Below are 60,948 nucleotides of genomic sequence, written 5' to 3'. Positions count from 1 at the left end.
TGACAAATTGAGACAGCATCTTGCATTGATACTCACGTTACATGTTTCAAGTGATTTTAGTCCATTATTTGATTGTTACATTTTATCTAATCTTTGATTTTCAGGTTTGCAGTCACTATTTAAATATGTATTATGAATGATATAGACATTTTAACTAATTTTAATCCATAGACTGTTCATTAACTTTACGTTATAATAGTTCTATATTATATAAATCATTAAATCATAATTAGATGATATTGTCTTTTCAAAAAAAAAATTAGATGATATTGTGTTTATGAATATTTTATCCAGTTTATAAGATTTTTTTTATACAACGAGAAAAAAAAAAAAAAAACAACAACAACAAAACAAACAAATAAACATGTTATAAGAATCGTGGTCAAGTCACACTAACACAGTCAACAACCAAAAACAACCTCAATCCATAAGAAAATCCTCATACACTGACAAGTCAAATGAAATACTACTAATTCTTAATGCCATATAGTTAACACGGTAATTCACCATCTCTTTACACATCTCATGAAATAAGATTAGAGAATCGATTTCCAATAAAAAAAAATTTGATCAAACTAAACTACTTTATGTAGCATATTTGTGTAATACTGTTGCAAATAGGATGGCCGGCTATGCACCATAATCATTCTTATCATGGTTTAAATTAGGGGTGGACACTTCGGTTCGGTTTATCCGAACCGAGCCGATCCGAACCGAACCGAACTAGCAATAGAAAACCGAATGGTTCGGAATTTTGTAACTTGAACGGTTTAGTACCGAACCGAACGGTTTAGCAAAAATTGAACCGAACCGAATGCTATACAATTTTTTAAAATAATAATAATAATAATAATAATAATAATAATAATAATAATAATAAAGAAGTAAATTCAAGTTCCTTGATGCCTGTTCCGCCGTTCAGTTCTCATTCTTACTGGTACCGAACCTTAAATTTTTTATTTCATTTCTTTATAGCTTGTTTTTTACATTGCACTTTTGTTGTTTGTCGCAACTGTTCTTTACCTCACAATTATATCTAACTTGAGTTATATTTACAATATTCAGTATTTTCCTTAGTTTCATGTTTTTCTATAAATTTAATGTGCTTTACAGTCATTCTAATTTTGATTTCCAGTGCACTATAATTATTTTCTAGTACTGGAATATATTTCGAGTGCACTAGCAATGACAGATTGTGTCCAAAAAGTAACTATATAGTAATTGACATTTGTTCTTTTAATATCAACTATACAGATAGAAGATTATTCATCTTATCAATAAAAATATTCCAACTGAACCAACTGAAGAGTCGATTGTGCAAAAACGTTAACTGATGTTTGGTAATTAGTACTTAGTATTGTGTTTGAACTTTGAATTGCTATTTTGTTATATAATGTTTAGAGTTTGAATTTGGATTATGTGAATATGTATTGTTTGGTAGTATGTTCGAAAAATTAGGAAATGTTGAAATTTGGGGATCTTAAACCGAACCGAATTAAATCCGAACCGTTTCAAACCGAACCGAAACCAAACCGAATCCTAATGTTAGACCGAATGGTTTAACTTTTTTAAAAACGAAATCGAAACCGAAACCAAAAAAAACCGAACCGAAACCCGAAACGCCCACCCCTAGTTTAAATATTTTTTGAGAATCTTGAGAAGGTTTTTTTTTTTTTTTTTTTTTTTTTTTTTTTTTTTTTTTACTGTTATTGTAAGTTGTAATAAAATTATTAAGAGTAAAAGACATTTTTGGTCCTAGACTTATAGTGGCTTGGACAATTTTAGTCCTTTATAAAAAAATTTGCCATTTTATGGACATAGTTATTGTGGCGAGGACATTTTTGGTCCTCCGTCTATATTTCTGTTAGATAACTGTATGAGGGAGGGACAATTACGCCAATTTAGGCTATCTCTTTATTGTGAGATGGACGATTTTGGTCCCACAACCATGCATTTACTCTAACCCTCATTTATTTGTAGTTTTGCACTACGAAATGCTCTACCCACAACCATGCCTTTACTGCAACTTGGACTCTCCAACTCCTTCGAATTATGACCGAGAAGAAAACAAAACACAAATAGATATAATAGATAGAAGGAGATAGCCTAAATTGACGTAATTACCTCTCTCTCAGACGGTTATCTAACAAAAATATAGACGGAGGACCAAAAATGTCCTCGCCACAATAACTCTGTCCATAAAATGGTAAATTTTTTTATAAAGGACTAAAATTGTCCAAGCCACTATAAGTCTAGGACCAAAAATGTCTTTTACTCAATTATTAATTACATTGAAACTTTAGTTAATTGGTTGCAAGTGTATAAATACTATACATTTGTGAGAACGTACTAATTTGTACACAGTATTTTTGTACATGATATGAATTCTCTGAAATGCATGACTTGTATGTTAGTTTGCATATTCATTTGACATTTATAAATTGATTAGCTTATCATAAATCATAAATTAATTAAATTATTATAAATATTTTATTGATGATCATTAAATCATGAAACTCTCCCTTGTTCTTCAATTTACTCCCTTATTTATGGTATATATTATGAAGGGTTGTATGATTGTGTGTTTATGTTGAAAGCTTAATAAAATGATGATTGAGTTCATGAATTCTACATTTGTGTGTTCTTTTCTCTACTTCTTTACATTTCATTATCTACCATACAAATTTATCGACATTTATCGTGCAACGATTACGGGGTATTGAACTAATCGGAAGGTCAAATCACAACATAAATAAAATAATGTCAATGAATATAGAGTTTTTTCTCAAAATGGTCCCTCGACTATTGCTCATTCTCAATTTTGCATTTTGACTTTTAATTGCACCCAATGTGGTCCCTTGACTTTTAAAAACTCTCCCAAATTGGTCCTCCGTTAGAAATTCCATCTATTGAGTGTTAAAATGAAGGGCATTTTCGTCCATTTACCTATTATATGCCTAATATACTCTGAAAAATAGTCAAGGGACCATTTTGGGAATAGTCGAGGATCATTTTGAGAAAAACTCGTTTATTTATTTCATTTTTGTTTATTTCCATTTCTGTAAGACTATCAAATTAGAGTTTCTATACATTTTATTTTTTACAAATATAAATAGTTAAAATCCACAATCAAACCTCAAAATTTTAAACTTTCTATACAAATTTGTTCCTTCTGCCTAAACATACAAACTTTTCCTCTAATCATATCAAGTTTTACAATAAGTTCTGTAAATTTCAAAAATATAATACTCATATACTTTTTATGTTCACACACACTAAAACTTCAATAGACAATCAATCACTATGTATCATATTAAATATTATTTTTACCATTGAAAATAACATTACTATTTTTATCAATTTAGACACCCAAAATGTACTCTTCACTTCTCGGTCTCTATGCCTTTTGAAAATAAAATTATTATTTTTACAATCAATCGCTATGCTCTGGCACTTCTTCGAACTGAGAAGTACGCTTCACTTCTTGGTCAATGACAAAATCTTAGAAAATATTTTTGCAAAGTTGGCTTAACTTAGTCTGTAAGGCCATTAGTTTCATTCCAAAGTTAGTACAAACGATAGCTACCATTTCCAAATGCCTATCTACCCAGAAGTACATCATGCTAAAGAGAGTCTAGAACTATGGCTATCAATTTTATGTCTTAAAGGACAAGTAAAATAAATCAAATGCAAAAATAATTAGCACAAAACAAACAATTCTAAACCTAAAGTCTCATCATTTACTAATATTACAAGTTCTTGTCATTTTGAAGTTTGTTTGTATTTTATATATGAATGTTAATAAACTTAAATTTGAAATTTAAACTTGTTTACCATAGTACGTAAACAAATAATAATTTTATTTTAACTATAAAAATAATATTTAATGTAATACATAGTGATTGATTGTCTTTTGAAGTTTTAATATAATTATATGATTATATATATATATATATATATATATATATGAGTATTTATGAATGTTACGAAATTTATTGTAAAACTTGATAGGGGTAGGGAAAAAATTTGTACGTTTAGACAAAAGGAAAAAAATTGTAGAGAACGTTTAAAATTTTGAGATTTGATTGTGGATTTTAACTATTTATATTTGTAAGAAAAAAAATGTATAGAAATTCTAATTTGATAGTGTTAAAAAATGAAAATAAATAAATGAGTTTTTCTCAAAATGATCCCTCGACTATTCCCAAAATGGTCCCTCGACTATTTTTAGAGTATATTAGGTAGCAATAGGTGAATGGACGGAAATGCCCTTCATTTAAACACTCAATAGATGGAATTTCTAACGAGGGACCAATTTGGTGGAGTTTTTAAAAGTCAAGGGACCACATTGGGTGCAATTAAAAGTCGAAATGCAAAATTGAGAATAAGCGATAGTCGAGGGACCATTTTTAGAAAAAAAACTCATGAATATAATATTAATTTGCACGCAAATCTTTCTTCTTCTTTTTTGTCCTTTGGTTTTTTCCCCTTTTCTTGTCATTTAGTTAGGCAAAATGTTGCAATATTTGACTAATCATTCACACGAATTCTAGAGTAAAATATTATAAATCTGAAAAATTACAACCGTAAACATATTATAATTTATAAATCGACAGTTTAGATATGTCCATAGTTTTATATATATATCTACAATCTACATCTACATCTACAATCTACAATCTACAATCTATCTATCTACAATCTACAATTCTAATAAGGGCCAATAATGTTAGGCCCTTAACTGGAACAAAAAAATGTCGGTCCTATTGTTTCTTAAAATGAATGATTCATATTATACTATTGTTTCTTAAAATGAATGGTTTATATTATTTTTATTTTAGTATTTTTTATTGATTTTTCTTATTTGCCCTCTATTATATTATTTTCTTCCCTTAAATAACCTAAATTCCGTTAGCATAAACTTTAGTAACGGAATATTCCGTTAAGTATTTATTATTTTAACTTACACATTAATTTCTATAAAAAAAGTCTTAGTTTCGAACCACATCCCAATTAGAGTTAGCATAATTGTTAAACATATACTACGAATATGTTAAAATATATATAATATAAAGTTTAACATAAACTTTGTTCAAATAATTAGTCTGACTAAATACATAACATTCAAAGTTAAGCATCAAAGATTATAAATCAAGAACTTTAAAAATCATTTGATCAAAAAAAAAACTTAATATTCTTTTGATTATTTAGATCAGAAAAAAAAACTTAATATTTCAATTATAATTTTGCATTAATATTTTTTGTATGCATTTTTTTTTTAAAAAAAAAAATCAATGATTGCATTATTGTTGATGAAAAGTATATACGCCACTTTATTACTCTTATTAAACTAAATAAAGTAGTAGCTACAACAAAAAATAATACATATGCATTTAATTAATTTAGAATTAGATGTCTATAATGCCTTTATTTAAAAAAAAATATTCATTATAAAAAATTTAAAAATAGATATAATTTCATTAATTATATTATCTTTATTTTCTACAATTCAAAGATTCATTACCTTCAAATTTATCAATTTATTATATTCACTGCATTGTCCATTGTTTTTTTTTTTTATATATTATCTTGTAATTAAATATCAAAGTTATAATACAAAATACATTATATATATTTATTTACCAAGTATTTTATACAAATATAATAACTATTAATATTTTGTTCAATACTTTCACATGATAACCTACCACACACATCTCACAATGCATGAAACATGTAGGGGAAAACTACCACTACCAAATATCGATTAGAAAATTCAATAAATATTATCTTGCATTTATATATTTTGAATTACCGATTTAAATAAACAAATTCAATATTTATTTACATATGCATGAACATCTCCGATATAATATTGCGTTGAAATACTTTGAAATACTTATTTAAAAATAATCATTGGGCACTATCTCATTCGCGCAAAGCGCGTAAAAAAAACTAGTGTATATATATATATATATATATATATATATATATATATATATATATATATATATACACACTAGTTTTTGCCCCGTACGATGCACGACATAAAATTTAAGTAATTTTATTATTGATAACATTTTAAAAACAATAAAATAAAATATTAATCATGAAATTAAAACTTATTCTGAAATGTATTTTTCTTTAACAATACTAAATTGGTTGTTATATCGAACATCACATACTGTTAGCATATATTATAAAGAATTGTATATATATATAGAGAGAGAGGAGTGATCACATGTGGCCATGTTGTTGGGTGTGGTCATATGGTCAATTATAGACCATTAGATTAGATAGATCTAATGAATCATATTAATCAAGATTTTTCCAGTATTTTCGCGCACATTCTCCTACCCAGCGAACTGTAAGGGTAAACTTGTCATAAAACACCAGAATAGGGAAAATCACATTGTTGGGTGTTTTATTACACTATTGGTGCATGTTGTCAACACTATTGGTGTATTCTTGAACCCGACCGCTATAAATGGCCACTGTAATTACCATAACACGGGAATGCACCATTGGTGTGTTTCACTGTGGTGTATTTTATTACACTATTGGTGTATTTTGTCAACACTGTTGGTGTATTCTGGAACCCGTCCGCTATAAATGGTCACTGTAATTACCATAACACCCCCACTTACTAAAACGCGCGAAAATCCTCAGAATTACCACTGCCTTTAGATTAAACTGATTCAACGACACAGATATGACCACACGATCACACCTAATGACATGACCACATATGAGCGTTTCTATATATATATATATATATATATATATATATATATATATATATATATATATATATATATATAGTGTAAGGTTCCTGTGTGATTGATGCTTCCCGTGCGGTTGATTAATGTGCGTGAGGTTTGTACTCAATGTGCGTGAGTATTATGCTTAATGTGTAAGAGATTTGTACTTAATGTATGTGGGTGTGTAATGTTAATGTGCGTGAGTTTTGTACTTAATGTGTGTGAGTCTTGTGCCTAAGATGCGTGGGTTCTGTGCTTAATGTGCGTGAGTGTGTTCTTCATCCACTGCTGTGAAAATTATGCGCATCCACTGCTGCATTTTCTTCTTGTTTTTTGTTTCGAAGTGGTGGAGGAATGAATTTTGTCTTGTTTTTAACATCAAATCAGAACATCCATATGTGCGTTTACATATATCAATCCATTTACACACAATCAGAAAAGATTCACCCACCTTCTCTTTCTGTTCTGCTTCTTTCTGAGCTCATAATTCTGAACTCAAGTCATGCACATTAAGCACAAACTTCACGCACATTAAACACAATACTCAGGCACATTAAGTACAAAACTCACGTACATTAACATTACACACTCACGCAGATTATGTACAAATCTCAGGCACATTAAGCACGCGACTTACGCACATTAAGTATATAACTCACGCACATTATTCTACCGCACAACCGTACGAAAATTCACAAATGCACTTGATCCCTTCCTTATATATATATATATATATATATATATATATATATATATATATATATATATATATATATATATATAAAGTCCTAGTATATGGGATACCCCATTCATCTTTAGCGAGGACACTCATGATACACGAAGGAGAAGTCTCAATCACGTACTTTCAAGTTTCAAACTCCATTATGTGTCAAGAAATAACCTGACTAGAGTGTTGCTCGATTTTGTTCTCTATAGATATGTTCAACCTGCTTAACCTTTCATGGCTTTCTAATCTCTTGGTGACAAGCTTCTACCAATTTTTGAATAGGGCTCCAAGACATCTTTCCACCTTTCAATCACTACTTGACCACTTTAACTTGTTAGAAACATTCTCTATTACGGAGTAGTATTTATTGAAATCTCTTCTCCCATGCCAACCGTAGACCTCGAATGATAGCCCAGGCCCTTATAAGTCCAACCATCTATTTTTCAATTTCATCACGAATCAATCTTCCACACACACAAACATATAAAAAAAAATATAGTCTATCTCTACATTTAGTCATCTATTTATAGTTCAATCACGTTACCACCTTAACTATTGTGGTAATATGAAATCAAATCATCCACGATGACTTGGACAAAGCACCATAATGTACAAGAATTAAACAGTACGTAATTTTTAATGTATTCATAAAATATTAAACTGAACAACGACTTCAAACCCTCTTTCACAATTACAATTTCTTATTCCAAATTCGGCACTATATATATTTTCACTTAGTCACTCTCATCCGTTAGGGTAATCTTCATGACCTTTAAAAATTAATATAAAATGAACACAATTGTTACTTTTCCATCCATCCATTCAAGTACAAATTATATTGTTTATCTTTAAATTTAAAATTACTTTTTTATACTTTATAATTGTTAAATAAAAATATTAAGATAGGACTAAAATATAACACTATCATAATAGTTGAGATAACAATATGATATATGCATGGAAGGGGTCTGAATATTGTATAATACGGAGTATAATATAAGTATGCCTATGAGGAATTTCTAGATCGCATTTATATAATGCATCATTAATTAAAATAAAGAAAGGCTCTGTGAAATTGAATTGTTTTAGGATTTCTCCTTTGATCGATGATGAGGGCAAGTGTACTCATTAGCTTCCTCCTCAGTGCGCTCCAGAGGTATGAGTTTGCAGGCAGATTTAAAAAGAAAAAGATTGGAAAAAGAATGGATTTTTCTTTTATTTTCTCTCATCTTTTGCAGACCATCTTGCAGTCGTAGATTCTGCTCTGTGCCCACAAACAATAACATGAATTCAGCACTTATATGTACTATATATACGTATATGTGTGTGTGTGTGTGTATTTCTAAGTATATATATATGGGTGTATTGTAAAAGAAGAAGAAGAAGAAGAAGAAAGGGTGTGTAAATGTGTACTGTGAAAGAAAGATTTGAGGGGATCTTGCCATTAAAGTCGCTTTCTCTACCTCTGACTCTCATGGCGAAAGCGACCCCTCACCCTTCGTTTGATTTACACATTCACCATTTTCCTCCATTTTTCTTCCGTATTTCCTGCAAGAAAACACTCACCCTTTTCCTAACCCGACACTGTTCCTCCATTCCATTTACTACTACCATCTCTTCCTTATAAATATTGCTGTATTTAGCTAAGCATTTATTCAACTCACCCTCCATCTTATTCTTTTCTGCACTTTTAATTTTGTTCTCTTCTTCTTCTTCTTCCTCTTATTCCCTGCTACTCTTATTTGTTGCATTCCATTCTTCCTTTTGCAGCTTCATCCATTTAAGGGTCAAAGGTGGTACCTTTCCAGGTTTTTATTTAATTATTTATTTATGATGGGTATGGTTAATCAATTGCTTTTTTGCAATCTTATTTGTGGAACATGTATTGTTGTTCTCTTATAAGAATTACTGTTTGTCTGGAATGATATCCATAAAAAGAGTTTACTTGATCAAGAGAGATCAAATGGATTTTTTATTTTTGTTGGCTTATTGTTGATTTTAGGGTTTGTAGAGGAGTTCACTCTTCCAATTAGTAAGGTTGGATCTCCATAGTGAGTTTATTACATTAAGAAAGATCAAATGGATCTTGATTTTTCTAGGCCATCACTTTTCAATTGAAATTTTTGTTGGGATTTCAATTTGATTAGTTCAATTCCCATTTTTCTTACTGAAGAAATTTTACTATTTTAAGTATCTTTTTGGTTAAGATGTCATGCCTTTTTTTTTTTTTTTTTTTTTAATTTTTAAAATATATATATTAAGGTTGTTGCTTTGTTAAGTTCATGGCTTTTGGCTTTGTGATTGATCCATTTATGATCCTCTATCTAGACTCATAAGATTGCCTGAAAATGTTTTGAGCTATTCCTTGTACACTGAAAGTTATTTTCTATGGATGATTAAATTAATAATAAAGATATATCTATGTATGCACCTTGATTTTAGGATTTATAAAACCATTCAAAGATCAAGAATAATGATAATAATAATTTGCGGAGTGTTAGGCTAGAGAGAAAACGCCTCATTTCTGCTTTCTATGTTTTTCCTCCTTAAGGTAGAAAGGAGTGACTTAAAGCCCCATATCCATATTCTGAGCAGTAACAAAGGAGCGACTAGCTTCTTATGTGAAATTATTTTCTTTTATCAATGAAGAAATTATCTTTTCTTATTTTCTTTAAAGTGGATAGAAGTTGCACATGCTTCAACTTCATTCTTGTTTTGAAGATTTTTCAATGTTCATATTCTTCATTTAATTTCTTTAACACCCAATTTGGTTCAAGAAGTTGATAATCGCTGTTGTTTGTATATTTCTTTGTTATTTTCTGGCAGGCTAATATCTGAAGAAAGTAACCTTCATTTGCCCTTTAAATACTGTTCAGTTACTCGGTTAGAATGCAAATTTCTTTTTATTGGAATTTTCATTACTTAACAGATGATTGAGTTAGTGGGATAGTTCTGAGTCTTCGTTTGTGACAATACGTGTTTGAATCTCTTCTGAGGAATCTAGTAAGTTGTTGAATGCTAAGTAGTTGGAAGGCAGGTTAAAATGTTATGTTTTGTGACATTATACCTTAGTATTAAGTCATGGTTTATACTAATGACACTGGTTACGTTTGCTGAATTGAGGAGTGGTTCGAGAGAGCTTCCTTCAGCCCACTCATGGATGAGATTGGGGTTGAATTAGCTGCCGACTCATTCATCCAACCACTCAGTAGAAAAGAAGATGTTTTGTGCTACTGTGATTGAGTGAATGATGCGGGAGATAGTTTCTATCCCTCTCTTCCCTTGCTTGGACTGAAGGGAGCTCCCTTTTTCCATGCTTTCATTTTTTTCCACCCTCGGGGATTTACACGTTTTCCTTCAAATGGTACAGCTTTCAACAGGTGGGATCTTCTCCTCGTCTCCGTCATATAATAAATGTGGTAATGATTCTATTTCATTCTCGTTATTTCGTTTGGTGAGTGGTTTCCCGAATGATGAAAGAGTGATCAGTGTGACATAGCGAAGCTTCCCGATTTATGTTCTTCCATTGACAGTTCTAAGTATTGGATGTTGCTAAATTTTTCAATGAATTTATCGAGCTTTATAACTGCTTAATGAGAACCTAGTTTCCTTATGAATTCCATACAACAACAATGTATTGTTTTCTCCGTAGATATAATTCGCTCTGGGTGAAGCCCACCTTGTAACCCTAACCGGCAAAGGATCAGAAGGAGGTAAAGGTAACCAAGAAGGCCAATAGACAGCTCCCACGGGGAGTCAAACTTGGAACCGTGTGGTTACCAAGCCAACTATCTGACCAACTTGGCTAGGGTTGCCCCCCCATGCCCCAAAATTCCTTGATATTATGAGAGATTGCTTGCTTTGTCATAAGGCAGACTTACTTAAAGCATATATATGTGCACATCCATATTCGATGTGTATGTATCTTGGTTACAGATCGATAAAATTATGTGGAAAAAAGTTGTGCAAAATGGTTTCTTACAGGCTTTATTATCACCTTGCAGCCTGAAAGGCTTTTAAGTTTCCGTTATGGAGAATAAACTTGAATTTGGCTTCCGTTTGTTGCATCAGACTATCAGAGTAGGAGTTTTATTCACAAGATTCATCTTTGGAAAATCAAAAGCCAATTTCCCGAGTAAGATAGAGCGTATAATTCAGTTTTTTTTACTCGAATGAAACGATCCTTGTTTGCCTGTTCTGAACTTTGCATGGCTTCCTTGTTTCTGGCTTCCTTAGAGCAATCTATCCTGAAAAAATCAATTTGAAATACTGTATATTTATGTATTCTGGTGCAAGTTGTTCGAGGAAAGTACAGTTATCCCATTTCAAAATTTCGAGTCATCTTCCATTGCCATGTGAGCTGGAACTATGAGTTCTTTGCTAGTTTTTTATTAGGTCACGTTACTTTTTGGACTACAAGGCTTAGGGTTAGTTCTCTCAGTTGCATGGTTATACCAATTATGGAGGGGGGACCGCTTATGCATCACATCTTGTTTAGGAAAATGACATTTAATCAGAGATAATTCCCGCCATTAATAGTGCATTTATTAAGTTGTTCCATTCATTTTTTTTTTTTATCCCTGGGAAATGTCAACAGATTCTGTTTGTAGGGTGGTCCCCTATTATTTTATATGGTAATTTTTGTTCTAAGTTGTTTTTGTGTGTGTTTGTGGATTACTACAGGCACTGATGAAGGGTTATTATAAACAGCCTGACGTATTATTGGTCCCCGCCCCACTCTAGTCTTAAGTGGTATTCACAGCTATGATAATATTCCCTGTCTTGTTCCATTTCTATTATATTCTCTCTGTGGCATTTGGTACTCCGAAGATTTTAGGTCCCCCGAAGTCTAGATCTTGTAAGAATATGATGTTCCATTTTCTGGATCGAAGTAACAATAAGAAGGAACCGGGCCTCTCCTTTGGATGCCGGTTGCTCTCTAGAGACTAACCTGGATTCGATTAATTTTACTGATCCAGAAGATTGGCATTCGAGTGGAGCATAGATGGATGCATTAACGAGTTTGAAGACAACATGGTACCATCAAAAGGCTTCATTGAAGGCTGAGTGGTCCCCTCGGGGCTAAAGCCCGAGTTCAGGAGTTTGAACTCATGTGTATGTAACAACACCGGGAATCCGGGATGCAAATACCGGTGCAGTATGTATAAAAGTAAAAAAAGGATGAGCGGTCCGCTCGGGGATGAAGTGTGCATAGTTTATAGTTTTTTGCAAAGTGTTTAGTCGAACGTCCTTAATGGGTCGCTGAGTCACTCTGATTTACTACCTTCACAAATCCTGTTGAGCTGGGGTGTGGGGCCCAGGGCGAGGGATTTCGTGTTCATGTGGGCAAGTTGAACGCCCGACAGGGTGATGGCTTGCACGTGTATTTTATTTCGTTGTGGACTCGTTTTTCTTAGTTGCTTTCCCTTTCAAAATTGACAGGTCCAAACTGTGAAAAGAGGACCACTGAAAATATTTAAAGATATGTGAATGAGACTACTCTCTTTATCCTGTTTCTGTTGTTTGTTCAGCATCAAAGAGATTCCTGTCAGATCATAAATCACACAACTAACATTTTTGGAGATAAAGATCAGATAATTGCAGAAATTATGGTTCCCAGACCTCAAGTACATAGGATTTCCTAAAAGTTTTTGTGTTTTTTTATTGGAGTACATCTGAGGTTTGATGCCATTAGAACCTAATCCTATTTCTTCAATCTCTGAATCAGAATTCTTACTCCTTTTCCAGGCGAAACGACCATCTGGAAAGCAGGGGAGTGTTTGTACTTTGGAGAAAGCGAGAACGAGAGCTTGGAGACTATGAAAGACAACACAACTTTGAGCTCAACCAAGGCGAAGTTGCGGCCAACACAGAGGCGAGGACCGACCCCGAACGGGATGAAAACTTGTGGCACTTTGCAGGCATTGGAGACGCCGTTGGCAAACCTCTCGGGCTTAAACTCGTTTGCGTCCTGCCCCCATAGCTCGGGGTCACGGTGCAGAGTCGGGATCAATGTCCATACGCACACCCCTTTGGGCACGAGGACGTGGCCTATCCGTGTTTCCTCGAGGGCTTCTCTCGAGACGAATGCAGCCGGTGGGTAAAGACGCAGGACTTCATTAATCACCATCGTCACCACCTTCATCTTGGTGATCGATTCGGCATCGAGATGGCCATTGGGGCAGAGCTGGTCCATCTCCTCGCGTATACGGGTCTGCCATTCCGGGTGGAGAGCTAAGAGCATAAGGCACCAGGATGCAGCCACAGCGGTGGCCTCGTGGCCTGCAAAATACAGGTTCTTGCAGTTATCGACTATGAATTTCCTCGACGTATTCTCGTCCATGTTTTCATCGTTAATGGCGGCTTCCAGTATGCACTGCAACAGGTCCTTCTCCGACGAAGACGCCTCCCTCTTCTTCACCTCTTCCCAGATAAGCGTGTCTATTTCCATCTCCAAACTGGCAATCCCCTTGTGCTTTCTCTGTGGAAGAAATCTGCAATTTTCACAAACACGTTCTTAGTTTCTTAGCTCGGTGTAACAGACAGGAAAAGCGAGGGAACAAGTTTCAGAACAGCATACCCTAGCAATGACAAACCGAAGAGATAACTCTGGGTTGAAATGATGACTTGAAGATCTCTAAGCTTCGAGAAGATCTGTTTGCCCTTATTGTAAGAGCTTCCAAAACAAGCCCTGGAAATCACATCTGCCGAGAAACTTTTCAGGTCTTCATCCACGTCAATCTCCGCCATTTCCCCGCCTTGCGTTTCAATTGCCTCGTACCATTTTCCCACCAGCAGCTCTGCTGATTCCAGCATCAGGTTCACATTATCCTGCAATTCAATCAAGACCATTAAAGTTTTGAAATAAAATGTGTTTATGGCTTTTTTCCAGGTACCTTGACTTTGCCCATGAAGAATTCTGGTGCTATAATCTTCCTCTGGAGTGCCCATATATGGCCATTTGACCTCAAAAGCCCATTCCCAAGCATAGGGGAAAGTCTCTTGCTGACATAAGTTGGCTTCCCCAACCCCAAACTACTGTTCTGGTTCAACTCCTTCACCAACTCTGCCTGGTTCACATACAAATGCTGCTTGTTCCCTGTTGAATATGTATATATGCAACCTGTAACAACAAACATTAAACTTCTGACATCAACGGATCCCGAAGACCTCCACCACAGCTCACAGGTGGTGTTCTCGGGATTCAGGTGCAATCCTTTTAAGAATGACCCCGAAACAAGACTTGGGGTTCTCGGGATTTAGGTACACAATTCTTTCAGTTTCGTGAATGATTTTGAAACACTTGGTTGGGGTTCTCAGGATTAAGGTGCAATCCTTTCAAGAATGGTTCTGAAACACCAAGATTCTAGAACTAGTCACGGGTGGGGTTCTCAGGATTAAGGTGCAATTCTTTTAAGAATGACTCCGAAACAAGACTCCAGAACCAGTCACCTGTGGAGGTTCTCGGGATTAAGGTGCAATTCTTTCAATAACTATTCCACACCTTATCCTACATACCTGCCATCTTCTATCCACCCCTTCATTTCCCTTTGAAATTTTCCAACAATAAGTGCCTCTGTTGATGATGAATGTACCTAGCTAGGGATAGAAGATGGCAGGTATGTAGGATAAGGTGTGGAATTCTTTTAAGAATGACTCCGAAACAAGACTCCAGAACCAGTCACCTGTGGAGGTTCTCGGGATTAAGGTGCAATTCTTTCAATAACTATTCCACACCTTATCCTACATACCTGCCATCTTCTATCCCTAGCTAGGTACATTCATCATCAACAGAGGCACTTATTGTTGGAAAATTTCAAAGGGAAATGAAGGGGTGGATAGCGCATCATGCGCTATTAATGTGAAACAGCGCATATTGCGCTTATTTGTGGATGATATGCGTCCTTCCTTGGGATTATGTTATTCAACTTGATGTAGCATGTGGACAACATTATTTCTATAGCTTACTAACAATGAGCACTTGTATATATATTATTTAAACTCTTGGTTGAGTCATATTGAAATACCTATAATTCCTAGTTAAAGGGTAATTGTGATCAATTGAGATAACCAAGTTTGTTGAAATATATTCAACTGTTGAGCATGTATCAGGCAGAGTGCAAAACTACTATAATGGTTCACAAAGTAAGTCGGCAAAACTCAGTCTACAAAGGAGCTAAAGTTGGGCACCAAATATCAGTCTGGGTAAGAGATCAAATACGTTTGACAAAATTATTTGTAAGTGTTGCTTGTGGGGGTAATAAACTCCTTATATTTTCATCAAAAGTTTCTCTGTGGTATTAAGAATAATGATGAAAGAGAATGTTTCATGTTAAACATGAAAATCTCAAGGGATTATTTACGAGTAAACGAAGTACTCGTCAAAATGCATGTAAGTTTGGTCAAAAGAATCAACTTACTTGAGGGCTAATTATGAGGATTAGTCGTTGACTCATTGGAAGGACTTGAAGTCCAAGTGGTAATGAATTCGTGGTGAATCCCACTTCTGTGGTCAAACGAAGCCATGAAAAGAGTTACAAAATAGTACACTAGTTGGTCATTCCGACAGTGTGTGTACTTGTGAGGTTGAGCTACAGCTCTTAATGAATTCATAATTCTTTGAGAAAGGGTGGTTTTATTGAGACAAACCTAATGAATTCACCACATGTGAGGTTGAGCTACAACTCTTAATGAATTCATAACTCTTTGAGAAATGGTAGTTTTGTTGAGACAAACTTAATGAATTCACCGCATAATGACATGAGTACAAAGTGCTCTTGGTGCCTTATACTCAATTGGGATGGTCTATGTTGAGATAGACCTAAAGAGATCCCTAACTTGAGTGGAAAAGGGCTACCATGGTCCATGTTGAGATAGACCTAAAGAGATCCCTAACTTGAGTGGAAAAGGGCTACCATGGTCCATGTTGAGATAGACCTAAAAGAGATCCCTAACTTGTGTAGAAAAGGGCTAACCGCCTCTTATGAAAGATAATAGGGGTTATCCCAAAAAGCTGAGTGGCTAAGAAACATGGTGATAACCGTGTAATTGTGGGGGTGTCCAACACCTTCACCACATTGTGATTCACGAACTGTCATTTGTGTTGCGCAAAACAGTGTCTACAATGGGAAACGTAGACACATTAGAGTCAGACATGAGTCTGTACGGCAGTTAACAATAAATGGGGTAATCACAATGGTTTTTGTGAGATCTGAAAGGAATATTGCAGATCCTTTCACAAAGGGCCTAAACAGGAAGGCCGTCCTTGATACATCAAGGGAAATGGGTTTGGGACCCATAGATACTCTGTAGCCGGTCATGGTGGTTTGCGATGAGGTAGACTTGACAGAGTTGAAGGTCTATCCTAGAATAGACCTAACAGGGGATATCTCAGGGTCGTGAGTATGACCTCATGAGATTCAAGGCGACCAAAGCAAATTAAGTGCGTTGAGTTCAAACTTTGTCTATTTGTGGGGGATTGTTGGAAAATTTCAAAGGAAAATGAAGGGGTGGATAGCACATCATGCGCTATTAATGTGAAACAGCGCATATTGCGCTTATTTGTGGATGATATGCGTCCTTCCTTTTGTGGAAGGGATGGGGGGGCTGCTTATTATAAATAGCAGCTCCCAACATCGTTTCAAAACACACCTTGAATTCGAGTCCTTTATTCGATTCTCCTTCTCCCTCCCGTCGTCTGAGCAATAGTGAGGTTCGCCTACGCGATTGCTAGTGCAAGCTATCCGTAGTAGGTCTGTGTAGCCGGTCGAAAGCGTGCCAGGGTTCTAACTGCACCGTTACCCGGCAATTAACGCTTTTAAGGTAGTGTTATTATAACACGGCACAGATTTTCTTTCTACCATACATCCGTAGTGTCCGTGCGTCTTAAAAGGCTTCCAGATCGCGCGTTGGCGTTGCAAGTTTCCCCAACACTTATTACATATATAGTGGCAACCTCGGGTGGCTATTAAACCCTAAACTGTTAGGCTCACATGATGTTTCTTGTACATGCTGAGTATCTGCACAACCCATCACATCAAAATTTTGACTTGAAAACAAAAACTGCATTAACTCCCAAAAGAACAGATATAGCAAGCCATTGTCCCTACCTTAAGCACTGTTCACACCCTAAATCATTCACTCTTTCAGCTTTATTAAAATTTCCGAATTTTCAGACAATGCTTGTCCTAGTGGGAGTCTTAATCATTTCAGCACAATTTGGATTGGAGTGTGATCATTACCTAGCATCTTTTGTTCAAGGACAAAGAGAGTTTTTTTTTCATAGTATTAGCGGGACCATTAAGGGTAGGGAGGGCAATTTGTCCCGTCATCAACGAAAATAAAAGAAAAATTAGGAAACCGAGACAGAGAGTGTATGTAATTTTCCGTCAGGGACGGGGATAATTTAATTTTTAAAATTAAGACTTAAGTTTTTATTTTTTAAAATTAAAAATTACACGAATTTGACTGAAGTCTCCACCTAGTTCCCTACGAGGTCGGGATTTTGGAGACGGGGTTGGGTAGTATATACTCTGCCCTTGTCCCGTTCCGTTGTCATCCATAATTCAGGGTAGCTCCTCGGAGATTTCATGCTTAAAAGATCCAAATCATATCATCACATCAGCTACTACCTAAGAGTGTGTGGGTAAATCACACTAAAAATAATAATTTATGACAGAATTATGTCACACCTGACCATTTATTTTGGGATTAATTAATATTTATTATTTGAGCAAGGTGGTGACTGGTCACGTGCCTGTCGGTCCAACTGAAAGGTCAGGCAAATAATACACACAAATTTCCCTATCTACACAAATCTTGAGTGGGGAAGGAAAGGACTAACACATGTCATCACTTGTTTATCAAGAATATCTATACAAAAAAAAATCATTAAATTATTATGATAAATGCCAAAATCAATTAAGTATAACAAGGACAACACACAGTTATATGCCTCCAATGCAAAATAATAATAATAATAATAATAATAATAATAATAATAATAATGTAAAAGCCAAACAGCAAAGTTATAAATTAATATAAACTTGAAGGCTGCGTCTTACTCACTAACTCCTTTATTGTCTTGCTATGTAACATTGAAATCTACAAAAATATAAAAAAATATTTTTTACTCTATTTTACCTATATGAAAAATCTTAAGGTTCCAATCAGCGATTGTGTCTTTAACCATAAGTACAATCGTGTATATTCTTATGTTATCTTGAGAAAGATAAGGGTATTAATCGGTATAACTTCTAAAACATGCATGGTTATACCTTCTCCCAAAAGGCCAGGTTGAATCCCCAACTCTAAAGATTCTTTACATCCAGTAGGACAGTATTTTGGATGATATAAATCAGGATAACTAAATAGAAATAAGGTTAAATGTCCGTGTGCACAAGAGACCACTACAGACAAAATTCCCACGCTGTCACCGCCGCTGAGATTTTCTAATCTCTCTTAATCTACTGAACTATTAAGCTAAGCTTTCTAAATAACACAATGTATAATAGTGTACTTAATTGTATAAAAAAAAAAAAAATTGAGTAACCAGAAAAACTCATAACCACTATTTGATCGGGAATACTCAATACTATCGACACCGATTAATTAAGGTTATATAAAATCTATGTAGCCAATATGAAAGAGGTGAGGATGAGATAGATTGACTTACCATATTCTTTACGCCATTGTTCGAAGTAAGGGAAGAGAGTGGAGGTGTAATCATGGGCTAAAAATTCACCATGGCTTGAAGCTTTCATGGAAGCAGCAGAAGCAGCTTGAATCCTCTGCATCTCAGGGGCATTCCCATAGAGAAAAGAGGGTTTGGGGCCTTTGATCCCTTGTCTCTGAATCTTCCATCGCAGCAGCTGCGGCTGAAGCCACTGGGTGTTCAAGAAGAACAAGAGAGAAACCCCAAGAAAGAGGAGAAGAAGAAGGGTCAGCCATGGAAAGTTGCCAAGAAAAGTTGCAGAAGAAATTAGGAGAATGAGGAAGAAGATAGCTTTCTTCTTTTCGGGACTTTCTTGCATCTTTCTTTGGTGACGATTCGATTGTATAGCTATTTGGTGTTTGAAAGTTATATATATATAAGCCTATGAGCTAGAATGGGAATCATATTTCTTTAGCCCCTTCATATTCATCCGAATATGATTTGTACAAGTTGAATTTTTTTTTTTTTTTTTTTTTTATAAATTAAACAAACTCCTTATTTTCAGCGTCGTCTTGTAATCCTAATTTACAAAAAACCATAAAAAATAAAAGAAATAAAGTAAAAGAAAGTCAAACTTAAAATTTTGTGATCATTCACTCAATTTATCTCGATTAAGATGCACAATAAATGTTTGGTAATTAAGGTAACAAAGTGCTACACCTCAAATTCCCAAAACCCCAACGTATCTCTAGGTGTCTCCCAATGCAAGTTGACAACCGTCCATAGCTACCTCTCTTCTCCATCTTCTTTACACGTGTCATGAATTTTTGTGTATTTATGTTATAAATTTGAGAAATAAGTAAATATATAATATTGGGAAAATGGCACTTTTTCCCCCTGAGTTATATACTTATAGCACTTTTTTCTCCTGAGTTATTTATGTAAGCACATTAGCCCCCTCAATTATTCTAAAAGTGGTGATTTTTCCCCCTGATATATTAAATTGACATTCCTACCCTTAAAGTAAACATTTTATTTATTTTTCTTCTCCAACAAATTATTGTTTATACATAGGGGTGACCACGGTTCGGTTCAAACTGAACCGGACACTATAGCAATCGAATTGAAAGTTTTCGATTATGATTCAGATCCAGAACTCAATATTTAGATTTCAGTTTATTAAAATTATGAATAAAAAAAATTGGTTTCTGAACCGTGAACCAGCGGTTCCAGATGCGGATCGCGATTTTGAATCTTATTTATTTTAACATTTAATTTTTATTTTTAATATAGTCCAAATTCAACAATAAATGTATTTTATTTTTTTCAGTTTGAAACATGAACCGGCCGTTTCAGTTAGCGATTTTAATAAACTCTAAATATCAAGTTTCGATTCTAAATTGTAATTGGAATATTTCAGTTTAGTTGCTATAGTGTCTGTTCGGTTTGAACCGAATCGTGGTCATAATTTGTTGGAGAAGAAAAATAAATAAAATATTTATTTTAAGGGTAAAGATGTCCATTTAACATTTCAGGGGGAAAAATAGCCACTTGAATAATTGAGGGGGAAAAAATGCTATAAGTATATAACACAGGGGGAAAAAGTGCCATTTTCCCTATAATATTTGTATATGTTTATTGAAATTCAAACATGTAACCTCATATTTAGGAGGGTCATAGAGGTAACATTAAGCTACAAGTTACTTGGTAATTATATATCCTCTCCATCCTATTTTATCTGTCTAGTTCGATTAACGAGACTTTATTTAAGTTATTTTTAATTAATTCAATGTTTCATAATATTAAGCTTATGTTGTAAAATCAAACAGCAGGGAAAAGGAAAATAAAGAGAATGGAGAGGGATCTTCTCATTCATCATTACATATTACAACAATATATATATAATATACACTTGTAACGGAAAGCAATAATGCTAAACATAAATATTTAACCGTTACACAATCAATCCTCATAATGTCCACAATAATTCATCTTTATAACACTTCCTCCTTGGACATTATCTTCTCACATTCATGCCTCGTCAAAAATTTGCCTGGAAAATTTGATAGGAAAAACCTAGACAAAAAGGATATATACCTCGTTAAAAACTTCGCTAAGAAAACCACGTAGAAAAAACCTAGTTGAAGAAAATAGTACATGATATTTGTAAAATCATAGATTGTTATCTTCAGGGTGAGACGGGAAGTACATTTACTCGAATCAATCTGGAAGATTGGACGTAAAATCCTGAAGATTAAGTCGTAAAAGACTAACAGTTGGGCACTATTTGCAACACATAAATATATAAATATCATGTACTCTTTTCCTCACTAGTTTTCTCCCATTGGGTTTTCTAGTGTGGTTTTTAATAAAGCATGAGTATGATATACTAAGACAATGGGGAAAAGTTGCAAAATAATTGCTTAAATTGACAAACTCCAAAATCCTGAAGATTTTGTAGATTGTGCCCTGAAAGCTTATGGTTGTACTCTTTTTTCCTTAACTAAGTTTTTCCCACAGGGTTTTTTTTAACTTAAGGTTTTTAATGAGGCCACCAATACAATATATGCTTTTACATATATCATGTACTCTTTTCTTCAACTAGGTTTTTTCCATGTGATTTTCCTAGTGAAGTTTTTAATGAGGCATGAATATAATATATATTTTCTGTTGTACTCTTTTCTTGTTTAGGTTTTTCTCGATGAGTTTTCCTAGCAAATTTTTAACAAGGCAAGGTTGTTGACAAATAATGTCCAAGGGGGAGTGTTATAAATATATCATTTGTGAACATTATTATAGATTATATAACGGTTGTAACGGTTCTTGTATTTATGTCTCAATTATATCTTACGTTACGATTGTACACTATATATAAATGTGTTGTGATTTTATGACTGAATACAGATGAATATAATGAATAAGAAATGACCCATCTTTCTCCCTTATCTCTCTTATTTTTAACAGTTTAGTATTAGTATACAAAATTTGTATATTTAGAAAATAAAAACTATGCTAAAAGTATTATTGAACACATAAAAATTAAATTTAAAAATAAATTAAAAAAATACTAAAGAAAATATACAAAGAATAAATAGATGATTTAACCAATGAATAATTATAAGACAGATGAAATGAGACAAAGAGATTATATTTTAAAGATGCATTATATATAAATGTTTGCATGGGAAAGATATAACACTTGGGTTTTGGAAAGCCAACAAAGTACTAGACCCCAAAATATCTCTAGCTGTCTCCAAGACAAGTAGACAACCGTCCATGGTCACCTCTCTTCCCCATCTTCATTAAACTCCATTAATATTTCTAAACAAGTGGCCCACACTCCCGCCCAGACAGGACATTTAGGAGAATGTAAATTATGGTAACTCAACTGAACTACAGAGGCTAGATCATTATTTATTGCGTACAATAAGCTCCCCTCACTTTAAGAGATTGCTCCTACACTGTGGCGAAACTCGATTCCTGATCATTTTTTCTAAACTTCATCCCTATGACCAGTTGAGTTGCCCATGTAGACCTTTTTAAAACATTATATTGTTTATCGTGGGCATTGTTGACACTACTACAAAATTTGGATACAAGGTCCACTTTCCACGACATCTTTATGATGAAGGTGTTGTGGAAGAAAAAAGGGAAACTTTCCGAGGCACTAATTAAAAAAGAGTGTCTTGAAAATTATATTATTATAATAATAATATGAGCAATTATTATATTGTAGATTATAGTTTACCTTGCAAAATAAAGTATTGATTATTTTTTAGTATATTAAATGTTTATTTTGAAATTTGTTGACATAGGGTACCTGACATTTTATATTCTAATAATATAAAAAATATTATCGCGATTAGCGCGAAGAACCATAACATATAAAAAGGACAATCTTAAAACAGTTGGTTTGGCCAGTAATCATATATAATATAGAAAGTATATGAACAGATACTACATTGTAATAGAGCCAGTAGCATTCAAAAAATATATATAATATTTTAAGTTTAGCTCAATACCGACTTCATCACCTTCATACAGAGTACACATTTAAATAATGATTGTGCCTATTTCTCTTAAATTAAAAAAAAAAACAATAATAATGTTTTCTCTTTCCCTTTCCAATATCATTACTAAATCTTTTTATTGGTTAAACCAAACAAGAGGATATCATCGAAAGCTACAATTAGCCATAACATGTTTAGTCATTCTTAGCATCTTTTTGATTAATAGTTCGAAATGGAGTGAATGATGACATGCCACGTACTTTATCATGATAAGATAAGTTATAAAATTCTGACATACATAAAAAACAGAAAACATGAATTGAAGAAGAGTCACAGGTGATTATCAAACAGTATGAATAAAGTGACAAGACTTGGGGCCTTGGGGGGTTGGCTAGCTTTAAGCTTTTTAAGTCTTCTTCTCAGGATTCTTTGAAGATATGCAATGCATGCATATAATGGATACAGTATATTGATGTAATGGGAGAAATAAAAGGTGATCAGATCAGATCATCAATCTTATATATATATATATATATATATATATATATAAAATCTTAAATTATCAGTCAGATCAGCGGCAAAACCTAACTTAGTACATACATTAGGACGACAGGAGCCTATGTGTAGTGTATGTATGGTAGTATGTAGGTGAATAAGTGTTGGCCACAATCCGCCATTGCTCACATGGATGCGATAAGTGAATGCCGACACACTCTTTCTGTCATCTTCCTCTCATTTCTTTACAAACCAGTTGAAATAATTAATTTGGTAATCATAAAATTTTAATTTAATTCATTTTATGTTTTCAAAACTCTAACTTTTTGAGAAGTGCTTATTGAATTAAGAGAATCCTCAATAGTGTGAGATTTTTAGGAATTTTTACATGTGTGATTAGGAAAGAAAAATGAGAAAAGAGACAAAAAAAATATAATTAAAATTTTTAAAATAAAAAACACCCAGGCTGGCGCGTGCACGGTGCACGCGCAACTCTTCCCTTCAATGGTGAGGGTGCACTCACTACAAAACCCCATTTTTGCAGAAGTACACAACTCTCTCCCTCTCTTCTCTCTTCTCTCTTCTCTCTTCTCTCTCTTTCCTCCATCTCACTCAATTTACCTAAAAAATTGGTCCTAAATCTCATAATGAGGATGCTCTAATACACAAAAATATTACTATTATTTCTGAATTCTACTCCCAACTTTTAATATCTCTCACAGAATTTTGATGCTGACATTTTCATTGAAATTCATATGATGAAAATAACTAATCATCAATTGTCACATTATGGAGTAAAAGTGGGGGAGTAGAAATATAGAATACGTGTAATAGAACTTTATTGGTTTAAGCCGGTTAGCTATATATGGATAATATAAGTTGATTTAGTTAGCTTCTTAATTTATTGTTCTTTGCTGGTTAAAATTACAATAATGCGAGTTTCACCAAAAGCACACACTTAAATAATGGTTGTGGTATTGCTTAATTATATGATCTTACAAATTTATTTAGTTCTTTATTCTTATAAAATATATTCAAGCTAGGTCTGCATCCCAAAATCAAATGCCCTATATTTGATGAATGAGTATGTAAATTGTAAAGATGTGATTTAGTATCGTTGAACTTATTAGGATTCGAACATGTTAACCTTTTTTAAAAAAATAAAATAAAAAATTGCTAGAAACAATATTAATTGAGTTAAAACTATAAGTAAATGACCGATAAATGTAATGAAACTAGAATGGAAGCTAAGAACAATGAGATCGAGGAATTGCATGGAGCAAAATGTAACATTTTTCATTATGTTAATAGGACATTTATGATTATTATGTTGTGGTTTGAAACGGAAGTAACGATTTATGTTATTTAACTTATAATGATGGCACATAGGTTATATATATGTTTGGTTCTTCCATTATGTAATTTTGTAACTACACCATCTAGTTGAATAGGAGATAAAGTGGTAGACAAAATGCAGTTCTTTATTGTTCTTCAAGCAATGCGATGAAGGTATTAACTATGGCTAAAAGTATGCTTGATCCTATGCTTCCGCTATTGAGATTAGATTATATGAAACATGTCTATTTCATTTGTATATTTCTAACATTTGGTATTAGAGCTACAATAATCTCTGCCTAGTTGTTTGTATTGTTGAATACAAAATCCTTTTATCTTTTTGTCCTTCGAAAACTATATCATATACATTGATTTTTTGTATATGTTGTGTTTCGAATTTTTGTTCTGCTGGAATTGAGAATTATTTTGATTTGTTATTCAAAAATTATTGAATCAAAATTACCTCATGCTTTAAGTTATCGCTGGATTTATTTTTCTTGCATTAATCGCTAGTTTTTTTTGTCTTTCGCCGGACTCCGGTTGTCGATTGACTCGGGCGGCGATTACGAGCATTGGATATCGGCGAATGGTGGTGTTCCGCGGTCTAGGGTGCATGGCTCCTCGATCGTCATACGAACGGTGGCCTGGGTTTCTCTGGTGACGACGAAGGGAAGCGACGGTGACTGCAACCAACACCATTGGGCGACGACAAAAAGGAATCCGAGGCCGTCGGCGGCGGCGGCGTCGCGATGAAGACGACGCCAGTGGCCTGCTATTGCTCCTCATGCGATGAAGACGGCGGCGGCATGCTTCTCTGTCAGTAGTGGCGCTGGTTTTCCGGCGATGCTGTTGGAACTAGACGGACGCAGTGTGGCGGTTCGTCGCTGCTTCATTTACTTCGGGCGGCGTCTGTGGCTCCGATCGCTGCTCCTCGAGCTTCGGGCGGCGTCTTCTGTGGAAATCGACGGAACAGAGCTATCTTCCTGGTCCACGCTCCTAATTTCCTATTTAAATGCAATTACCTCTATTTTACCATATATATTAATTTTAGTAAATGATAATTATTTGGTTTAATATTACCATATTTATATTACCTTAATTAATATATATATATTATTTTGGCTAATGGTAAATGGATGATGTATGGTTAGGGACGGAGCTAGAAATTCGAGTAAGGGGGGGCGAAGAAGTAGTACGGATTGTAAAAACAAAACATTAAAACAAAAAGAGATAATTTAAAAAAAATAAATAAATAAATTACCTAAGATTTTTTTTTATATAATCATTACTTAAAAAATATAGTTGTAGATATTGTTGGATATGTGCGAAAAATAAAACACATCAAAACTTTATAAAAATATTCATAACATAATATGAAACATAATTAATTTGATAAAATAATTTGAATAGAAAACACATTATAAATTAAACATATTAAATATTAAAAAAGTGGCCAAAGGGGAAGGACTCAAAAATATGTTAATGCAAAAATTTGAACCAAAGACCTTTCCCATTAACAAACACATGCATTACCAACTACTCTAAATCCTTTAACATTTACTAATTTTTTTATACTAATACTAACACATATACTATATATACATATATACATACAAATATTATAGGAATAAGGGTCAAATAGGCCATCGAACTGCACACAATAATGCAATTAGGCCACTGAACCTAAAAAAACAACAATTAGATCCCTAAACTAACTATTTTCATGCAATTAAACCAATTTACAGGTTTTGCAAGTTAGTAACAGGTCACCCAAATTTGAAAATATATTTTTTAATTATTATTTAAAAAGAATAATTTAAAATTAAAAATTATAAAAAATAAAAATTAAAAATTAACCGTCTCCGCCGGAGACGATTTTCTTCGTCTCCGGCCATGGAGATGAAGAAAGTTTCTTCGTCTCCATTCTTCTCCGGCAGAGCGAAGAAACGTTTTTTTTTTAAATTTTAATTTATTATTTTTAAATAATAATTTTTTTAAAAATATTTTAAATATTGGGGTGACCTGTTACTAACCTACAAAACCTGTAAATTAGACTAATTGAATGAAATTTGTTAGTTTAGTGGCCTAATTGTTATATTTTAAGGTTCAGTGGCCTAATTGCATTATTGTGTGCAGTTCAATGACCTATTTGATCCTTATTCCAATATTATATATGGGGTGGAGTGGGGTGAGGGGGGCAGCTCCCCCCCCCCCCCACCCTCTGCCTCCGTCCCTGTGTATGGTAATAGGTGGTTTTGAATATTGATGCCCTTTAGTTTTTAATTTTGGCATTAAAAATTTTAAATTAAGATTAATTATGGCATTATTTGTGTTTGAACTATTGTCATTATTAGTACAAGTACAATAATTCTTGTCACAATTAAATTATTATTCATTTTTGAGCAAATATTAAGTATTGAATTTGCTACTTGAATTTTAATTTAATAAATTGATGTGCATATTAAATTGCCTGGATTATTGAAATTTATTTATGAGTTAATAATAATATATTAATATGCAAAATCCAAGCATGCTTTGTATATTCATAAATTATTTTATTATAATTACACATTTAGAAAAGTATATATTAAGGTTGGATATAGCATATTATTAACTAATAGTCTTATAGTAAATATTATTCAATTTTTGAATCTTTAGGCTAATTTTGAATTTTATAGCCTATTTAGAAAGCTTGTTTGAGAAAGCTATTTGGGACCTATCTTGGGTTATTAAAGTATGGATCCCACCATTTTGATTGATATTTTAATAATAATTGTAGATCCTTTTGCATTTATAACATGTTTATTAAGTTTTAATTATTACTAATTACCATATTTTGGTATTCATTGTTGCTAATAATATTAAGTTTTGGGTCTATTTCAGTACTAGACCATTTTTTTCATCAATGTTATAATTCACTTAGGCCATTGAGGTTTATGAGCCTAATTTGAATAATTAAGTGCTATAATTAATGTCTTAGCCTGCTTTGAGACATTAAGGATTTAAGACAAAACATATGGTTATGACAATTGAATATTATTTTATTATTGTCATAATAATTTAGATTATGATGTTAAGAATCATATTTTGAAATTCTTTTGAATTCGCTTGTCCATAACTTTTATGGTAATAATGATGATATTATGTAACATTTAATAATAATGATGATTATCATTATTATAATTAAATGTTGTTCGGTTACAATTAAGAAAATTGATTATTCTGTTATTACTGTTATGTAATAATGTAGTAATTATTAGAATTATTATAGTAATAACCGATTATTGGTTTTTGGACCGATGAATCAATGTTTTGTGCCGTTACTATCATTATTTGGTTTGGATTTTGATAGTATGATTTGAAATCATAATTTTGAAACTATTTCATTCTTGATCCAAAACATGTGTTAATAATGATAATGTTATAGTTGTTGCTATTAAATGTCAGAGGTTACGATTGAGGAAATTGATAGTTCAATTATGATTGTCACGTAATTGTTATTACAATACTAACAATTATCGACTTTGAACTGAGGAATCAATATGTCGTAACATTGTTATCATTATTGTTTTTGGATTTTGATGCCCACTTCATATTTTTTGAGTTTGTTTTATGCATATAATTAAATTAAATGTATAATATTATGGTTTAAATTATGCAATTTAGTTTGTGAGAATTTAATTTGTAAATGTCAACATATCATATGGTTTTGATATGGTTAGAATTTACAATTTTAAGTAGTTATCGTAAAAGTTTACTATATGCATTGAATCATTTTTGTATTGGGCATGCAAGTTTAAATTTTTCAATAATTGAAAAGTATATGGTTATTATAAATTGTTATTCAAATTTTATAATCCTTTAAGTTTTGGATTTTTGTTGTTATTTGAATAATAATAATGTTATAGCTCATTTTAAATTGTTATTATGATGTACAATTCTTTTGGATATGAGCTTATTGAATTGCATAACTGTTCACTAGCATAACATTATATTTTCTAGTTATGTGAATCTAATTATGCCTTTAGAAATTGTGTAAGAATTATAATAATTCCTTGTTAAGGTAAACTTTGTATGTAGAATTATATACGGTAGTGCATTATGTTCAAGCACCTTTAGACAGTATAGAATGTTCACTTGAGATTAAAAGTCTTTCCATATGTGAACTATTAAAGACTTGGAAAGATTAATCGTCAGTTATGCCTTTAATGTGAGAAAACATGAAGTGGAAAATTTAACCAGTCGTGGTCCTCTTGAAAGGACCATAGTTGGTTAAAATTTAATAGTTGAAAGACCATGAGTGGTTAACTTGGACTACGAATTGTTAAATTTGAAAGTCGAAGGACCACAGATGGTCAATTTGAAAGTTTCGAACTAAACGTGGCAAAATCACTATACTCGGAGGACCTTAGATGGTATTATAGAAGATACATTTTTAATATACTAAGGGTCAGTGGCGAACCTAGAAAACTTGTTCAGTGGGTGGGGGGGGGAGGGGGGGGGGAACGCATTAAAACAAAAGAGATAAAAATACAGAGTAAATATGCACTCACGCTAAGGATTCAAAACCTGGCCTCTTATACAAAGATAAGAGGCAACTTGCCACCTAATCTACTCAACTTTGTTAACTTTTATCTATTTTATTATACTTATACTAAAACTTGTACTATATACACATATATACATACAAGGGTTATATATGGGGTGGGGGTGGGAGGGGGCAGATGTCCCCATGCTGGGTCCGCCCCTGCTAAAGGTATATTATTTATATACGTAAGGTACATTTTTAAAATACATTTTTAATATACTACGATACATTATTATATATAATGAATCCTCAGTACAAAAATAATGTACTTCTAATATATTAAAAATGTACCTAATATTCATGGTCCATGCAATAATTTGCCATCTTGTGTTATGAAATATTGTGACAATCATTATTGCATGGACCATGTTCCACACAATTGTGTGGACCATAAATAAAAAGTACATTTTTAATATACTAAGGGTACATTATTTATGTACATAAGATATGTACATTTTTAATATACTAAGGGTACATTAATTTATATAATGTACCTTCAATACAAAAATAATGCACTTCCAGTATAAAAATAATGTACTTTTAATATATTAAAAGTGTACCTGATATTCATTGTCCATACAATTGTGTGGACCATGGTCCACACAATAATTTGCCGTGTTTTAAGAATATAAATTCTGTATCTGGATTAAATAATGTGTATGTATGTGTCCATTGATCTTTGAACTTATGACCTCACATTTAGGAGAGTCACTGAGGTGATTGAATTTATTTTTAATTTAATTTTTTATAATATTAAATTTGGTATTAATATACAAAATTTGTATAGTTAAAAACTACACTAAAAATAATATTAAACACAAAAAAAAAATTAAATTTAAAAATAAATAAACAAAATACTAAAAAATTGATTTGATCAATAAATAATAAATATGACAGATAAAATGCAACATAGAGAATATATATTTAAGATCCATAATAAAAGTTTACATTGGAAAGATATGTCATAACTACTGGTTTTGGAAAGGCAACAAAGTACTACACCCCAATATCTCTAGCTGTACGTCTCCTAAGACAAGTAGACAACCGTCCATGGTCACCTCTCTTCCCCATCTTCTTTACAAAGAAATGAAACTCCATTAATATTTCTAAAAGTAAATATCCAAAATGGTCTCTCGACTATAGCTAAATTTATAAATTGGTTCTTGACTTTTAATTTTAATCAATTAAGTCCTTAATTTTGTAATTTTAACACAATTTAGTCATCTGTATATTTGACTGTTTGTTGACTGTGATTTTTGAAGATATATATGTAATTTCATGGTCTATCGTCGGTTTTTAAGGTTCTAGTTACATTTCCAGACCGCACTGTTACATTTGAATCCACTGCCGAAAGTAATCTACCAAATCCGGCCGCTTTTCTTCATCCTCCCTTTGGATTCAATATAGTTGAGTTCGTACCAGAACGAAGAAGACGACATGTTTTCGAACCAGTGCAACGTCATCCTAGAGGCCTCCATGTGCTCCGACGAGAGCTGAAGGTTCTTCTGAATATCGTCAATCACGGTCAACAAACGGTCAAATAGATGGAGGATCAAATCGTGTCAAAATTACAAAGTTAAGGACTTAATTGGTTGAAATTGAAACTCGAGGACCAATTTGTGAATTTAGCTATAGTCGAGGGACCATTTTGAGTTTTACTCTATTTCTAATCAAACAAGTTTGATCTTGTACACATTGTGTTCTATTTTGTTCTTTTTTAATTAACATTTTTAATAGGTTAATTATTGTAATTAAATCGTGATTTACATTACAGAATGAAGTATTGATTCATTTTAGTATATTACATGTTCATTTTAAAATTTTTTATATAAGGTATACCTGATATTTTATAGGCTAAAAAATATTATCCATCATTAAATTTTTAACAATTAGTTGACCTTCTCATATTATTATTATTATTATAATAATTGTTCAATTCCTCAACCACTATCTTAGTGGTTCCTCGCCAAGATTTCTTGTGTTAAAAGGACTATTTTGGCAAAGATCGAATAATCAATTTAACAACAATGTAGGATAAGGAGGCCTAATATGATGTTTATGCCTATGAGATAGCAATTAGCTAGCGAAGAACCATAACATATAAAAAGGACAACTTTAAACAGTTGGTTTAATTTGACCAGTAATCACAATGTTTTATGTTCGGTTCAATACCAACTTTATTTTCACAAAGATTACACATTTAAATAGTGATTGTACGTACGTCTTTTCCTTAAATTTTTTTTTAAAAAAAAAAGTTTTCTTTTTCCCTTTCCAATATATATCATTACTAAATCTTTTTATTGGTTAAACAAAACAAGAGGATATCATCAAAAGCTACAACCTTATAACATGTTTAGTCATTCTTAGGATATCTTTTTGATTAATAGTTTCAAATGGAGTCAATGATGACATGCCAGCACTTTATCATGATAAGATAAGTTATAAAATTCTGACATACACAAAAGCCAGAAAACATGAATTGATGAGAAGAGTCACAGGTGAGTATCAAACAGTATGAATAAAGTGACAAGACTTGGGGCCTTGGGGGGTTATTGGCTAGCTTTAAGTCTTCTTCTCAGGATTCTTTGAAGATATGCAACGCATATAATGGATACAGTATATTGATATAAATGGGTGAAATAAAAGGTGATCAGATCATCATTAAATCTTATGAATCTTAAATTATCTGTCAGATCAGAGGCAAAACCTAGCTTAGTACATACATAGGACGACAGGAGCCTATGTGTATATGTATGGTAGTAGGAGAATAAGTGTTGGCCACAATCGGCCATTGCAAGATCACATGCGATAAGTGAATGCCGACACTCTCTTTCTGTCATTATTGTCAAATGTCTTCTTCCTCTCATTTCTTTACAAACCAACTCAAATGTTTAATTTGATAACCATAAAATTTTAAGTTTAATTTTGACTTTATGAGATGTGTTTATTGGATTTATACACAAAAATATTACTCTTTTTATCTCATTTTATGGGTCGGGTTAATAGCTTGATTGAAGTTATTTTTAATTCAATTTTTCATAATATTAAGTTTAGTATTAGTATACAAAATCTATATATTTAGAAACTACAATAAAAGTATTATTAAACACAAAAAAATCAAATTTAAAAATAAGTAAAAAATCCCAAAGAAATCAAACATAGAAGAAAGAGTTTGTTTGACCAATGAATAATAAATAGGACAGATAAAATAGGACAGAGGGAGTACTACTATTTCCGAATTCTACTCTAAACAGCCTAAACTTTTACTACTTCTCACAGAATTTTGATTATGACATTTTCATGAAATCCATATGATGAAAATAACTAATAATTATCAATTATCACATCATGGAGTAAAAATGATCTCTCGTTGCTATATATTGGTCCTAATAATGAGGGGCTTGATGAGTCTAGCCACAAAAACAGATCCACTTTAATAATGTTTCTTTCCTTCTTTTTCTTTTTTTTTCTTTCCAAAAATGTTTGCCCTTTCAAGTTTCAAAGACTTTTAACCATCCAAAAATATAAAGTTCAAATAATTTAAAAAGTTATATTATTGATCCAATTGCATATGTCGGTAGGAACGAAGGTGGAGATGATCCACCATTTTGTATGTGTTTAAGAATTATTTTTATAATATAAAGATAAAGATGATAGTATTAATATAATTTAATTAAGTTGTACTTTGGAAGAACTGGAACAATGTTTTCTTAAATTTTGATAACCTTCAAAAACATATAAGCACAAGAATATACCAACAATTTAAAAAGAAAGCATCAAGACATCGATCGATATGATCAAATTGCACAAAGGATATTAATAGTATCATATCAACAAATTATGTTGTATGATTGTGCCAATTTTATATATACAATAAAAATATCATTCTTTCAAAAGGCTGAACCCCAACCCTAAGGGCCCCCCACACCCGACTCGACAGAGTATTTGGGAGGTACAATAATAATATCATCATTACATTAGTGTAGGATTACTTTGACAAAAAAATTCATCCATCAATTGAGAATAAAAAAAGGGAAAAGAAAAAGCCTTGACTTTAGGAGAATTTCGAGCATACATATGAATTAGAAAAGGCAAAAGTGTTGATGTAAAAATAGGGTGCTACATACCTAGTTGGCAAGTTGCAATTTGTTGTGTCGGTGTAACGTTATCAAAAAACAATTGATTCCTTTTGTCTAGGAAATGGGCTAGCACTTGTGCGCATTCATTTAACCCTATGGCTATGCTATCTACACTCACTTGAAGAAGCTAATAACACTACTACTATTGGGGATGGGACTAGGTTTCACTCAATTGCAATGTGATGGTATATTGGTATGTCTTCTAAAAATATATATGATATAAATTTGGTTGATCCGATCTTTTCTTCATACTTTATTAAAATGTCTTTTATAAATATATATGATTTGAATCCGATTTACTTTTAGATTTTGAGTTTGATTCTCGCCTCACGCTCGATCGGCTATATAGCGATATGAGAATGATTTTGACGCCACAGGTGAGGTTCCACACTTGATAAGTTAGGAGTGACATGAATCATTCATGACTGAACTCATCTCGAGCTCGAGAAAATTATATCAGTTTTCATTCTAAAAAATTCATCTTGAATCTCTATTTCATTTGGCATGGCAAATTATGCCGTGGAAACGTGCCCACCTTGAAAGGTTGGCACAATTTCAGATTCATAATTTCTATGCTGTAGATTCATAATTTTTCTAATTAAAAAAATTATTTTTCACTTGTCATTAACGGCGTTTTTCTCTTCGCAATCGCATTGTTTCGTCTTCAGTATGAATCTACAGTGTAGAAATTATGAATCTACAGTATTATGTTTGTGAACATGTGATAGAGCTATATGTTCATAATTTTATAAATATATGTTCATAATTATAGAGCTATATGTTCATAATTTTCGATATTTCCAATTGTTGAACTCTGTATTCACAAATCACAGAACTATATGTTCATTATTTGATAACTATACAGTTTAGAAATTATGAATCTACATTACAGATATTATGAATCTGCAGTATAGAAATTATGAATCTATTGTATTTAAATTATGAATCTACTGTATTTAAATTATGAATCTACGGTATATATAAAAATTATGAATCTACAGTTTAAAAATTATGAATCTACAGTATAGAAATTATGAATCTGGAATCGTGCCCACCTCCGCAAGGTGGGCACGGTTCCACAACATAACGTTTCCATTTGGCATGTAATGGGCTTAAATAGTCAGTAACAAATAGATACAACCACATGAATGATATAATTATTAAGAATATGATAAACTAATCCTAACCAATAAACTAAGATAAACATAAATAATAATATAATTCTAACAAACTAAATCTAAAATAATTTTAACATAATCATCCTAATTAAATAATAAAACTAATTCGAAAATATTATAACGGTCAATTGTTGATTCCTGTGACCACAACATTTCCTCCCTCTTTAGAGGGGTTTGTCCTCGAATCCTCGTGCTAGGGCACCGTTAGAGCTCCATGAGTCTTCATGAAGAGACAAATGTGTGCTCTGATTTAACAAATAATATGAATCGGACTGGCCCGGTCTTTTCTTCACACTCTAATTAAAAAAAGGATTTTTTAGAACAATTTATTAGGCTTGGTGTGTTCAATTTCTAGGTTCAATTTATGTTGGATAAGGGGTTTGTTTTTTGATTTTGAGTTTGATTCTCGCCTCACGCTCAGCTATAGAGCAATATGACAATAGTTTTGATACCATAAGTGGGGTTTCACATTTGATAACTCAGGAATGCCATGAATCACTGAAAACTCCTACTCTATCACTGAAAAAAAAAAAACAAAAAAACAAAAAAAAAAAAACCTTAAACATTGATTAACCCGTACTTGATATACCTTAACGTGACTATCATATTTGTCGAAATGGAATGACTTTTCTTTTTATTTATTATTTATCATGAATAATAAATAGGTTAATCGTTACAACCAATATCCCAACTTAGCGTATTTTTTTGTTTGACGCCCCGTAACCCTTCCTCAGCCAGGCTTAAGCAGAATAGCATAGCAAGTACATGTATTAGTAGCATACCAAAAAAGCCTTCCTTGTCATTAATATGCTTGCTCGGAACTCTCGGGAGAATCGATGACTGCATCTTTGATGCATCTGATAATTCTGAATTGGCTAGTTGTAAATAGTCCCATGGCTATAGTATATATGTATTTGCGGTTATTTTCAAATCTCGCAGAACATAATGAGATAACGACTACTCTTAACTGTCAAATTGAGCCCCTTTATTTCTGTCATTCAGAATGCATCAAATCTCCCCAAGTAGGATTCGAACCTACGACCATCCAATCGGTTAACAACTACCAACTCTTGATGCTTGCAAGTAAAATAATTTGGTTAGTCCACCCAAGATAACCCCTAGTTATGTTTGGAGTGAAATGTAATGCATTACTCAAAATAGCTAAACATACGTTCCATACAAAGTGTTAAAGTTGGGTATTTATAGCCCAACTTAATATAAAAGTGTTAAAACATCAAGGTACAAATTTAAAGAACATTAAAACAACCGAAAACTCAATTTAAAATCGCACCGCCACAAAATAGAGTATAGATGAATGACTTGATTTGCGATTGTTCTTCTTCCTAAGTTTTTCTTCAAAAACTTCCTGTAGGGTCAAATGGGCAGATGAACGACTATTCATGAGGCTATTCAAGTTGGCACGCCTTGAGGAATAGTCGTTGTAGAGCTCTAGTGCAATGCCTCCATGATGTGCTACCTACAATGCTGAACAAACACACAAATGACTGTTCATGTCGCTGTTTGTGCCTCTTCAAAAGTTTCTGTTGAAAATTTGACAATATATACTAACAATAACTTCAAGTTGTATTTTGATTATTATGCATTTTGAATTTTGGAAAGCTCAATATATGAAAGTTGTAACTAGATCTCTTAGTTTTTCAACAAGTTGTAGACCACTTCAATCCGACATCGTATGTATTAGATATGCTCAGAATGCCAAATTTGCTAAAAAATTGACCGAATATTCTATTGAATTTGAAAAATAAGAAATTTTTTAGGTAGTATTTAAAGTAGTGGTAAATGATAATAAGATTAAGGAATAAGGTTCAAATTGGCCACTGAACGTAACTTGAAAGTGCAATTAGGCCACTGAACGAAAAAAAAATGCAATTAGGCCACTGAACACTCAAAAAATATGCAATTTCACCTGATAGCAGGTTACTCTCAATTTTAGCAGGTTATCTGCTTACGTGACAGCTGAGTTGGCATTTTTAATAAATTTTAATTAATTTTTAATAAATTTTAATAATAACTTTTTATTAAAAAATTTTTTAAAAAAATAAAAACGACTTTATTTTATTTTTTATTTAATTTTTTCCAATTTTTTTATAAAATTTATTATTAAAATTAATTATTAAAAATTATTTAAAAATTATTAAAAATGCCAACTAAGCTGCCACGTAAGCAGGTAACCTGCTAAAATTGATGGTAACCTGCTATCCGGTAAAATTGCATACGTTTGGAGAGTTCAGTGGCCTAATTGCACATTTTTTGAGTGTTCAATGGCCTAATTGTACTTTTTTTTCGTTCAGTGACCTAATTACATTTTCAGGTTACATTCAGTGGCCAATTTGAACCTTATTCTTAAAATTAATGAAGTATTTAGATCGCTATCATATAATAACTCTCACTGAATCTTTACTCTTCTAATTTTACAATTAGAATGGTTCGGTCAGAGTTTGTCCAATAATCTTTCAAAAATTATCGAGTATATTATAACAATTTATTAAAACGTTCTAAATAAAAAATTAATTTAGAATATTTATTATAAGGTAGGGTTAAAATAGTTAGTACACTATCACAAAATGCTGCAAAGTAAAGACGAGGGATTTTGAAATCAAATCGGACGTCCCACTGTTTTACATCCGACCCGTTCCCCGATGTTCCCCCGTCCGTCATCCTCCCGGACCCATCTTCAATTTCCGATTGGTGTTCAGTGAGAGATTTTGCATGCATATATACATATAGAGAGAGAAAATTCACACAGTTCGAGCATATACGGGGAGCCTTCTCATCTTATCAATCTTCTGTGTTGTTTTTTCTTCCAGCTGAAACCCGGGCTAGAAAATCCCTAATTTTTGGTATCCGGGTCTTAGGATTTAGGGTTTAAAACGCTGGGAAATTAACATTGGGAACCCGAATCCGTTGTCTATTTCACTGCCGGGAATGTTGCGTTGGAGCTAGTATGTCTGTGCACATGTAAAAAGGCCTGTACTTGTCGATGTATTAGGGTTTAGATTTGTAGAATTTGGTGGGTAGCTGCGGTGGTGGAGTTGGAGATGGACGGAAGAAGGATAACGGCCAGTCCGCGGCCGTGCTCTGGGCGGCGTGTGGTGGCGAAGAAGCGAACTCGCAGTGGCATTGATGGGTTCGTTAACAGCGTTAAGAAGCTCCAAAGGAGGGAGATTTCGTCGAAGCGTGACCGAGCGTTCAGTATGAGCGATGCCCAAGAGCGATTTCGGAACATTCGACTACAGGTCTGTTGGGTTATTTACTGTAATTTTGCAATTTGGAATCGTTATTGAATGTTTTGTATGAATAACTGTGATGAAGGAACTAAATTCCGGCTTTAGCTTTACTGGGGGTGGAATCACTGAAAATCAATAGGAACCCCCCTCTCTTTTTCTTAAGGTTAATTTTAAGGAGTACCCTAGCTCAGGAATTTTCATTTTTGTTGTTGAGTGATTTGACTGATTTCTATGGATCTTATTGGAAGTTGAATGATATTGGTAAACCTAGATCAATTTAATGTGAAAATAATTGCCCTCTTCTAGTATTAATACTTCAGATGCAAACACTGGTGCACATTGAGAATTGCAAGCAATTACTTTGGAGGTTAACAGTAGATAATATTGCTCCCTCAAACCCTCATACTTCATCCTTTAGTTATGCTTCACGCAGATGTACACACGTCTTTTAAATATGATAGCGATTGTGTGAGCTTCATGAGGATTATAATAATTCAAGATCCCTAAAGGACAATGCCCATTGGTACTTCAATTTCTGAAGAAAGGTAGAACATATTTTAATAGTAGTTGTATGTGATGGTCTAGATGGGGTTTTCTCTAGTGGAGAACGGTGGTTTCAAATCATTGCTGTCCATTGTTCATGTTTTGTGCACATCATGGAACCCCAGTTTTAGTTCTAGTGAGCATAGAATCCAGTATAAGATCTTTTAGTTTTATACAATTTAGAATAAATTCTAGATGGCTTTTATACAAATAGACACACATATACTGATATACTTCTGTTTTGAGAGTTTAATAATTGTATATGGCCTTCAGGAGGAATATGATACTCATGATCCTAAAGGACATTGTGCCATGGTACTTCCATTTCTGAAGAAAAGGTCAAAAATTATTGAAATAGTTGCTGCATGTGACATTGTCTTTGCTCTTGCACAGTCTGGCATCTGTGCTGCATTTAGTCGAGGTAAGCAATGCTTACATAATTAGATCTAGCCTTCTCCTTTGTTTTCTTTTTCTTGGGTGAATACTTTTCGAGAGATGGTAACATTGGAAAGGGGCTTATGCTTGTTTGTTGCCTGTGCAGAGACCAACAAGAGGATATGTTTTCTGAATGTCAGCCCAGATGAAGTGATACGAAGTTTGTTTTACAATAAAAATAATGATTCCCTCATCACCGTTTCAGTTTATGCTTTGGATAATTTTAGCTCCTTGAAGTGCCGGACCACAAGAATCGAGTAAAACAACCTTATTTTCTCTACTACTATTTGCTTTCTATTTTTTTTTTTTTTATTTTTTTTTTGGTCATGTCTAATATTTTTCATTTTTTATATTAGATACATAAGAAGGGGCAAACCAGATGCCGGTTTTGCACTTTTTGAGTCAGAGTCATTAAAGTGGCCTGGTTTTGTGGAGTTTGATGATGTAAATGGAAAAGTGCTAACCTACTCTGCCCAGGATAGGTATACGTTCAGTTATCATATTTCAGCTATGTAACACCTTTATTTGTAAAAGTTCATTTTTTTACTTATAAATTTCCCTTTGTATTTGATCAGCATATACAAAGTGTTTGACCTGAAGAATTATACGATGTTGTATTCCATATCAGATAAAAATGTTCAAGAGATTAAAATCAGGTCAGTGATTTTAGTGCGTATGCATAAACTTTTCAATCTTGACTACCTGCATAAAGTTTAGTGTGTTCGATTTGCTTTTTGCTTGATATGTTCTGCCCATATTAATTCTCAATTGGATTCTTTTAAATCTTGTTGCCTATTAAAGATTTCAAATTTAATCAGTGGTACCACTGGGGCATGGATGGAGCCGAGTCAATTGTGCTTCTTTGTGTTTTAGGAGCCTTTTTGAGTTGATTGTTCTTTTTCATTAGGAAATATTGTTTGTTTTGGATATGGTATTAGGTGCGTGTAGATATTATTTTCTGTTTATTGCTGGCGAATTACTGGTGCTTTCTTCTTCTATTTATGCTGTTCTCCGTGTCCTTTTGGAAAACAGTCCAGGAATCATGCTATTGATATTTAACAAAGCAAGTTGCTATGTTCCGCTTAAGATTCTCTCTATTGAAGATGGGACTGTACTGAAATCTTTCAACCATATGCTTCATCGGAATAAAAAGGTGGATTTCATTGAACAGTTCAATGAAAAGCTACTTGTCAAACAAGAGAATGAGAATCTTCAGATTCTTGATGTGAGCATTAATGTTTTCGTTTCAGACTGCTGCTGTTTTCTCCCATTATTTTTAGTCAGTATCTAATGAATATCAAATTCAGGTCCGTAACTCTGAATTAACAGAAGTTAGCAGAACCGAGTTCATGACCCCTTCAGCATTCATTTTTCTGTACGAGAACCAGCTGTTCTTGACATTCCGAAACAGAACAGTTGCTGTCTGGAACTTCCGAGGGGAGCTTGTAACTTCATTCGAGGATCATCTTTTGTGGCATCCTGATTGTAATACTAACAACATTTACATAACTAGTGACCAGGACCTAATCATCTCCTACTGTAAAGCCGATTCTTATGAGTCTCTATCAGAAGGAACTGGTAAGTCGAGCATGAATAAGAATAGCTTACAATCTTTCCCATTTATATCTGCAAGAAAAACGGAGAATCCTAATGCCCTGTTCAGATTTTTGTTATTTCCTTGATATTGGTGTGGATAACGAATGTTTTCCGGGTATTGCAGCTGGCTCTATCAATATCAGCAATATTTTGACAGGGAAGTGCCTTGCTAAAATAAAAGCAACCGACGCTGTTGCCACGAACGATTGCAATTGCACTGCCCGCTGTGGTGGTAGGAGCTGCAAGTCGAAGCGTGTCCAAGCGTCTAGAATTAGGAGCACGGTTGCAGAGGCCCTGGACGATATCACCGCCCTCTTTTACGATGAGGAGCGCAACGAGATCTATACTGGCAATAGGTGTGGACTGGTCCATGTGTGGTCTAACTGAAGGGCCTGTGTTCAAGGTGGAATGAACAACTCAAAACTGCAACCTCTGCAGTTGTACCATTAGGCACTGATGTTTCTGTTTACTTTGTAGCATTTTCTGGGCTCCCCACAATACTTAAGTGGGGAGGATGTTGCATCTGTCATCTATTAACATTGTGGTATATTTTTTGTTAATAATTTGACTTGTTGGGGGATTTGCATATGCATATGCATATGCCCCCTTTTGATTGAGACAATACATCATTTCTAATTTTGTAGATAATAGATATGCCTCTGTAATCCAAAGCAATGTAAGAGTCTTGCACAGACTTAGTTCACTGATTCAGTAGGTAGGTAGTAGATTTAGTTCACTGATTCAGTAAGTAGGTAATATTTGAGAGAAGAAACGTAATACAAGATATCATGAAAATAGGAAATGTAACATAAGATAGCATGGAAATAGAAAATATAACACAAGATATCACTACATAAACATGAAAACTAACACATGATAGTATGGAAATAGGAAATGTATGTCATTTTTTAACCTCTAGATTGGAGATTGGGCTCTCTAAGTTGATGGAAGTGTGAAGATTATTCTCTTGTACGTAGAGTCAACATCATCGAGTGATTGGGAGGTTAATTGGGTGACTTGCGATTTATCTCATTCAGTGATGGAGATTGGGCTCTCTAAGTTGGCGGAAGTGTGAAAATTGATTTTGTGTGTAGAGTCTACAACTCCGCGATTTACCTCCTTCAACGACTCTTGCGTAAGATTTTTGTGGGTTTAGAATTAGTCTAACCTAAGCTAGAAAATCTGTATGCGTAAGATTTTTGTGGGTTTAGAATTAGTCTAACCTAAGCTAGAAAATCTGTATCCAAAAAAAAGGAAAAAAAAAAAAAAAGTTATCTGGATGAATTTTAATAGTGGGCTAGCCGGTTTCAAACGAAAGCTCAAAACAGCCATTTTCACGGCCCATTTGGAGCACAAAACTAAGCAGCTCGTGGCAATTCTCCCGATCTTCATTTTCCAGATTGTACCGCTCGCCGTCGCCGTCGCCGGATTCCTCCGCCATGTTCCGCCACACGTCTCGAATTCTAGCCCGAGCCAACGCTATCAGATGGCGCCGCCCCTTCTCTACCGAACTGACGGCGGATGCTACTTTCGTTGAGGCCTGGAAGAAAACAATCCCAAACGTGGACCCACCCCAGACTCCGTCTGCCTACATGGCCCCTCGCCCCGCCACCCCGTCCTCCTTCCCTTCCAAGCTCACTGTCAACTTTGCCCTTCCTTACTCCTCTGAACTCGCCGGTAAAGAGGTATATACATTTACATTTATTATAATGCCGTACGGTTTTATGTTTGATAATATATTAAAGTGTATTGCAGATAAAAATATGGACGGTTGTGATTCTCTAAAGTATAAACAGTGATTGATATTTGTGTTTTCAATATCATAGATTAGATTAGGTCCTTTCTCTCTGTCTGATTCAAAGCCTCTACCTTCTTTTTTTTTGGGTGAAGGCCAATTAAGAACATTTCAAAATTCAGACTTTTTGATATTTAATATGGACTATTGATTTACTTTTGGGTATGTCCGTAAATCTCACCTTGTGATTCTAGTCTGCGGCAAAGGACCAGCTTAGGGTTCAAACCCACCAATAGGCCCTTTCCACTGAGAGCTGAACTTGGAACCTTGTAGTTACCAAGCCAACAATTTGACCAACTTGGTTGGGTTGTTGCCCCTACTATTGATTTACTCAGAATTAAAAGATGTTGTTTTCCTTCTATTTGCTCTTTTCAGATCAATTCTATTGATAGTATGGTTTTCATGTTCTCTTGCTGTCCTCCCAGGATTGCCAAAGCCATGTTCCTGATTTTAGACATTCTCTTGAGTCGTTAGCCCTTTCAGCATTCTACCCAAGATGTTATATTGTTTTCAAATACTCATGATAACTGTGTCCAAAAATATAAGTATGGTGTTGGCTTGCTGCTCAAAAGTTTCTAATTAATTGGCTTGATATCCGTTAAGATATATCAATGCATCGGTTTGACTATAGATTAACATTCTGTCTATTTATTCATATGCAATGCCTTAATATGCATTGATTGGAGTTCTTTGGATTTTATCAACTAAAAAATCTTTTAATGGATTGGCTCATTGGCTGACTGTTCCCTCTTCCCTTGTCATTTATTCTTGTGTATGTATTATGTATTGGAACTCTCACCTGACTCTTATAGTTAAACAATAGCTTGAATCTTAATTGGTGACAAATGGTGCCTGAAAGTTGATTTTCTTAGAAGACAGCTTAAATGTGCATACTGCATAGATTGCGAGTTCTACTACATATACTCCCAAATCTTACTCCCTAATGTGGCGGACTCTGATTAGCTATTTTTTTCATGTGGGTCCCAATACAAGTGTGTACATCAAAATTTTGTGTGTGGGAGTAAAAGTTGGGAGTACACATAGTATTTTCCATAGATTGCTTTATGTGATGAGTTGATAAGTAGCACATTTGAATATCGAGTACTGAGTCCTATATATGTCACTGATGAATTTCCAGGTTGACATGGTCATAATCCCTGCAAATACCGGACAGATGGGTGTTCTTCCTGGGCATGTGGCCACAGTAGCTGAGCTAAAGCCTGGAGTCATGTCAGTTCATGAAGGCAACGACGTGACCAAGTACTTTCTGAGCGGTGGATTTGCATTTATTCACGCAAATTCGATTGCGGATATAATTGCCGTTGAAGCTGTGCCCCTTGATCATATTGATGCAAATTTGGTCCAAAAGGGTCTTACCGAGTTCACACAGAAGCTAAACTCTGCATCAACCGATATAGAGAAAGCTGAAGCCCAAATTGGAGTGGATGTACACAGTGCTCTTAACTCTGCTCTAACTGGTTAAGCTATCCGGTCTCTTATTTGCTTAATTTCTCTCCCACCTCTGCCTGATCGCCTTCAATACATTTTTGCATAAGCTGGTCTTTTGTGCGGTTTTGTATGACCAGGGTGTAAACTCAAATAAAACACGCCACGAAAGCTCTCTTTCCAAATGATCATTGCTTAAATAGAGTTTAACAATACACAGCATCTTATTTGTCTGAGATTCATTTGGTTTTTTCATGGCATCATATATGGTAACTTGCTATACAACACTATATGTATATAAGAAGTTGTTAACAGGTATTTATCCAAAACTATTTGAAGATAGCCATACAAGGTTTACTTGTCACTATCAATATACATCTCTCATAGGTTATCAATACAGGTCTGAAATTACCCTTCATGGGAACAGCTTTTACAATCTACAAATGTATGGAACAGCTTTGAATGATTTGTAGGGTAATCTAAAAGTACTTCAAAAAAGGCGGTAAGCCAGCAGAAGGATAACCAGCCATTGCGAGGAAGATGGATTGTTTTCCGGCTATGCCCAAACTCGCTTTCTGGGGACAAGGTCTGATGTTTTAACTGCGTCTATTTTAGCAGCTACAATGAAGTCATTCAGGCTCAAGCCTCCTGCAATTAGCCAGCATAAATGCTCTTGATTAAAAATGAGAGTAGAAAAAGTTTCAAAAAGTAAGTTTTCTAGCTCTCTCTAGAATAAGCATAGTACAGGCTGAGAACTGATTACCTGACTGTGATAAGTATAATCCTACTAACTAAATGCCTTAGTAGTTAGAACCAAATTTCTACCCCTTAATAGTTGTATAAAATGAAGCCATAGCCATTACCCAAAGGTGTGCTTTGGGTGAAGCCTGCCTTGTGACTCTAGTAGGCAAAGGACCACAACGACTCTAGTAGGCAAAGGACCACAATGAAGTAAGTCTAAGTTGCTCACAGCTGATCGGCTCAAACCAAAAAGGCTAATAGACAACTCTTATGAGGAGTCGAATTTGGAATTTTGTGGTTACCAAGCCAATTATCTGATCAACTTGGTTGGGAATTGTCCCCATGAAATGAAAGCTCTTACACATAAGAAGTAAAGAAGCAGCACAAAAATGATTTTACCAATGGAAGATGTCCATAGATTAGCTCTAAGATGGTTGGCCTCCTGCTCCAAATGAAGATTAGAGGAATGCCCTGTGCCTTCCACCACCTCATTTATTCTATTGATGAGTTCAACACAACAATCTGAGTCTCTCAATTTCCATGTACATTGTAGCCTGAGTCCCCCTTCTTCATTTGCCAGTCTCCACCCAACAACCTATTGTGTATTTGGGAATATAAGCATTGTAACTTGTAAGTTTATAACCTTATTCAGAAACTCATAATGTAGAAGAACCACACACACAAAGAGAGTTGGTTCATAGTGTAGAGTCATGAATATAATCAAGAAAATAGGAAAATTTTAAAGTGTCAATTAACTGCAATCATAAAATTTTGATTTACTCTCTAATATGCAAAATCTTTAACACAACTACATATGAAGACATTCATTCATCAACATTTTCAAGAACTCTTTTTTTTTTTCTTTTGGAGTAACGAGGGGAACCGTCAGTCACCACTCGATAGTATGCTGACCACTGACCAATTCAAACCGAGAGGCCAATAAGGGGGAGTTGAACTTGTAACCTTTTAATTACCTATTGGATAAACTCCACCAATCTAAGTTACCGATAGCTGACCAATTGAAACCAAAAAGGCCAATACGGAAAGTTGAACTTGTAACCTTGTAATTACCTATCGGATAAACTCCACAAATCTAAGTTACCCATATCAAATCCAGAAGGCCAATAGGGGTAGTTGAACTTGTAACCTTATAGTTACCAAATTAAATTTATCAACTCTTGTTCATCCCTAAAACCATAAACAGCTACTAAGACTTCAACATCTCAACAAGTACCATCCAGAATCTATCATAAATGGTCATAATAAAGTTACAAATACCAACCCAGAATTCATGAGTCAAAGGGGGATATATAAAAACCTGACCTTGAACAACAACTGGCGAGCTTCAAACTCAGGCATGGGAGGCTGATCAGGTGAAATGGGAGCGCAGTCTTGTTGAGCAAGGGACAGAGCAGAAGCGTTTGGGATGAGAATCTTGTGCTCGGTGTTCATGTTTCCCAGAATATTATCGGCGAAATTGCTCTCAATCTCAGCTGGAAATGGGTCTCTGGCTCCAAAATCACCCAGCAAATCGATGCCTTTCTCGGAGGCAAGGATTCTGGTGCGAATTCGAGATTGAGGTTTTTGAATGGGGAGAATTGAAAAGGCAACTTTTTGGGACTTGTGGGAAGACAGAGAAGAGGGGGAAAAAGAAGGAGAGAAGCATAGATAAGTGGTTGCAGCCATGGAATTGGGAGAAGTGTGAAGTTAGTTTGTTGCAGGGAAGAGAGTAGAGATGAATAGGGCTGTGGTTGTTGTGTTATCCAGACAGTGGTCTGGTTCGTTATGGTGACTATAAGAGCATCCACACTTGTGGATATTGTGGGGAGAATTCAGAATTAAATCTTCCCTTCATGAGATAATAGCTAGTGTGGACATGAGATAATTGAAAAATAATCTCCCTGCAAATGTAGGGAGATTGTCAGAAAAAAAAAAAAAAAAAAAGAGAAAGAAGAAGAAGCAAGGCTGTGCGCGAGAGAAAGAAGAAGAAGCAAGGCTGTGCGCGTTCGCGCACAGCCTTGGGCAAAAGCCGGGCGCGTGCACTGCACGCGCCCGGAGGCGCGTCAGGCGCGCCAGTCGGCGCGCCTGACGCGTCTGACTACTTTCTTTTTTTTTTTAATTTTTTTTTTGTTTTGTTTTTTCTTTTTTTTTTTTTCTCTCCTCTCCCACACTCTCTTTCCTAATCACTCTTACATTATCTCCCCATTCTTCCCAACCAATGTGGATGCTCTAAGCCGGTTCAGGAGCACACAGAGATGATGGATTGATGGATGGATCAAGAACCACACATGACACATCAGCAGCAGTGGACCCATGAACCCATTGCTTTGCCTTTCTTGGACCTCTTGGTTTCCAGTTTGAGGTTGTCTTTGTTTCGGTCGATCCTTATCGTGTGGACCATACTATTAAATAATGTATATTCAGTACACAAATAATATACTTTTTATATATTAAAAATGTATATTGTATTCAAGAAAAGTACATTATTTTGTATAATGTATATCAGTACACGAATAATGTACTTTTAATATATAAAAAATGTACTTTTTGTAATAATCCACACAACAATGTGTTGATCATGGTCCACACAATAATTTGCATGTTTTGGTTGTACCTAAAAAAAACATGGCCCAATTGTGGCCTTCCCCAACCATTTCATTTTCATCCTAATAAGATAACTCACCCTCAAAAGGTAAAATCTCTCATACTCTGGACCAATAAGATTGTGAAGAGGTAAATTATCGTGACTCAATGAAACTCTAACATTGCGGTTGTCAATGCTCGATCCTATGTCCCTACCCCAATTTACCATCCAAGTACTAATTGAGCTGTCATTGTAGGTAAAATAATAATAATAATAATAATTGTCTCGAGCTCCAAAAAAAATGGTTAAATGGGTGAAACATGATTTATGTACCAGATGACCACATGTTTGATTTTCTTCAATACCCTTTCGGTCTAACTCATCATGAGATGAAATACATCCTTCTAGATGGTTGCTTTATGAATGTCACACTATGCCATATTTTAGAGTTAATACTAGTTGTAATCCTCAACTTTGGTAGTATAATCTTAACTTTCAAATAATAATTTTATCAAATTTAGTCCTTAGTCATATAATGTACTATTAAGTAGAAGCATAATTTTCACTTAGATTTTTCTGGAAGTTCTATTAAGTTACAGAGCAGAACTTGATTAAGGTTTTGATCTTCATCCAAGCTAAATATGTAAGACATTCCAGTTCGTACAACAAACGAATAACGCTTTGAATATAACATAATTATGTTACAGACATACAATATTCCTCTTCACATTAAAGATATGAAACTCAGAAACTGATAAAATTCAGATAGGCCTCTGCAAGAACTGTACAAAATGCATTCACAGTAGATCGGCATATACCAGAACCTGGATTGTAGTCTTAGTAGTTATAGCGAGAAGGGCTTGGTATACACGTCAAATGGTTCGTTAGCACTTAACTGTGGCTCCTGCATGAACAAAATATCATGGGAAAAGACAAAGGGTTCGTTAGTATCATTTAACGTTGTTGGTGTTTGTCAGATAGTTTCATCTGTTCTTGATTGATTATGCTGCTTAGCGTTTCTTGCCGTTTGTATGTAGAGAGTTTTCGAGGAAATGTTCATCAGTATTGTTTCATATATTTGAGAACACAGCATAATGTGAGCGAGCGTAAAGACTAATGTACCTGTCGCGTGCCAATGCTCCCTCCAGTTACAAGCATTGTCAGAAGAGAGGTCACGAGGCCGCCTCCTAAATCACTATCAGAATTGCGTATGGAAGATTTCATCGCGTTTAGAATGCTCCCGTAGGTTGTCCCTTGGCCGCGTTCTATTGCTTGGATTAGAGAGAAGGTCATTGCGCCTGTTGAAGTCACCTTAGATAAACTCTGAAAAGCCCAGAGGATGAGAAGATTGTAATATTAGATCGATTTACAGTTTACTCATCTTCATTTGCAATCAAGATTTCGTTAAACATAAAATGTTCTCTGTTAGAACAGCAAGAAATCGAGAGAGGTTTAAGAATTTACATCGGTATCAGCAGCCGTTTGATCATCATCACAGCCACTGAAGGATATAACCTCTCCTCCGCTTGTCCCTTTCCACGCACCTGATCTAGGGCGGTGGTCCTCCCACGCATACCTCCCAGTTCTGCATCCAAAACAACACTCGTTTGATGAGATAATGGTTTACTCAGAAACAGGTTAAAGAAAGCTAGTATCTTCCCATTTCATCCGTTTACATCTAGCCTTGATAAAGTTTTAGCAGACATGAATTTTCTGTTTCTTTTGGCGTGTTTTAAGCAGGAAACAAAGATTCAGTGCCAAACCTTTCCATCCTACAAAGATACGGAAGATCTAGCATAGTGCCACTGTGACAAGCATCTATGATTGCGTGAAGTTTAGCTCCAGTGGGAAGAGGCCTAACAATTGTTGCGTTTATTTCATCATCAACAATCATTCCCTGCGCCTCGAAATCCAACGGACACAGCGTTTCATCATATCCATCAACTTCATCTCCCGTATAGTTTCTTTGTTGAGAACCATGACCCGAAAAATGGAACACCAGAGAATCCCCTGCCTGAACACCTTGGACAAGCCAATACATCGCCATTCTAATGTTGTGTTTGGTAGGAATCCTGTATGGATCAGTCTCTTCTTCTGAAAGTATGTTCCCAGGAGAGGGCAAAGAAAAGAACTGGTTACTATGGATTGTCATCAATAAACTGGAGAAAGTAGACAGTCACGGTCTAGTAACTTTCAAATGGTAAGTAGTATAACTACCCTCGAGCTAAAAACATCAAATGCAATAAACGATTTTTAGAGTGTACAGGTATGTTTGATAAGAACATTACAGAAAACCAAAATACAAATTTAAAGTCAAAAGCGTTAAGAATCTGAATTTAGAACCATCGCCCTACAAGTGCAGCTGGCACTCTTGGAGACCTTTGTGTAATGCATAAGTCCCAGTTCTGTTCTTGTCATTTCATCTAAGAAATAGCTATGTTCTAAGATTCCTCTACAGAACATGGATCAGATCTGCACAAAAGTCTCTCAGATTCCTAAACATGTCCTACACACATTACATACTTTATTCTTAGTAATCCAATACCATCAAGTAATCAGGCTCAACCCCAACCAAGTTGGTCGGACTGTTTGCTTGATAACCACAAAGTTCCAACTTCCAAGTTTGACTCCAATGGGAGCGGTCTATTGGCCTTCTTGGTTTGAGCCGGTCAGCTATGGTCAATTTACTTCCTTGTAGTCATTTACTAGCTAGGGTCACAATGCAAGGTTTACTTAGCCGATTAGCTATGGGCAACCTAAGCTGGTGTACCTCATTTGCCGGGTAGAGTCACAATGCAGGTTTACTTAGTGCACACCCTCGGGGGCTAAGGGTTTCCCTTGTCTCCGTGGTCAGGGTATATTGATTTTGGTATGAAACTTCAACCTACACATTCCTCAGATGCTAAACAAAACAGCAAATTCATACTTTCCTGAATTGATAATGATTCTCTTGCCATTAGCACAGAAAGTTACATAAAACTAAGAATTTGAGCACTAAATGTTATCCAATTATCTGAAAACAGGATAATTTGAACCAGGATTATGCAAACCACATAAATATACCTAAACCCTAGACAGATCCAAAATCAACAAAAAACAATACGAACGGGAAAACTATAGTTTACCAGTGAGCATGAGAATGGATTCCGTGGGGAACTTGAAGCGGTTGACCAGTAAAAATCTCATACATTTGGCGTCATTGATGCAACCCTTGAGCTCATTCCTCGAGTTCCGGTAACAAATCCCGATAATCACGGCCCTCTTGCGGCCGTGGACGGGGGGCGGAGACGGGTGGTTGTAGGAAGAGGGGCGAGGAGGAGGGTAGTATTGAGAGGTCCCGGGTTGTAAGTACGGAGGCGGCGCCGGCGGTGGAGCAACGCGCGTGACGGCGTGGCAGACGGCGCAGCGGATGGTCTTGGCTCCCGGCGGGAGCTGCAAGGGTGTCCGGCAGCCGGAGCAATCCACTAGCATCATCATTTTCGTTCAACAACAATCAATCAGAGGATATAGAGATTGGATTTTTTCTCAGAGAATAAAAAAGAAGATATCTCTCTATAAATCCTATAATCTATATATACACTGTTTTATATATACAGTATAAATACAAATGAAGACTTCACTTGTAGTTTACTTTACTCCAATCATCCCCTTCCTCGGGGTGAGTTGTACTGTACTGCGAAGAACGAGTCAACTCGTAGCTGGAACTCATGAAAGTATGTCGTTTGACTTTCATGCAAAGGCTGCTAAACGCCTAATCTATAACGGAATTTCATATTTTCTTTGCTCCTTATTTTCTATGCAAATAGGGAGACATATTATATTCACTCCATCCTCTTTTTGAAAAAATATTTTATTATTGATTTATGTAGAAGTTAAATATGTTAAACTCGAAAATAGAGAATATTATTGTGAGGATGCATATATTGATATAAAGAGGAGATGTATTGAATGAGATGTAATTAATAAGATCAGATAATCTATAACATGGGGTTGAAGGAGGAATATATTAATTTAAGTCATGTATATATGATATAACAATTTCAAGTACGCTGATATAATAATTTCATTAACGGTTGTGGTTTATGATAGACATAAAATTTTAAAGGTTAGCGTTTTCGGGTTTTAGAAATATTTTTCTTTATATTTGTACACTTCTCCATTTCGGAGATGCACCAATAGTTATCCCAACCCGTTAGGGCTTTGGTTGATTTTTCATAAAGTTGATTTATACCTATATATATTTGGGTTATTGTACAATCTTATGGCTCAAACCTAAAACCTTTGAATTGATTAGGTTAAAAGAGACTCATGTCGTCTTATCTACACCTTATTGGCTCGTTTGGTTCACGGAATAGGCCGGGAATGGCATAACATTCTCAGTAATAGGCTTATTCCTTTGTTTGGTAACCATTTCTTTATTCCTGGTAATAGCCTATTACCTCAAATAAGGTAATAGCTATTACTAGGGCCCCCTGGTATTAGCCTATTACTGAACGCTCAGGAATATATTTTAGAATCTATTTTCTTTTTTACCCCTTTCTTTAACCTATTTTTTATCCTATATATAAATTTATTCTATTTCACCACCATCATCGCCACCACCACCATCGCCGCCGCCGTCGCCGCCGCCACCACCACCACCATCGCTGTCGCCGCCATCACCACCACCATCGCCGCCCCCACCACCACCGTCGCCCCCACCACTACCACCGCCGACGCCACCACTACCACCCTAACACCACCACCACCACCACCACTGCCACAACCGTCGCCCTCCCACCACCACTGCCACAACCGTCACCGTCACCACCACCACCGTCGCCCCCACCACTGCTACCGCCACCACCACCACTACCACCCCAGCACCACCACCACCACCATCGCCGCCACCACCACCACCACTGTAATATAATTCCTAAAGTCTATTCCTTCCACGAACCAAACAATAGAATACAATTCCTATTTTATTCCTTGCCTATTCCATTCCTTATGGAATAGCATTCCTATTACCTCAAAATTCATTCCGAGAACCAAACGTGCTGTATGAGTAAAATTATTAAAATCTATTATTTTTTCCTCTTTTTAAATACCAATACCTAAATATCATATTAAGCTCTAATTGATTCAAAATAATATTATTATATGATAAACACATTTATCTCTATCTAAGAATTAATGATGATTTTATGCATTATATATCATAAGAATTGAATATCACTCTTGTGCACATACATGAATTGTGTTGGTTCCATTATTTGGGTTTTGTTCATAGTCCGCACTCATTTCATATTATCCACTAACATATCTTTAATTAAGATAATATTCCAAAGAGATTTATTTTCTAATGAAAAAACAAGAACAACACTTATTTAGTGCTAATATGATATATGTAAATGCAATTTTAAATTAGAAAAAAAAAAAAAAAGAGTTTTTAGGTTTTTGTCTAAATTAATTATCTTAGTAGGTCCAACCGAATCTTTATCCCACTTGATTTGATGAATTTTGCCAAAAAGACATTTAAAAGTTGAAAATTAACACATGTTTTGAACTATATATATTATTATCACTTTTAGTTAGCAAATTAAAAGTGGACATAAAGTTGTCTCATAAATTTTTTTGATGTATATTTTTGAGAATTTTTTATTTTAATTTTCAATACCATGGAAACATAAATAAAATACAAGAATACACTCTCTCTCTCTCTCTCTCTATATATATATATATATATATAAACATAATAAGTGTGAATGAAAGTTATACTCCTGATTTATGTCCGTTTTTTTCGTTAAGTTTTTTTGTACATTATGCTATAAAGGTTGTACATTAAAATATTTTGGACAAACATACCCCTGTCGTTATAAGTTCCGTTATCTTTTCTACTATTGTTACCATGCACATGCATCCATCATATATTTTCTTATCTTCTTCATTAATAATAATATATACACATTATATATTTGAGTTATATGTTAATTATTACATAAAATATAAATATCAAATTTATAAAAATGATTTACATTATTATTATTATTATTATCATTATTATTATTTAGAATAATTTAAATATCTAAAATCTAAATATATTTAAAATGTTAATATAATGTATTAATATTGGGCACTTATTTTTTGCGCATCGCGCATAAAAAATACTAGTATATATATATATATATTAGTTAAGGATATAATAGTCATAACAATTTGAGACGCTTAGTCGGAACATTTTACTTCTAATGAAAATTTGAAGGCTAAAGTGTCATCTAGCACCATGAACCATATTTAATTATTCATCCCGCACCCTGAACTTTCATATCATATATATCAATCCACAAACCAAAAAATAAAATTCACCTACAACTTTTAACAGGTTTCCTTTCTTCCTGCTAACATGGCACCTGATGTGGCATTTCTCTTAACCTTATGTTGTCCATGTAAGCATTTACATATTTAAAATTTTTTATAAAAAAAACCCAAAATTATTATATAAAAAAACCATAATTTTCTTCTCTTTATTTTCATAATTTATACTTTTTCAATTTTTCAATTCTAATGTTTCAATTTCTTTTTTTTTTTCAGAATTTTTATTTTTTGCATAATTTTTTGTTTAATATTTTTCAAGGTTTCCTAATTTATAGAAATGCTAATTTTTTTTTAGCATTTTCGCACATAAATATATCCACCAAGTGAAATTAAAAATGAAATCAAGTTACTAATATAAATTGTAAAAAGAAAAACCAATATATATTATTGCTAATAACAAAACAAAATAAGTTCTCAATTTATAATCCACTAGCTAGTTAAAATACAAAATCGTACATACACAGTAGCTATAAACACCAGATAGTTAATAATAAAAATAAATAAAAATAATGAGAAAAAAAAGTGACTTCATCCATCTCATCTGCCTTCATGGTCCCATTGAGCTTCACTCTGTGGCTACACAAAAGAAGAAAGCATTGTCAATTAATCATAAACTGCTAACAACCATCTACATGAATTATTTAAATCTGTATTATGTTCAATTTATTTACCTGACATTCCAACAAAGCTTTCCTGAGACAAGTTTGTCCCTCTTCCGCTTCCTCTCCCTCTTCCTCTTCCTCTTCCTCTCCCTCTAACAGCAGCCGATGGTCTTCCTCTTCCTCTAACAGTAGAAGAACCGGCAGATTCTACTTGTTGGCTTGACAATGTAGGACAAAATCGTTTGTTATGTCCCTTTCCCTTGCATAATTGACATGTCATAATTCTTCCTTTTCTAGACAACTTCCTAACCTCTTCACTCATTTTTTGTTTGTTTTTTTCATTTTCTTCAAGCTTTCTTTTCTTCTTTGGCCTACCAGTCATCTTCCTTGGAACAGGAGCAAGTATTTCATCACCTTCAGTCCTTGGCCAAAAGATTTCCCCATTCAATGGCTGGATTACATGCTCATATGTCTTCAAGTATAGCTCCTTAATTACTATAGCATTCATGTATGTACTCTTCAGGCTAATGTCCTTTGTGAAATATTGCACAAATACCATGACGACATGGGATACCAGTCAACTGCTAAAGCCTACAAGAACATGTCATCAATTGTAAATTTACATTGCATTAAAATCTGCCTTTTTTAATCTCATACCCCTCAACTCCATTGAATGTCACTTCCCAACCTGCACTCCCAAGTATGCTTTCATTCAGTTTCTTCATGACCAATGACCCACAATTCCCTCTCCAATTTTGAGCCCATGCTTTTTTCTTTGCAACCCTCTTCATTGTTGCTACCCGTATATCCTCAAGCATTGGAATTATGAATTTTGACCTTGAATGCCTCACTCAAGTTGTTATCTACCATGTCACACTTCACATCTTCCTTGAAGTAAGTCTTGCACCAAAATTGCATAGGATATTTGTCAAGAGCAACACGAGCCGCAACATCTTAGTACCCTGCTTACTGTTATTATCACTTTCACTTTCAGTTTCACTCCCAATTTCAGCATCTGCCTCAACTTCACTACCCTCATGCTCACCCCCTAAATCTGACTCAACCACATCCTCAGCTTCAACTTCATCCCCTTTAGGCCCCGGTAAACGTAAACCCACCACTTCAGGCTCATCTACTCCATGTTCAACATAAATCTCACATTTTTTATTTTGACGAGCAATCTGAGCTAAGTGTAGACTACTAGTATCATTGTGTAATACTTTTAAAGCTTGAAAGGGTTCAGAGGTCAACTTGTAAGTAATTGAGGCTATTTTCCCATATCTTTGATCTGATATATATTTCAGTAAATGGGGATAACATATTAAGTCTGGGTACAAACGTACTACCTCAGTCTCCCCATCCACATATTGTACCTTAGGGTTATGCACAAAATGACCCCCATGATAAATTATTAATTCCACATATTCATTCATCCTGATAAAAAGACATATTCAATACAAATTTGAAAAATACAAACCAAGGATCACACTTTCAAAAAATACTAGTAAAACTTAGAAGAAAACATTATATTTCAGTTTTGTATTCATTCTAGACCCTTCTTAGTTTTGTATTAGTTAATTTGCATCAACAGTACATCAACATTTTATATATATATATATATATATATATATATATATATATAATTCATAGAAAAGAGAAAAATAATGTATACGCATCACATATATTATATATGTGTTAAAGATGTTGATGTACTGTTGCTTTAACGCATATATATTATGCGCAGCAACAGTACATCAGCATCATATATATTATTCACACAAAGATATAAACATAGTATATGATAGAAAAATATAGAAACATACAGGTTAACCCACCTTCCGTCACCTTCAGCTTTCCGCCGTCATCGCCTTCAGCTTCCGTCGTCGTGTAGTTTCAATGCTATGTCTTTGGGCAAAATAAGAAATATAATTGGGGGGAATTAGGGTTGGGCGAAATAAAGAATATAATTTTGGTATTCGATTTTTGTTTTGTTTTTTTTTTTTAAATATGTAAATGCTTATATGGACAACACAAGGTTAAAAAATGCCACATCAATGGGAAACCGGCGCCATGTCAGCAGGAAGACAGGGAAACCTGCTAAAAGTTGTAGGTGAATTTTGTTTTTTGGTTTGTGGATTGATATATATGATATGAAAGTTCAGGGTGTGAGATGAATAATCGAATATGGTTCATGGTGCTAGATGACACTTTAGCCAAATTTGAATTATAGTAGTTTGCCGCTCCAAGTATACTTTTACCGTATTAGTTACCAAATGACCATTTTGACAACATGGTAATTAGAGATATGGACCTCAGCTTTTTGAGTACCATGGATAGCAACTCCCCGTCCTTGAAACCTCATATTGTTCTTCGCCACCAACCCCGTCCCCAACGTCTTTAGGAAACATTTTTGAGGTTAAGATCTCCATCCCCAATTATTAATATTAAAGAAAAAATCTAAATATTAAATTCTTAATCTTAAAATATTTAAATATTCATCAAATTCTCAATTACAATTGATATACCAAATACAAAATATATGCAAATAATTTTCTTGCAAATAAAAAACACAATTACAAAATATCAACACAACACAAATAGTTTTCATTTTTCAAATTATTATTATTATTATTATTATTATTATTATTATTATTATTATTATTATTATTATATTTTTAATTTAAAAAGAGAAAATTGGACGAGGCGAGGCTATCCCATTCTTTAAATTTTGGTTCTTATCAGAGCTCTTTAGGTAGCTTCGTAGCGCCGGGGGCTGGCTTTGCTTGGAAGAATTTTGCAGCGTGGAGTTTTGGTGTAATGATATGATCGGAGAACATAAAATCACAGGTAGAAGAAATGTACATTTAGGTTTCAAGCCACTCCTTATTACTTTTTTTTTTTTTTGATTCATTTATAAGAAAGCTCGCAACTGTTATTAAACGTGTGCTCTAGTGTTTGGGTGAAGCACTCAATTGAGAAGGATAAAAGATAACTTGTAATAACTATTTGTGTATTTTAATATCTAGATGAAGTCTAAAAGACCACAAGAAAATAAAGCAAGATCTCAAGAAGATTAATATGCAACATACATAGTTACCTGAATTTGTGCTCTAACATTTGAGTGAAGCCCAAAGAATTGCAAGAATGTAAGCCAATATGTCGAGAAACCCAATAATAAACAGCTCACAACCGCTACTTAAATATTCAATATGACCCTAGGTAAAGCTCAAAGAACCACAATTCTAAAAAAAAAAGAAATAAATAAATTTATCAAAAAATCAGGAAACAACTCTTACAAGAAATCAAATTAGTATTCTACTAAAGTTGTCACAATCACCTGAATTTCTTGATGCTGCTGCTATTGTGCATGTGTGTATCATTTTCCTAGTAATTTACGTTGCCAAAAAGTTTTCCTCAAATTTCAATGATGCCCATATTACGTACTTTAACATGCGGGAATATCGTATCTTTGGATTACGAACAAACATTATTGGAGAAATTAATTGCATTATATATATATATATATATATATATATATAATAATTTTATGTGCATATATGTCACTGTCTCTCTCTCTCTTGTATATATTATCTTTTTACATAGTTAAATAAAAATATATATTCCATATTCTCTAATCATACTCTTCGTCCAACTGTGTACTTGTTTGGTTTTAAACAGATAAAAAGACAGAAAATATGAAATTTGTGTGTGTGTGTTTTGTAACGTAACTATTTAGAATAAAAAAAAGGTTAATTTAGAGATATATACATAAACTTTTAACATAATACACATAAATTTCATGTTTCGGATGTACACAATTGTATAAAAAAAGATGTACATAATTGTATAAACAAATACACATAATCACGTCAACTCCCTACATATATAACTTACCAAAACAACGTCGTTTTGGGAGGCGCGGGACGCACAGCACTATGTGCACCGTGGTGCAGGGTATAACGATTGGATGTTTATCTGTAAGACCAAATTTAAAACAAATTAAAATTAATAGTCAATGAATCATTTTGGTCAAATTAAAAATTGATGATATAAAATTGGTGAAGTTCAATAGTTAAGGACCATTTATGATTCAATTAAGAGTTATAAATAAAAATTGGTAAATATCATTGATCAAGAGACCATTTTTAGAAGTAACTCTATTGTATAAACTGCCATAAGAACGTCTAGAGATTAAAATGGTTAGATCATATCACCTTCTTTAATATATATATATATATATATATATATATATATATATATATATATATTATTTAAAGAGTTAATTCAACCGGAGGTCCCTTAGCTTGTATTTGATGACAATTTCATATTTATTTCTAGACTATCGTTTTTGCCCTTTAACATCTCAAACTATCATATTTTGTTCAGACTTTTGTTTTTATTTTTTAAAGAAGGTTGATGTACAGGAAAGAAATGGTGAGTATATGGGTGTAAATTGTCGTTCCGCAATGGATTGGGACTATGGCGCGTACTTGAGTGACAACTAAAGTTCTAGGCACCAAAGTATTGAAACCCACAAGAATCCAAGCAAATTCATATTCATGGTTGAGTAAATGCCAACAATTAAAGGCTAAAAATCTAGTTAATGATAATGCAATTTAACACAAGTAAACACAATAATAAAAGATAGATGAGCTCAAATTAGAGGAGTATTGCCTTCTAGATGCCTTAACAACGAACTTAGGGATTAGGGGAGAACAACAACCAAGGGAACATAAGGGCAATGCACATAAAAATCCTAGCTTAAAGCCATTTTCATAAGCTAATGAACAAGGATTAGAGCAAGGATTGTCCCACTTTCATGGTGTATCAATTCCTGGCTCTTAAAGCACATAAGCATTTAGGCCTCCAATTCTTCTCTATTTTCATAGAACGAAAATGGGTTTGAGAAATGAGAGGCTTAAGTTCTTCACCCAACTTTCGTTGTGGAGAATAACTATCTAAAAGCAAGCTAATAAGAGTTACGTACCAAATATTAACAAGATCCAACATAAATCCTTCACAAACAAATGAACCATAGGTTAGATATCTTCCGCATTATGCAATAATCACCTATTTGTTGGCAATATCACCCTAATCCAAGCCCAAAAACGGACTACTCACAGTTCATAAGCATAAATAACAACAAAGCACAAGAAAATATCATAAACATTGCACAAAATATTTAAAATAAGAGTAAGAAGCTTCTCTATTGAAGATGAGAAATTTGTGGTTGAATCCCACTCCAATCCGCGTTTACAAGCTTGCTAGATGAGTTAGAGATGTAATATTAGACTAATCTAAGCTAAAGAAGTGAAAGGAAGTGAAGACAAATGAGTTCTAGCTCTCTAGGGTTCTAACTTGTCTCCAAAAAAAAACAGAACAATTCGCACTTAAAAGCTGTCAAATTCGCATAAAAAATGACTTGCATATTGCCTCAGATTGGCATGGCCGTGCCAATTTTCTTCAGGCACGGCAATATACACGGCCGTGTCAGTGGCCATACATGTTCTTTTTGTTTCCATTGCCTTAGCTTGCTGCTCCAAGTCTCAATTTTTTCTAGCTTGCACTACTTCATTGACTTCAAAATAGATTGGAAATACCTCAAAATGCTCCATTCTTTACTCATTGTGAATAATTATACCTAAGTAACAAATCACACTAATAAGTCTCATTCCACACTTAACTTAAAGCACTTTATGTACAAAATGAGTCAAAAATAAGGGGTGAAATGTAGTCAAGAGTAAAGTGTTATCAAAGGTTTATGACGATGTACATGTATTGTATATGTGAATTTGATTTAAAAAAAAAAAACAAATGGAACAAAAATGTAAAGAAAAAAAAAATAAGTGAAGAGATCAAATTGTCCTTTCCTAAAATAAATTTTCGCCGAAAAAATCACCGACAAAATTAAACTTGCCCAAAATATGATACTTTGAGATGTTAAATGACAAAAATAATAATCTGAAACTAAATTTAAAATTGTTACCAAAGACGAGGGATCGCTGGAATTAACCTTATTTAAAATATGATATTAAATTTCATACATTCGTACTGTTACAATTCAACAATGCTCCCCACTTAATTAATACGGGGTAGCTTTTTAAATGCCAAGTTGGTTAGTCTCCTAATAAAGTGATTATGTGTTATTTGCACTTTTGGTACTCATAAGTACAAGACTTTCTACATTTGATCTCCAATTATTAAAATTTTCAAATTTGATCTATTACTCCGTAATTTTTAAATTTTATAACATTTGGTCTATAACTATTAAAACTTCTAGATTTGGTTCCATAAATTTTAAATCATTGATACATTTGGCCCATTCAACTCAAATGTTAGTTATATTGGTGATAAAATTTCAGGCAAGTGAATTATCTTAAGGGTAAAATTGTTCATTTTCTAATACTTTTTTTTCTTAAACTTATTTTTTCCTCTCAAATCACTGTTTTATTTTTTCCCTAATGGATCGGACTAACTAACTAAAGTTATGAACTGTTATATTTTATCAACTTTATAAGTTAATATATGATGTTAAATTAATGATATTATGATTGTAGAATACAAATATTATATACAAACTTTAATAATGTTAAAATCTAAGTCAAAATTTTAAAATTATATTACAAATTTAAATTTACAAATACTAAATATTTTGTACAAAAATACAAATTATTTAATTATAAGAGATATTAGTTGTTAATTTTGGGATTAGAGA

The 60,948-nt window shown here is 33.8% G+C and overlaps 5 protein-coding genes and 1 long non-coding RNA gene across 7 annotated transcripts; 3 read left to right on the top strand and 3 right to left on the bottom strand.

Annotated features, from left to right (window-relative positions):
* Positions 1-8,853: 8,853 nt before the first annotated feature.
* On the top strand, positions 8,854-13,317 carry LOC109194072. Of its 2 annotated transcripts, none has more exons than XR_002056374.1 (4): positions 8,854-10,907; positions 11,560-11,623; positions 12,172-13,115; positions 13,237-13,317. It is a non-coding gene; the product is annotated as an uncharacterized LOC109194072 (long non-coding RNA). The 2 variants fall into 2 exon arrangements; XR_002056373.1 differs by having other exon boundaries at positions 11,493-11,623.
* Positions 13,063-19,571, bottom strand: LOC109194068 (cytochrome P450 714A1-like). The gene is made up of 4 exons (XM_019344931.1): positions 19,163-19,571; positions 14,385-14,611; positions 14,069-14,319; positions 13,063-13,982 (listed from the first exon to the last, which is right to left on the bottom strand). The coding sequence occupies exons 1-4, from the start codon at positions 19,518-19,520 to the stop codon at positions 13,193-13,195; spliced, it is 1,626 nt and encodes a 541-aa protein (XP_019200476.1). The 5' UTR covers positions 19,521-19,571; the 3' UTR covers positions 13,063-13,192.
* Positions 19,572-37,469: 17,898 nt separating this feature from the next.
* Positions 37,470-41,337, top strand: LOC109146559. Its single transcript, XM_019294222.1, has 8 exons — positions 37,470-38,143; positions 38,951-39,098; positions 39,219-39,369; positions 39,469-39,594; positions 39,688-39,768; positions 40,145-40,337; positions 40,420-40,690; positions 40,833-41,337. Exons 1-8 carry the CDS (start codon positions 37,946-37,948, stop codon positions 41,093-41,095), a joined length of 1,431 nt encoding a protein of 476 aa, XP_019149767.1. The 5' UTR covers positions 37,470-37,945; the 3' UTR covers positions 41,096-41,337.
* Positions 41,338-42,018: 681 nt separating this feature from the next.
* On the top strand, positions 42,019-44,168 carry LOC109146548 (ATP synthase subunit delta', mitochondrial-like). Its single transcript, XM_019294211.1, has 2 exons — positions 42,019-42,393; positions 43,642-44,168. The coding sequence occupies exons 1-2, from the start codon at positions 42,148-42,150 to the stop codon at positions 43,984-43,986; spliced, it is 591 nt and encodes a 196-aa protein (XP_019149756.1). The 5' UTR covers positions 42,019-42,147; the 3' UTR covers positions 43,987-44,168.
* Positions 44,169-44,267: 99 nt separating this feature from the next.
* On the bottom strand, positions 44,268-46,519 carry LOC109146547. Its single transcript, XM_019294210.1, has 3 exons — positions 46,014-46,519; positions 45,090-45,285; positions 44,268-44,597 (listed from the first exon to the last, which is right to left on the bottom strand). Exons 1-3 carry the CDS (start codon positions 46,374-46,376, stop codon positions 44,506-44,508), a joined length of 651 nt encoding a protein of 216 aa, XP_019149755.1. The 5' UTR covers positions 46,377-46,519; the 3' UTR covers positions 44,268-44,505.
* Positions 46,520-47,881: 1,362 nt separating this feature from the next.
* On the bottom strand, positions 47,882-51,003 carry LOC109194129 (metacaspase-1-like). The gene is made up of 5 exons (XM_019345032.1): positions 50,400-51,003; positions 49,038-49,368; positions 48,739-48,859; positions 48,397-48,597; positions 47,882-48,178 (listed from the first exon to the last, which is right to left on the bottom strand). The coding sequence occupies exons 1-5, from the start codon at positions 50,749-50,751 to the stop codon at positions 48,119-48,121; spliced, it is 1,065 nt and encodes a 354-aa protein (XP_019200577.1). The 5' UTR covers positions 50,752-51,003; the 3' UTR covers positions 47,882-48,118.
* Positions 51,004-60,948: the final 9,945 nt, after the last annotated feature.

This window comes from Ipomoea nil, unplaced genomic scaffold (assembly GCF_001879475.1).
Source record: "Ipomoea nil cultivar Tokyo-kokei standard unplaced genomic scaffold, Asagao_1.1 scaffold1932, whole genome shotgun sequence".
NCBI lineage: Eukaryota > Viridiplantae > Streptophyta > Magnoliopsida > Solanales > Convolvulaceae > Ipomoea > Ipomoea nil.
The sequence above is the reverse complement of the archived record's forward strand: the minus strand, read 5'-3'. Positions and strand labels throughout refer to the sequence as shown.

Excerpts from the sequence above, each read along its gene's own strand:
- LOC109146547 (XM_019294210.1), bottom strand. The coding sequence starts at position 46,376 with ATGGCTGCAACCACTTATCTATGCTTCTCTCCTTCTTTTTCCCCCTCT. Across the intron at positions 45,286-46,013 it reads CTCGCCAGTTGTTGTTCAAG|GTTGTTGGGTGGAGACTGGC; the intron begins GTCAGGTTTTTA and ends AATACACAATAG. Across the intron at positions 44,598-45,089 it reads TCTATGGACATCTTCCATTG|GAGGCTTGAGCCTGAATGAC; the intron begins GTAAAATCATTT and ends GGCTAATTGCAG.
- LOC109146548 (XM_019294211.1), top strand. The coding sequence starts at position 42,148 with ATGTTCCGCCACACGTCTCGAATTCTAGCCCGAGCCAACGCTATCAGA. Across the intron at positions 42,394-43,641 it reads CTGAACTCGCCGGTAAAGAG|GTTGACATGGTCATAATCCC; the intron begins GTATATACATTT and ends ATGAATTTCCAG.
- LOC109194129 (XM_019345032.1), bottom strand. The coding sequence starts at position 50,751 with ATGATGATGCTAGTGGATTGCTCCGGCTGCCGGACACCCTTGCAGCTC. Across the intron at positions 49,369-50,399 it reads ATCCATTCTCATGCTCACTG|AAGAAGAGACTGATCCATAC; the intron begins GTAAACTATAGT and ends ACATACTTTCAG. Across the intron at positions 48,179-48,396 it reads GGAGCATTGGCACGCGACAG|GAGCCACAGTTAAGTGCTAA; the intron begins GTACATTAGTCT and ends TTGTTCATGCAG.
- LOC109194068 (XM_019344931.1), bottom strand. The coding sequence starts at position 19,520 with ATGCAAGAAAGTCCCGAAAAGAAGAAAGCTATCTTCTTCCTCATTCTC. Across the intron at positions 14,320-14,384 it reads TCTTCATGGGCAAAGTCAAG|GATAATGTGAACCTGATGCT; the intron begins GTACCTGGAAAA and ends ATTGAATTGCAG. Across the intron at positions 13,983-14,068 it reads TTCGGTTTGTCATTGCTAGG|ATTTCTTCCACAGAGAAAGC; the intron begins GTATGCTGTTCT and ends TGAAAATTGCAG.
- LOC109146559 (XM_019294222.1), top strand. The coding sequence starts at position 37,946 with ATGGACGGAAGAAGGATAACGGCCAGTCCGCGGCCGTGCTCTGGGCGG. Across the intron at positions 39,769-40,144 it reads GTTCAAGAGATTAAAATCAG|TCCAGGAATCATGCTATTGA; the intron begins GTCAGTGATTTT and ends TTTGGAAAACAG. Across the intron at positions 40,338-40,419 it reads AGAATCTTCAGATTCTTGAT|GTCCGTAACTCTGAATTAAC; the intron begins GTGAGCATTAAT and ends TATCAAATTCAG.